This window comes from Bos indicus, chromosome 13, assembly GCF_029378745.1.
Source record: "Bos indicus isolate NIAB-ARS_2022 breed Sahiwal x Tharparkar chromosome 13, NIAB-ARS_B.indTharparkar_mat_pri_1.0, whole genome shotgun sequence".
NCBI lineage: Eukaryota > Metazoa > Chordata > Mammalia > Artiodactyla > Bovidae > Bos > Bos indicus.
In genome coordinates this window covers 170981-243069 of record NC_091772.1, presented here as the reverse complement: position 1 = coordinate 243069, position 72089 = coordinate 170981, and the positions used below count along the sequence as shown (strand labels likewise).

Here is a 72089-nt window from a genome sequence, read left to right as displayed (position 1 = left end):
ATGAGGGAATATCTTTTCTTTAAATTGAGGTATTGTTGATTTACAATAATTTGTTTGTTTAAGGTGTACAGCAAAATGATTCAGCCTCTCAGGTGCTTCCTTGGACAAAATTCATTCCCTTTGGGAGGCCCCTGGGCCATGCCCTCAGAACAGCTGCTGCTGCTAAGTCGCTTCAATTGTGTCCGACTCTGCGCAACCCCATAGACGGCAGCCCACCAGGCTCCCCCATCCCTGGGATTCTCTAGGCAAGAACACTGGAGTCGGTTGCCATTTCCTTCTCCATCAGAACAGCTAAGAATCCTGAATAGGCAAAGCAGCATATGCTGGTGCTCGTGGGGGTTTTTAGACTGAATAAATTATTTTAACATAATACAAGAAACCGGAGAAGGCAATGGCACCCCACTCGAGTACTCTTGCCTGGAAAACCCCATGGATGGAGGAGCCTGGTAGGCTGCAGTCCATGGGGTCGTGAAGAGTCAGACACGATTGAGCGACTTCACTTTCACGTTTCACTTTCATGCATTGGAGAAGGAAATGGCAACCCACTCCAGTGTTCTTGCCTGGAGAATCCCAGGGACGGGGGAGCCTGGTTGGCTCTCATCTATGGCGTCACACAGAGTCGGACATGACTGAAGTGACTTAGGAGTAGCAGCGGTAGCAATACAAGAAATAAGCCCAGAGGTTAAGAGAGGATCTCCAAACCTACCTTCAAACAGGAGGTCTTGCTCCCTTGAATGTGGGTGTGTGAAACAGCGCTTGGGAAGGCAAGAGGTGTGTCATGAATATTTTCTCTGCAGAGGACAAAGCGATGTATAGAGAGGATGTGCAGGCACGTCCCAGGACACTGAGCACACGGACACATGGACTGGACTTTCAGCCCTGCTCTGGGGGCATCACACTACCTCCACCCCTGACATAGGGTGAGCAGCTCGCACGTATCCTGGAGCGTATGGTCACATGACCTGGACCTGGCCAATCAGTGTGTTCTATCCTCTCTGGCCACCCTGAGTGGCCCAGGACTGGGATGGTGACCAATCGGGGCCCAGGGCCGGGCCTCACGCTGGAATCAAGGGAAGAGGAGGGCTGGTTCTGCCGGAAGTGGTGAGGCCATATGAGATCAGGCTACAGCAGTGGGTGGTGCTTGAGGTCAGCCTGTAGCAGTTGGTGGTCTTCCTGCACCCGTCAGGGCAGAGCCGCCGGCCTGAGAAGGAGGGCGCTGCTGAGCCCAGGGGTTGAGAGCGCCAGTTCCTACTGTGGTCCCGGAGCTCCACCTGAGACCGGAGGGAAGCCATCTGCCCGTGAGTCCTTTCCTGCTTGTCTGTCAGCTTGTTTGAACCACGCTGGAATTGTGCAGGCCAGAATACTGGAGTGGGTAGCCTTTCCCTTCTCCAGGGGATCTTCCCAGTCCAGGGATTGAACCCAGGTTTCCCGCATTGCAGCAGATTCTTTACCAGCTGAGCTACAAAAGAAGTCCAAGAATACTGAAGCGGGTAGCCTGTCCCTTCTGTAGTGGATCAGCATTCCCAACCCAGGAATCAAACCAGGGTCTCCTCATGGCAGGAGGATTATTTACCAGCTGAGCTATCAGGGAAGCCCAGTATCTCTTCAGGCCAGCTATTCATTGATATCTCTTAAGGCCAGCTATTCATTGATATCTCTTAAATCCAGCTATTCATTGTAGGATTACCCTAATTAGTCTTCATGGGATTAAGGTAGCAACCTGCTAAGGTAGCAATCGATGTCCTTTATCTAGAGGACAAAATTGGGGCTCAAAGAAGGGGGTAACACAGCTACAGCAAGGAAGTGTGTACCTAGACAAAACCCCCAGATCCTGCTGTTAGAACTCGGGGAAGCCATATGGTGTGTCTTGTCCATGTGACAAGGGCTAAGGCACCCAGCCCACACTGGATACTGTGGGGACCTGACTTGGTAACTGCCTTCTGGCAGCTCTGAGACTCACAAAAGCAATTTGCACTGAAGAGAGGAGGGACACCTCCCTTCATCCACCCCACCACACCCTCCGGGTACTCCCACAGCCTGCCCCCTTTCTCTTTCTTTGTGAGGGAATAAGCGTCACGCTCATGTGACCACATTGGCTGTCCACTGTTCACGAGCTACCAACTGAAGCTGCTACCGAAGAGGCCAAGAGCCTTTGCCCCTGAGTACCTCTCTTTCCTTTGCACCGTGGGGGTCCTCCTCCACACCTGCACAGCAGAGGCCGTTTCTGAGACATGCAGGGACCCTCCTTCAGTTTGCAACAGGTTGCATCCATCGCTGTCCTTTCAATGCTTCCCTTGAAACTCAGCTCCTGAGCTCCTTTGTCTGCGTTGTGGCCCACCTGGCTGCCATGGGAGGGACAGAGCTGACCATGAATCCAAAGCTCAGATCTGACAGGCAGGAATCTGTGTATAAAGGACCTGATTAATCACACTTTAGAGGCTGTAATGGGCTCCAGGGATCCATAACCAGGGCTTGGGCCAAAGTGACTCCACAGCTGTTTTAATGCCTGGGGAGGGTTCTGGCTGTAGTGGGGGTGGGGTGAGTCTCCTGAGTTTCTGAAGGCCCACTGTGTGCAGGTTCATGGTGCCCTGAGAAGAGAAGGCAGAGTCTTTCCCTGAGCTGGTGGGCTGTGGGCACAGCCATGGATGACCAGGAGTCTGCATCTCACTAGGGGCCGAAGCTGGCACTGAGGGAATCCTCAGTGAGGTTTTTTTTCCTTAAAAGCCATCCTAAGTGACTTCAGCTCCACTGCTTTTTGCCAAAAACCTACAATGATCCCAAGAACTTTGTACACTCCAAGGGTGGTGACTGGACGTGGAGCCCAGCACAAACCCAAGTCAGTCCTGCCCTGAGTCCCACGGGCCAGCCACACCATCCCCCTTCCGTGGCCTGGCTTTCTTCTGCCAGGACCCCCAGAATGGTGGAAAGGCAAGTGTGGCCTCAAGCTGAGGGGCCCAGCCTGGGCTCCAAGCCCCTGGGGGTCCCCTTGGGACGTCTGGTGGACCTAGTTCACACTGCCGTCGGGCAGCTCTCTCTCGGATAATGTCGTGTTTCTTTGCTTTCTGTTGTGATGGGGCACCCCAGTTATCTCGGGGCAATTGGGAAGTCTGCTGGTGTTACACGTTCCTGCCTTAGATGGGGAAACGTTATTGCTGTATTGACGCTGCTCCCTCGATACTGGGAATCTGTTAAACACAAATGGCAAGGGGAACAGAGCAAAACAGAAAAAGAAAAATGGAGAGTTGCTGGGTTGCTTCAGGTCTCACCTGTGATTAAGTGTACAGCCTGCATGTGAACCCGGGTTCCCGCACCTGCCAGCTACCAGGTCCCAGGCCCTGATTTTAGACCCCCAGCTTCACTAAGGAGTCATTGACAGATATAGTTTGTGTGTATTTAAAGTCTACATTGTGATGACTTGATGCTCATAGACGTCGTGGAATGATTGCCCAACATAGGCATCACCTCAAAAGGTTAACTCTGTGTGTGTGTGTGTCTTTTATGTTGTTCTTATAATTCATGAACACAATATAGATAGCTTTCCATTTTTTAAGATCTCCTTTAATTTATCTTAGAATTCTGTAGTTTCCTGTATGCCTTGCACATGTTTAATTAGATATCTTGATATTTTCAGTGCTATTATAAATTCCTAATAGAGATAGAATTGACTTTTCTATATTCCTTTGGTAAATCCATTTACTTCAAATCATTCTAATTGTATTTCTTTATGTATACACAATTATGTCTGCAAATAATTGCTTTTTTTTCCCCCTTTACAGCTGTGATAACCCTTTCCTTTTTCTTGCCTTATTGTACGGACTAAGATCTCCAGTACAGTGGTGAACAGAAGTAGTGAGAATAAGTATCCTTGTCTGTCCCATTATCAGAGGAAAAGCTTTCAGTATTTCACCATCACACAGGATATTAGCTTTTTTGTAGATATTTTTATCAAAATATGTAAATTCTTCTCTGTTAGTTTACTAAAAGTTTTTCTTAGTCATGAACTAAAATTATTACATTAAATTTTCTTAAGTTTATTTTCTCCAGATTTTGAAACAGGTGATTTTTCTTTTATGTGGTGATTTAACTTTAAAAAATTTTGTGATTCTAAAACAACCCCAAACTGATCTTGATGTTTTCTCCTTCAGTTGGACTTTATTTGTTAGTATTTTATTTAGGATTATTTAATCTATACTTAGAGTCTGTAATTTTACTTTCTTGTACTTCTTCCTTGTTGGTTTTAGTATCAAGGTTATGCTAGTCTTATAAAACAAGGTTGGAGAGTGTTCCTTGTTTACCCTGAGAGTTCCTGTGAGATTACTGTTTTCTTCCCTAGATTTTTGGAAGAATTGATTGGCAAAACCAGTTGGTTTCATTGTGGGGAGGCTTTTAATTTCAGATTTAATTTTTTTCATGCAAATAAAATTTTCTGATTTTGTGTCTTCTTGGGTTTATTTAAGTAAAGCATCTCTCTAGGGGTTTATCAGTTTTATCAGTCCTTTCAAAGAGCGAACTTTTGGCTTTGTTTTTCTAAAAAAAACTTCATATTTGCTTTCTGTTTTGTTGTTTTCTGCTCCTTTTTTTTTTCCATCTGCCTTGTGTTTCTTTTGCTATGCTTTTTGTCTGGTTTCTTGGGAGAGAGGCTTAATTGATTTTTAGTGTTCCTTCTTTTCCAGTATATATGTTTAAGGCTTCAAGTTACCCTCTAAACATAGTTCGCTGCATTCCACAAGTTTGAATAAGCCAGATTTTCATTATCTTTTATGGAAAAGTACTTTCTAATTTTCATTGTGTTTTTTAAAATTATTATTCATGAAATTCTTCGAGCAGTATGTTATTTAACTTCCCAATGTTTGGGGAGGTTTTTCTAGTGACCCCTTTTTGATTTCTAACTTAATTCCATGAAGAGCCCTGTATTAGTCTGTTTTGGCCTACTGTTATAAATACCATAGACTAGCTGATAAACAAAAGAAAGTTGTTTCTTGTAGTCTTGGAGGCTGGGGAGTCCCAAGATCACTGGCAAGTGCCACGTCTGGTGAGGCCTGTTTCCTGGTTCCTAGACTGCCTGCTGCTTCTCCCTGTCCTCGCAGCACAGGAGCCCATTCCCTCGTGGCTTGACCCCTCCCAGAGTCTCTGCCTCCTAGGATCATCATCACGTGTGGGGTGAAATTTGAGGGCACATAAACCGTCAGCCCATCGCATTCTGTAAGTATACCCTGCATTATATCAGTCCTTTGAAATAATTTGAGCTTTCCTAATGGCCCAATATACTTTTTGTTATGTGTTCCTTGGGCTCTTGAAAATAATATCTATCAGTGGGAATGCAGTGTTCTGTGTGTATCAGTCAGATCAGGCTTGTCACTCATGTAATTCAGATTCTGGTAGCCACGCTGAGTAAAAGCAGAAGTAGGTGAAATTACCTGTAATATATTTCATTTTAATACACTCAAAATATTATCATTTCAGTGTGTAATCAACATGATAAAACCTAATGAAATAGTTCACCTTCTTTTTTTCATGCTGAGTCTTTAAAACCCAGTCTGTGTTTCCTGCTTGCAGCACATCTCATTGTAGAGCCAGCTGCATTTCAGGTACTTCATGGCTGCAGGTGACTTCATACCAGGGAGCCCAGTTCCACGAGAGATGTGTCTTTAACGTCTCCCACTGGGATTATGAACTTGGCTGTTACTCCTTTTCTATTTCTGTCGGTTTTTATGTATTGACATTTTGAGGTTATGTTATTAGGTACATTCAAATTTAGAATCCTCATCTTGCTAGACTGAACTTGTATCAGTATGAGATGCTCCTTTTTATCACTAGTAATGCTTCTTTCTTTAGACACTATTTGACAGTCGTATTGCCACATCAGTTTTCTGTCCTTGTTTGCCTGGGTATCTTTTACTTTCACCTGTCTAAAAGATCTTCCATCTTAACATGTATCTCTGTGAATAGTGTATATATCTCTGTGTATAGTTTTCATTGTAATCAGTTTGACACTTTATCTTTTAATGAGAGTATTTGCTCTGTTTATAATGTTGATTTTTCAGTGGGTAGACACCATGTTGCTGTTTGTTTTCTGTTTGTCCCACCTGTTCTGTGTTCTTTTCTTTTGCCTTCTTTTAGAAGTATGAAGTGTTTTTCTAGTTCTGTGCTCCTCTGTCAGGTTGTTGGGCGTACATTCACAGATACAGCGTGTGTTTTACATTCAGGTCTAACTTAGTACTTTTACTGCCTCCCTGACATGACAGTTTCCTTCTTGTCACTGTTATACTTTAAATTGTTAGGTATATTTTTTGCATTAAATCATTGTTTTGTAGAGTTAATATTTACCCACAGAGTTACCTCATTGTTGGTCTTTATTTGTTTTTTATTTTTCCATCAGAGACTACTTTTATTTTTCCCAAAGTACTGCCTTAATATTTTTTTTAGCTCATGTCTGTGGGTAATGAGTTGTCTCATTTCCATTTGCCCTAAAGGTGTTTATTTTGCTTTCACTTTCGAAGAGTGTTTTTCTTGGGTATAGAATTCCAGGTTGGTGGTTATTTGTTCTTCAGCATTTTACAGATGCCAGTCCATTATCTTCTGACTTCCTCGTTCTTGAAAAGTCAGCTCTCGGTGTTGTTGTGACATTAAAAACCACACCTTTTTTTCCTCTGAGCGCTTGAACATTTTCTTCTTGCCTTAGGCACCCACAGAGGAGCTGAAACCAATGTGTGGTTTTCATTTTTGAGTCAGTGGTCTGATTCTTGAACCAACTCTTGTCACTGTCCCTGTCAGTCAGTCAGTCGCTCAGTGTCTGACCCGTTGCGACCCCATGAACTGCAGGACGCCAGGCTTCCCTGTCCATCACCAACTCCCGGAGCTTGCTCAAGCTCATGTCTATCGAGTTGGTGATGCCATTCAACCAGCTCATACTCTGTTGTCCCCTTCTCCTCCTGCCTTCAGTCTTCCCCATCATCAGGTTCTTTTCCATTGAGTCAGTTCTTTGCATCAGGTGGCCAAAGTATTGGAGCTTCAGCATCAGTCTTTCCAATGAATATGCAGGACTGATTTGCTTTAGGATTGACTGATTGGATCTCTTAGCAGTCCACGGGGCTCTCAATAGTCTTCTGCAACTCCACAGTTCAGAAGCATTGATTCTTCAGCGTTCAGCCTTCTTCATGGGCCAACTCTCACATGCATACATGACTACTGGAAAAACCATAGCTTTGACTAAATGAACTTTGTTGGCAAAGTAATGTCTCTGCTTTTTAATGTGCTGTCTAGGTTTGTCATAGCTTTCCTTCCAAGGAGCAAGCATCTTTTAATTTCACCGTCTGCAGTAATTTTGGAGCCCAAGGAAATAAAGTCTGTCACTGTTGCCATTGTTTCCCTATTTATTTGCCATGAAGTGATGGGGCCAGATGCCATGATCTTAATTTTTTGAATGTTGAGTTTTATGCCAGCTTTTTCACTCTCCTCTTTCACTTTCATTAAGAGGCTCTTTAGTTTCAACCCCTGGAGGCATTTCTTATTCCCCTTTCTGTCTTTTCTCCACAATGAGGGTCCCCATTTATAGTTTTTAACAACATAGTTTAACAAAGGGCTCCTTCAATATATTCTTTACTTTTTTCCCTCATATATATATATATATATATATATATATATATATATATATTTTAACCAATCCATCCTTCAATTCACTGATCCTCTTCAGCTATGTCCAATTTGATGTTAAACCCAGAGACTGAGTTCTTAAATTCAGTCACTGTTTTTGTAAAGTTCTAGAGTTGGTTTTGATTCTCAGAAATTTTGCCTTTTGTCAAGTATATTTTTGAACAGCTGACGTTTGCATCTGATGTGCTGATATACATCTGATACCTCTGGATCTGGTTCAGTTCTTTTTCTCTTGGTCCTGTTTGTTGTTACACCTTTTTTTTTTTTTTTTTTTTTTGCTTTTTTTGGTTGCATGTTGGACATTATGTTTGGAAAACCCTAGAGGTTCTGAGTGATGCTATCTTCTCCAGAGTTTCATCTGACGTAGACCTCCAGTGGGGACAGAGCTGTCTGTTCACTCAGGGCCTGAGGGACTTGAAGCTGGGGGGTCCTTGTAAGCTCAGTCTCAGCAGCCTTCACCCACCTTCCCCCCCGACCCCAGGGAGGAGCTTTGCAGTGTCTCGGTCTGGAAGCCTGGGCTGCCTCCCAGGCCACCCCGCTTCTCGGCACATCCTGAAGCCCACCGTCTGTCTCCTGAGTACCATGAGGTGACTGATACTCAGTGCTTAGCTGGTTTGGGCAGAGTGTTGGGTACGTTTTCTGACATCCAGACTGACTCGTCAGGCTTGTGCTCAAATTTTTGTCTTCCCAGCCCAAGGAACCATCCAGACCTGTGTTAGCCAGTCCTCTCTGCTTGACTTTTCCCCTGCCTTTTCTTCACAGAGTCAGCTTTGTTCAGATGCCCCGAGGGAAGGAGCAGCCCTCTCAGTCTCCAGCTCCCTCACTGGGCTTCCCTTTTGTTTGAAATCTTGGATTGTGGCTGCCAGAGATGGCAGAGCCTGGAGGGCTGCCGTCTATGGGATCGCACAGAGTTGGACACAACTGAAGTGACCTAGCAGCAGCAGCAAGGACCTCTTTTAAACTATATTTAGCTTTTCTAGCTCTTGGTAGGCTGACCTACTAGCTGCTTGTGTCTGTCACTGGAAGTGGGGACGCCCTGGGTGTCTTCTGTCATCTGAAGCCACATGTAACAGTCACAGTAATTGTATTGATCATCTTTATTTGATACCGAGGAAACCAAGAACCAGGGGTCCTTGCTTGGTACCCACGGTTGTGTTTCTGATCAGAATCCCTGGCTTGCCTGGGCTGTTTCAGTGCCACATAAACTTGGGAAGGAGGTGGAGCAAGCGGCCCATGTGGCCTGGAGACAGAGGAGCCAGTCTGCCCTCTTCCCCTGCTCCTGCCAGCCCAGGGCAGGCCTTGTGATGACGGGCTGCTGGTGGTGGAGGAGAAGGCTCAGGAGGGAGGGATTATGTGACCTGTATGCTGTGACATGGTCACATGTAGTTTTCTTTTTCAATTTGAAAAAAAAAATGACTGCTTTTAGTCTTCCCTCCAGTTTCACTTTAAGGTTGAAAATGAAGATTTTATTCTTAACGTTGAGCACAGTGATTTTACAGTCTTTTTGAAAGCAACAGTTGATGTTTTAAAAAGACATCTCAGAGAACTCCAGTAGATAAAGCCAAAAAAAAGAGAATGTGTTCAGGGTGAACTGCGGGCGGGACCCCAAACTGTACTCTATCTCTCCCAGAGTCTATAATCGCTGAGATGGGTAGATACAGGACCCCAAGCACCCTGGGGACTGAGGTCCTCAAGTGACAGCAGAGGTCCGGGCTGAGCCAGTAGTGTGGCCTGTGCCCTGGTGAGTGGAGAGCCGCAAGGGTGGGAGTGGAGCCAGGAGAGGGGTGGGAGACTCGGGGGTGGAGGGTGGGGCAGTACCTGGCGGGGTCTAGGAGGCACTTGCTGTCGAGGCTCGAGGCAGGGACACCCCTGAACCTCCACCGTGCAGCCCCCATGGAGCAGAGTCGTCTGGCAGCCCAGGGTTGAAGTTAAGAGGGCGAATTTGCAGTGGGTTGAATGAACCCCTGTACCCACTGTGGGTTCATTTTAAGTGCCTGGAGCGAGGTTGGTCAAGCCCTTGATGAGCTCGAGTGAGGGAGTTAGTCAGGGAGGACCGAGCTCAGGGTGAGAGTGAGGGGCAGCTAGCGTGGTGAGTCCTCTTTAGCTGGGTGGGTTCTGGGGATGCCCTTGAGTTCAGGAGTGCCCTTTCAGTAGCCTCACTAGAGGCTTGTTTGGGGGGTAGAGGGGGCAGAAGCCCAGTTAAAAGACTTGCTCATTCCCAGGGGTGGTAGTTTCTGAAGCAGTTTATACTGGTCGGCTCGACTGTGACCCAGCATCTTGCAGGGTCATGTTTGACAGGGGGCCTGAGCCGTAGGCATGGCCTTCCTTCTCCAGCACCTCACACTCACCTGTCGTCTTTTTGGCAGCCCCTCCCCCCTCTCTGCACCCTTGACAGTGGGCCTGAGCCCAGCCCCGCTGTTACCACGAAACCCCTTGTGACTGAGCAGGTTCCAGTTCCGGGCTCCTGGGAGACGTGCTGGAGGCAGAGCCTTTGTGCCATTTGGTGGTCATAGTGTGAGAGCAGTGATCATAGTGTGAGAGCGGTGTGTGTGAGAGTGGTGTGTGAGAGCAGTGTGTGTGAGAGCAGTTGTCATAGTGTGAATAGCGGTGGTCGTAGTGTGAGATCGGTGGTGATAGCTCGGTAGCCGAGGTATCCTACCGTGAAACAGTGGTTGCCCCCGAGTTGGGGGCTGCCCACATCTGCAAGGATGGGTCACAGAAGGGCCTGCCTGTGGCCGTTATTCCAGCGCTGCAACCCCAAGGCAAAGGCCAAGACTAGGAAGGACTTGGCCTCGGCCCAAGTCATGGAAGCAGAGTGGCCTGAGGTGAGAGCAGCCAGGGGCTGGGCCCGTCAGATTGCCCCTCACCCAGTGAAGCGTTGGGGTTGTGTTTCATTTTGTTAGCATGGTTGTGGGCCCTGCCGGCCAGGGCGTTTTGGCCTTAGTGGGCAGGATCGACCCCAGCAGGTTTACCTTGTAAGAGGTTGTGCAGTTGCTGCGTGGAGGATGGGCGGGGGGCCCACAAGAAGGGAACACTGGCTGGAGGAGTCACTGGGCACGTGGACTGAGCTATAGAGTCAGTCGTTGAAGCAGAAAGGCTAAGCCCCTTAATGTCTCCCTTCTTCCAAAGAAAGGATATGCGGGCTGGAGGAATCTCTGGGGCATTAAGATCAAGCTAGAGAGTCAGTCCTTGAAGTAGAAAGGCTAAGCCCTTAATGTCTCCCATCTTACAAAGCACAGACCAGTGTGTCCAGTATTTTAATGATGGGTACCTACTGCTTACGTGTATGACATACACCCTCATAGCTTCACATGTCTACTACATTCCTCTTACAAGTGCTGGGCACTTTTCTGGGTGCTGAACACACAGTATGTAGTAGGGGATATGTAGCCCAGGATTTTTTTATTTCTGCAAAGAAAAATAGAAGAACAAAAGACTCCGTGTAGTTCAGTTTGAGCAAGTTCACCACGTGGATGGCCCCCCATGCATGCAAATTGTGGTAAAATACATATAACATAAATTTAACATTTTAACCTGTTGATTGAACGACTGGGTGACTTCAGTGGAGTCAGGCTAACAGATGGCCTTGGGGTGCCATCAGCCTTTTTCCCAGAGGAACACTCCAAAGCTTGGTGGCCTTGTAGACCTTCCCTTTTTTCTTCACTCTCCCCAGTGGCTCTAGGTCACTGGTCTGTGTGTCATTTAAGAATCTCTTTATCCACTTTGTTGTTAGGCTTATGTTTTGGAAAGCTCCTCAGATGTTCCTGGGTCTTGAGAAGGTAGGCTTGGATTCTGGGTTTTCCCCTGCCGCATGCCTGCCAGGTTGAGGTGGAGGCTGAAGGCCAGTCTCAGTTGTGGTGGTCTGTGTGGTCTTGGGGTCAGTGGACCCCTCTTCACTGTAGGGGCCTGGAGATCCTTTGTGTGGAGCCTAGAGAGACTTGACAGGGTCAGTCTTCACTGTCTCGCTCTCTTTAATTTATGTTTGCATTTAGTTTCTCATTTAACTTTTCTAGGAGTTTCCAACTCCTACTGAAGAACTAAAAATATGCAGGGAGCAGCTTCTTAAAAGAGAAGAAGAAATCGCTGAGCTGAAAGCGGAAAGAAACAACACCAGAGTCAGTAGGGGGATTCTCACGTGTTGACATTTGCCCCGTAGGGGTCACCGCTGGCCTCCGTGTTGCTGTCTTTAAACTTTGTCTGATTTTCAAGTCATTTTTCACATCTTCCCCCTGGGCAGACCGGGGTGGATCAGTTCGGGGTTCTCATAGCTTGCTTCAAATTTATGATGAGAGCTAATGTAATCTTAGTACATTTGAGGGGGGAGTTCTCTTAACTTAAATTTTTGTCCATGCTACACTTTGTGTGGGATCTTAGTTCCCCAACCAGGGATTAAAACCCATGAGCCCTGCAGAAGTGTGGAGTCTTAACTACTGGGGCACTGGGGAAGTCCACTCTTAACTTTAGACAGAACTGGCGGGATTCTGACTTGCCTTAGCATGGTTTCAGCTTTAGCGTGAGGCTGAGAGGAGTTATCGGCCCTGAATTCAAGCATGAGGTTGAAGGTGCTCCTTTGGCCCTGCCCTGCAGCTGCTGCTGGAGCACCTGGAGTGCCTGGTTTCCTGGTATGTGCCATCCCTCTGGATGATGGCGGGCAAGTGGCAGGCGCAGTCCCCAGCCGGCATGACCAGTGAGGTGGAGGTGCTCAGGGCGCTGAAATTGCTGTTTGAGCACCACAAGGCCCTGGACGAGAAGGTACCAGCCACCCGGCCGTCCTGGATTTGTACACTTGCTGCCTTGTTAGGTGGATGATGCACGTATTTATATAACTAGTTGACTTTTGAGCTTCTTGAATTCTTATATATACATTTTTTCTGTAAGAAGTCAGAGTTTTATATGGTTAAAAAGCGTTGCCTGCGTATATGCTCAGTCATGTCTGAATCTTTGCGACCCTGTGGACTGTAGCCCACCATGCTCCTCTCTTCATGGGGCTTCCCAGGTATGAATACTAGAGTGGGTGGCCGTCTTCTAATCCAGGGGATCTTCCCAACCCAGGGGTCGAACCTGCCCTCTTGCATTGGCAGGCGGATTCTTTACCACTGAGCCACCTGGGAAGCCCCCAGTTAAAAAGTATTAGTTGGCATGAATGTCTCAAGATTTATTATATTCTGTATATCAATTTGCAGTTAAAAACTGGGTAATAATTAATTTAGGAGAACATTTTGTTCTCTCAAACTTAGAATTTAAAGCTGTTAACAACCAGATTCTCTTGACATTAAGATCAATGAGAGACATTAAAGGTATTCTGTGACAGTATCCATGTATTAGGGTGAGTATACACTAAGAAGTGTACTAACGTATATACACACATCAACACACAGTGACTCGGCCCCTTTTATTTGAGTTGAGAGCATGATTACGAGTAGCACTCGAAAGGTGTAGTTTGTTAGAAGAAGAATTAGGTGCCACACATAAAGAGGTAAGTTTGATCAGTCATCGTGTAATTTCAGTTAAAGGTTTGTCATTTACATCCTTTCATTTTAAAAAAGATTGAAGGCTGTAGTGGTGGGCATCAGATGTTATTTATCTTTCTGATTGAGGACCCGCCCACCTGGGTTATTTTAATGACTAATAAAGTAGACTTGTGGCTCAGAGCTGCAGGATCTTTTAAGTACCCCTTTGTCCAGTAGAAGACAAATTCTGACTCTAATCACCTGGTTGTATTCGGGATGGATAGCATCACCATGTATTTTCTTTTTATGTTGCGTTTTCAGTTTAAAGTTGAATTTTTCCAGGTGGAGTTTTGCTGTCTTTACTTATTTTTTACTCTGATTCTTTTTTTTTTTTTTGGTTTTAGCAGATGATTCTTAAAGAGCAGAATAACCAGGAAAAGATACTAACGGACAGGGTGCTTGATGTAAATCATGAGCCAGAAAACATGCCAAGCGCCAGTGGAAAGGCAAGTCTCAATCTTGCTCTCTGTCTGGTTCTCGTCTTACCATCCAGTCTGTGTGGGGCTGTTGGGACCTCTCACCAATGCACCATGTAGGTCTGAGTGTCCGTGAGGGTCGTGTGAGCTCCCAGAGCGCAGAAGGCAGTTTTGACCTCACCAATTTCCCGTAAATGCTGCGTTCCCTCCCTCCCAAAACAAGGCTGTCTAAGGCTTCCTTTCCCCCTTAGAGACCCTCCGACAGCTCTCTAAGCCACGAGGAAGACCTGGCTAAGGTGATCGAGCTCCAGGAAGTCATAGACAGGCAGTCGCGGGAGCAGAGCCAGATGAAGGAAACCCTGGCAGCCCTCTCTGCCCACGTGAAAAAGCTGGAGGTGGACCTGGACACAGCCATGAAGGACCTCCTCAAGTCCGAGGATGTGAACACGAGACTGCAGCGGGACATCCGTGAAATGAGTGATGGCGGCCGTGTCTGTTGTTCTGAGGTGGAATGTGGGTCCCTTTTTCTCCCAGTGGTCTCAGCCTTGGGATGGCTGCGTGAGCAAGAGCAGAGCTCTGGCAAGACCGCAACTGGCTGCCTCCCCGCCTCTGTGTCGAGGTCTCTGGGGTAGAAGAGGCCTGGTCCAGGCGGTCCGTTGGCAGTGGACCAACATGAGGGCAGCCCTGGCGCTGTGCTGCACCCTGAGTGTGGACTCCTCATTTCCACAAGTTCTAGGGGACCCAGTGTACTCCTTTTTTAAAAAAATTCATTCATCCATTCATTCATTTATTGGTGTGTAGTTGCTTTACACTGCTGTTTCAATTTCTGCTGTGCAGCAAAGTGAATCAGTCATCTATCTATCTATCTATCTATGTTATCTCCCTCTCTTTTAGATTTCCTGCCCATTTACTTCACCACAGAGCACTGAGTAGACTTCTCTGTGCTGTACACTAGGTCCTTACTCGTTGACTTTATGCATAGTATCAGTACTGTATATATGTCAACCCCAGTCTCCTGGTTCATCCCCCCGCCGCCTGCCTGTCGAATGTGTTCCTGATGATGCTGAAGTTTCCTTCTGATTCACTCAGGTGAGTCTGGTGACGTCTGTGGAGCCCATTCTCTCGGAGAGATGGGAGCATGCTGTATGGGCTCTGCTGAGGCAGCTTTCCTGGCCATCTTCTCTAGTTTTCTGAGGTTCTGCTCCTTGAAGGGGTGTGTGACAGTGATATCGGCCATCAGACAAGTCGAGTGGCATTTGCTCACCCTCAGATCCTCAGGTCCGAGCTGTGTAACCATGTGGAATCATAATGTTTCTGGCAGTCGTGTCTGCGGGTGTCGTGATTTATGAGAAACTCCCTAGCGGTCACTGTGAAAACAGAAGAGTGCTGGGGGTTCAGGCCTCCTCCTATGAGCCTTGCCTCACCTCTGTGCACAGACAGACAACACCCACCCTGTCCTCCCCCCACCGCCGTGAGACTATCTCAGAGAGAACCCCTCCAACATGTGGTACAGCAGGTGTACTTGTTTAGTAGCTTGGTGTGAGTGATTCTGTGTGAAAACTGAAAATAGAAATATTTGCACAAGTTTGTATAACCTATTCACACTACTCTTTGGCAACAGGAGATTAGGTGGCAGAGTTTAATACGTATAGAATTCTGGAAAAAGCATTTTTAAGACCTTTCACTTTTAATGTTAGGACTTTGCCCACATTGGTTACTTAGTGACCAGGGAGGGACCTGAAATGGATTTTGAGCAGGCAGACAGGAGTTGCACTAGCAGCAAGTTCTGGTCCTGGTTTGAGCATTTTATATATGTGGTGTAACTGCTTTAGAAGAACTAGGCTTGAGAAGGCTGTGCTCAGTTGTGTTACACTTTGACTTCTGTTTCCACTCGTTAATATTCTTTAATTCTGAGGAAATTGCATGAGATTTTTCCAACTTTTATCCGAAGAAACAAGCATCAGAGCTCCCCATTGGCTCTGTTGAAGGTCCCTCCCTGTTCTGGGTCAAGCCTGCCTGTAAGGTGTAGCAGACAGAGGTCCTGACTTCATGCCAGATACCTTCCCTCCTGGAATTCTTGCAATAACAGGGTAGTTTTGTATACTTTTTGTTTGCTGTTTGGGTTTATTTTGTAGAAAAGAAGCTTGGTAAACCGAGTGGCTGGACAGAACGTTAAGACAGATGGGTGCCAATCGTGGCAAATGTGACCTTTGAGGTAGGCGTGTTTTTGCTCACGTCTGAGAAAACTGCCATGTCTAGGACTTTAATTTTGAGGACGTTAACTTTATGTTTGATTTGAAACTGAGGATGACCTCAATGATAAACTTGAAAATGAAATTGCAAATAAGGATTCCGTGCATCGACAGGTAATGGCCTTTACTGAACTGTTTCTGACTTTTATTGTAGTGAATAACTGAGGAAGGAAGTTAAAGACCTTTTCATGTGACTCCCATGTTGGAAATCAAGTCCCAGTGTAACATTCTTATGACCCTAAAATATTGCATTCAAAAGTGTGGATGTACCTAATGGTAAATCAGCTGTACTGGAAGGAAATACATTTTTAAAAAAATGGGGGTGACTGTAACTTACAGGTTTGAATTATTTGAGACTTGGTTTAACCATTTTGCGGAATTCCACTCCACTGCCCGAGGTGGAGGCCGAGCTGGCACAGAGGGTGGCTGCGCTCTCCAAGGTGCTGCTCTGGGTTCCCCGCAGGGGGTGGGGGGGTGGGGGTAGGGGGGCGAGCGCGGGGAGGGCCTGTTCCCGTGCTGTCCCACCACACCCCTGCCCGTGCTGCTCAGTCCACACAGGAGCGTAGACGCTGGGGTCATGCTGCCTATCTGAGATGGGAGTGCTCCCCGAGTGTCAGGCAGCCCCCACTTCTGTATCATCCCTCCATTAATTTCCCTCCAGTTTTGTCCCGTGTTCTGTGTGTCCCCAGGATGCTTCAGCTCCGAGTCACTGCCTCTCAGAGTTCAGTCAGCCACTCAAAGCCTAGCAGGATAGAGACCTAGAAAAATCCCATTCTCGTTTAAGAGATGGCCAGAATAGCTCTGTAATGAACACAGTTTTAAGTCATTATCCATACACTTGTTGAAGAAGTCACAGTGGGGCACGTGCAGACCCAGGGCCCCACTCCCAGCTCGCTGTCCCGGAGCCCGCGGGTGAGAGGCCGCCTCCTGGGGATGTGGCACTGCTGGGGGCATCATCCCCACTGCCAGCCAGCCAGCCACCCTGTCCTTCTGGCGGGAAAGATGTTGCCCCGTGCTGCCGGTGGGCACTGGCTGGGCATGGAGAGTCAGGTCGGGCTTGTGCTGGGGCGGCTGACGGGAGCATTGCCCGGAGGCTGAGGGGCCTCTGGTCGCCGGCGGCCAGCAGTGTCGGGTGCTCACAGACCCTCCCAGAGCAGGGTCACTAATAGCCACCAGGGGACGCCCTTCTGCCTGTGATCTTCCTCTCCAGGCTTGGTTTCTCCTCTCCCCTGGCATCTCTGCTGTCCGTCCCCAGTCAGCCTTGTAGTCCTACCTTTTGTCTTCCGGAAGCTCTGCCACTAAGGAGGCTAAATGGTTCAAACTTACTTCCCAGCTTAGGAAGGTAGAACGTGTGCCTTGCGTGTCTTGCACTTGCTGATGCCTGCTGCTTGCACTGGCTCACCACAGCAGTCCAAGGAGGGGGCGCAGCGGCCACGGGTGCGGGCCTGGGGCTGGGGGGAGCACGTCTCCTCTCACAAGCTGGTCACCAGCACCCTCCATGAGCCACGTGTCACACATGAAGCCGCGCAGGGGCCCGTGGGCCCGTGGTCCGCACAAAGCATGGCCTGCTTGCCGCCCCTGCAGTCACAGGCCGCGTGCCGTCAGGACAGGGTCATTGTAAGAGGAGCTGATGCTGTTCTTGGTCGACAGGTGGGAGAGAGACATGGCAGCATCGAGGAGAGGCTGCGCAAGATGGAGGCCCAACTGGAGGAGAAGAACAAGGAGCTGCAGCAGGTGTGTGTGCTGACGGGGAGGCCGCGTCTGAGCAGGAGACACAGCTTGGGTGGGGGCCAGCGCTGCCTTTCTCCGCCGCTCCCATCTCTGCCACCGAGTGTGTGTGTGTGTGGTCCCATCTGCTGATCCGGGCACCCACCTCCTTGGGAGCAGGGCCAGAGGTGGTCACCCATAGGTGGTGGGCAGGGGCCAGGGCGTCCCCACATTCAGAGGCTGCTTGTTGCTCTGACCAGCCAGTCTGGGGAGCTGCTTGGGATACAGGTGGACCTCACGACTGCCCCTCAGACAAATCTGAGGGTGCCAGCCCGGGGCCCATGAAACTGAAGGCATGGCGCCCAGATGTGGAGCCTGCTTGCCTTGGACGTGGCGCTGGAGTCCCACATGCCAAACTGCTGACCCAGACATGGTGTGTGTGTAGGATGGCTGCTCCTAGGCAGGAGGAGAAGCATAGTTGTGCTACAACAGAAGGCGCGTCAGGAAAGGGTGATGGTGGAGGCTCGCATCACCGAGTCCTGAGAGAGGTTTCCCGGAAAGGTTGGCCATAGGGTGATACAGACCATCCAGGAAATGGAGTAGGGATTCCTGGTCCAGCCTCATGTGTCAGTACTGTCGTCACTATGCCTGTGTTCTTGGGCCTGGACTGCAGAGCCTCACAGGCAGGCTTCCAGGGGGCAGTGGTTCTGACTCCCATCATGAGACCCACGGTGAGGCGCCCTCCCCACTTAGGCAGAGAGCTCAATGTCTCCCAATCAGGGGTGCACTTCCTTACTTTCAGAACTGATGCTCAGAGGCTGTTGAGATCGGGATGCTGTTTATGACTAAGCTAATTCAAAGTAAACTTTTGTTTTGCTTTAAAAATATTTGAATGCCGATGCCTTATTGTGGAAGCTGTGACAGATTTTGTTTCCTTGGGCTCAAAAATCACTGCAGATGGTGACTGCAGCCATGAGATTAAAAAATGCTTGCTCCTTGGAAAGCTATGACAAACACAGATAGCATATTGAAAAGCAGAGACATCACTTTGCCGACAAAAGTCCATATAGTCAAAGCTATGGCTTTTCCGGTAGTCATGTGTGGGTGTGAGAGTTGGACCATAAAGAAGGCTGAGCACTGAAGAATTGATGCTTTCAAATTGTGTTGCTGGAGAAGACTCTGTTTTAACAGAATATATTTAACAAAATATAAACTTTTTAAATGTATTATGATGGAAAATTTCAAACAGGGACAAAAGTGGATGGAGTAGTATAATAAATACCCATAACCTGTCAATTAGTCTCAGCAATTTCTAACACAGAACCAATCTCAAATAGATCATTCTTTTGTCTTCTCTCCATTTTTTTTTATACAGTAGGTCCTAAAACAGCTTTCTAAACATTGAAATTGATGCTCATTTTATAAAACACAGACTTGCCACCTTTGTTATTACATTTAAAAATTGCTTAAGGTAATTATTTCCAGTTTTTTAATATGAATTTTCATATTGGAAAAGACCCTGATGCTGGGAAAGATTGAAGGCAGGAAGAGAGTGGATGACAGAGGATGAGATGGTTGGACGGTATCACCAACTCAATGGACATGAGTTTGAGCAGATGCTTAGCAGAAGTCAAGTTACATTTTCCTTATGGCTAATCCACTGCTGTAACACGTATAGCATTTCTGGTTTTGAACACTGAGTGTGTTTGCATTATAGATGGATTTAGAGTGTGTGGCTGTTGTGTGTGGTTCAGAATTCTGAGTAGTCCTTTTTGGGTTCACCTGAAAGCTGAGACAAAGTGTGAGCCTTTCACGTGGACTGTGCTGTGCATCAGAAAAATAATACGAGCCACATACACAATCTAAAATGTCCTAAAAACCAATGGGCTACTTGACGTCCTTCTTTCACTGCGAGTCTTGAAATCTTCTGTGTGATTTCCACATCGAGCTTTGCACCAGCCTGTCTCATGTGCTCAGGGACTGCACGAGGTGAGTGACTGTCATGGCCGACAGCATAGAGCTGCCAGGTTGAGTCAAGTTACTCGGAAACTTGGCCCGTTTGACGTGTTTTACCCCGTGAGAAAGTGAAGTGGGCTGTAGAGGAATGAATGTGAGGAATGCCCAGGAATGCAGGTGAGCTCCATGGAGGCAGTTTAAAGCAATGAGAGGAGTGAGGACAATAGAGTGAGTCATGTCCCCCTGACCCGAACCCCCTCCCCAAGTCCAGCTTCTCTCTACAGACTTCATCGTTGGTAATGGCTTGCCATGTTTCCTCCAGAGAAAGCTTTTCTACACCTGAGATGGAACTTCCTCTTCATTATGGTTTATAAGGGTTAATATTGTTCTGAGTGTTTATATTTGCTATGGGACTCTTAGAAAATATTTTCTCAGAATTAAAATGTTCGGAGTTGATACCTACTCACATAACCTGTTCTGCACATTTTGGTGCAAGTCATTTTACATCCGGAAAGTAAGTGGTGCAGGCTGTGTCATTTGCTGTTTTGTGGGAACAGCTGATTCTAAACCTGGAAACCCTGAGAGCCGAACTGTACCAGACGAGACTGCGAGGGGCTCCCTTCCACCACGGGTAGACTGCTCCCCCAGGTAGTTCCCCTCAGCGCTGTCAAGTGTGACAAGGGCCTGTCTTGTGTGTGGACAGTATGACTGGGTGTCACTCATGGTCGCATCTCAAGGAGCCTGTAGCTTCGTGGCCAGTGAAAGGGAAGAGACAAGCATTGTTCCTTAGGGTCCAGCTTGGTACCACGGAGTGGTAGTCACAGTATTGACAACACTCAAAACCACAGGCAGAGGTTTGGAAGTGGGGGGCCGACCAGTTGATATTTGGGTGTATTCATTTGAGGGGCCTGACAGACTGTGACACTGATGTTTCTGAAGAGTCGAAGAAGGTTAATGACCTGTAGTCTTTTTTACGTGAATGGAGACTGAGACATGACTTGCCGTTGACTGTGGTGGGAGGAATCACCTGGCTTGTGAATGAGGCGAGCAGATTACTGAGCATCCTGATTTTTTCTTACTCAATATTATAGGGGCAGTAATTCTATTAAGTATTTAAATGTTTCTTTGGCTTCTTCACGGAAAATTGTCACAAGTGAGAGATAAACTTGAGCAAAGGTTATTAAGTGCTTAACTGGTGACATTCATTCATCTGTAGGAAATTGACTACTGCTTGAATCCTGAGTTAGGAGACAGTTTGAAGCCCATACGCATATTTCTGTGTTTGTGTGCTTAGGGGATCCTCTCAGTCCAGGGCCCCCACCCAGCCTTCTTCTAGAGTAAGGGGGTATCATTTGAGACAAAGGCAGAGCCAGAAACTGGCCCTGTGTCTGAAACCATGACGGGTGGAGTTCAAGGAGAGCACGTGCCCTGCAGAACAGATAGGAGACATGGCCAAACTTGCTGGCAGAGCTCCTCCATGGTGAGGGGCTGGTGCTGTCAGAGGTGGGGAACCCCTGCTCCCAGGGTAAACAAGGTGAGTGTGAGGAGGACTGCTTAGACAGTGGAGGAAGAGGAGGTGGACACAGCCTCCTGCTCTTGGGGGTTTTTGGGTAATGAGGAGGTCCCTGGTGCCCAGACCCGAGGCCTGGCTCACTTGTGGAGTTCAGATGGAAAGCCTGGGGCCTGGTCACCAGTCCCCTGTGTGTCAGTGAGAGTGAGGGATGAGAAGAGGAAGCAGCCACAGGGCGGGAGGGGCCTCTGTGCTCTGAAGACAGTGGGCCGCAGCAGCTGGTGCGAGGGAGGGGTGTCTCCAGGAGGCAGCTCTCAAGGGGTCATGGCAGTGACTTAGCAGCACAGGTGGGGCCTCAGAGTGGGGTTTGCGGGCAGTGTGGGCTGGGTGGGGGGCACTATGCTGGCTCAGGAGGGAGGGAGTGGGGACTTAAAACCTGGCTCACAGGCAGGGCAGACAAGGCGTATTTGGTGGGACCTCCCAGAGGAATTGGTCACCTTGTCTCTGAGACCTTCTCCCAGAGGAAAGAGCTTAGGGTGAGGAGGGGGAGAGAGATGGAGGCTACACCCCGCGAGGGGACTGGGAGGTGATGGTTGGGGGGCGACCCAACCAGGAGGCCTCTGTGGCCCTCAGAGGACCCACGAGGGTCCGCAGTCCATGGCGGGACTGTGTCGTACCCCTGACCCAGTTCCCAAGTGTGCTCTGGCCCCAGGCCCTTGGGTAGAAGTGGAGCAGAGAAAGGATTGGTTCTGGCAGGAGGGAAGGGAGACGGGAGGGATACAGGCGTGGCTCGGGGAGATTCCAGACCTCCATCTCCTGTTCAGCACAGTTTTCCTTGCAAAACCATGGAGCAGAGCAGAGTGTGACCCCAAGCAGGCTGAGCTGGTGGTTGGCCCTGGCCGCTCTGCAGACATATGGGGTGTCCTGGGAGGGCTCTGTCTCCCGAGTTTATGGACTCCTGCACGTGAAGGCGCCACCCTCTTCCCAGAGAGAAGACTGAGCAGAGCCCAGGTGGTCCTGCAGTGCAGGCCACTCATAGTCAAGGCAGGGCCGCCCTGCCTCTCAGCAGGCCCCTGCTGACTGAGTTCCTGGCACCGGGAGGCCCAGACCTTAGTACTCAGGGCCTGAGCATCTGTGCTGGGCCTTGTTCAGCCCAGAGTCTGGTGACATGCTACCTCTGCTTTAATGGGAGACACCAATGTGGCTTAGCTCCGAGCTGTGGGTCCAAGGCCTTTCTGCTGTGGGTTGTCTGAGGCCACTTTAGAAGCACGGAGAGTGGTGCAGACAGTGTTCCAGGCAGAGAGGTGATTGTGATCCACAGACTTCATGCGGGAAAGGGAGGTCTGAGCAGGCATGGGCCGGAGGGGAGGTAGGATGCCAAGGAGAAAGCAGAGCAGGTGCAGTCTCCGCCCTGGGACCTGAGGGTGGGCTCCGGGGGGACCCTGAACTCCCCAACCCCAGACAGCTGATCCTGTCCTAGTCAGCTCCACACCCTCGTGTCAGCAGTGCCTTCTCCACATGCGGGAGTTTTCCAGCTGGTGGGGATGAGCCCTGAGTGTTTGCAGAGCAGTGGGCGGCCTGTTGCTATTGGAGCCAGGAGGGCAGTGCCCTCTCGGGGGCCCTTTTGCTGTGAAATTGCCAATCTTCCAAATTGACAGGCTCTGGCTTGACTGACAGAGTGAGCTCTCTTTTCTTCTAAAAGCGCTGTTCTTTCCCATGTGTTTCAGCTGACCCTACTTGGGTAGCACCCTGGACCTCAGGTTCCCTGTGGCGGACTGGCCAGCAGACTCCTCCTGCAATGGGGTGGTGCTGCGGTGCCCTCAGAAAGGCCGGCTGGCAGCGCTGCACGATGAGCCGTCCAAGGCAAGGACCCCCGCCGCCCCCTTCCCGTCCCTGGTGGGCACCTTGTGAGGCACCTGCCCCCTCACACTGTGGTCCTGAGGTGGGTTTGGAACAAAGCATTGATAGATCGCTTACATCTTCCCATTTTCCTTTTTCTGGCTAAGAGTTTACTTTTAAGGCATGCTTTTTTTTTTCCTTAAAATAACCAATTTTTATAACTTGTGGCCTAATGTGAGGCCCAGCATGGTACTAATTAGCACAGTTTTGAAATCGTCCTACGAGTAAATGGATACACATATCCATCAGCTTATAGTAAGGAGAATTCTCATTGGAAGTTTAAGTGCCTTATATTTTCACCTCATTCATGGCATGTATTTTTTCATACAGGCCTGTGTTTTGAGCTTCCGTATTCAGTGAGCAGTTAGTTTGGGCCAGACATCGTCAGAAGTAGGACTCCAGCAGTGAATTAAAAACCGTGTGCATTCTTTATCCACTGCTACGTAATGGATCACTGCCAAGCTTAGTGACTTCCCAGTGAACAGCTCACAGTCCACAGTTCCTATGCATTGTAGCAGGCGGGCCTGGTTCAGGGCCTCCTGAAGGCACAGACACAGGAAGGCCCCACAGGGCTGGATGGCAGGCTTCCAGACTCACCTGGCTGCTGGGGATAGGCCCAGGTCGCTGCTGTGTGGACCTCTTCATGGCCTGGCTTTCCTTGGAACACCCTCTGAGAGCGAGAGCGTGGGGTGTAGCCCAGGGCCTTTTGCACCCCAGTCTCAAAGCTGCACACCTTCACTTCTGTTTGCGAGAGTGAGCTGTGAAGTCCTGCCTCGCTCAGGGGCTGAGCAGGAGTTGCCCCTTCTGCCTCTTGAAGGGAGGAGGATGGAAGAATTTGTGGACCCCGTTTTAAACCCGCACAACCTGTCAGACAGTAATGAGCAGGGAAAGGAGACCAGAGTGCCCGAGTTGTCCGAGGAGGAGGGGACGATCATGTGTGAACAGGGTGGCCAGCAAGGTGACACCAGGAGGGTGACCTTGAACCAGAGACCCGGAGGCAGGAAAAGAAGTAGCTACTCAGAGATAGAAAAAGGGTCGTGTCAGCCAGCGGGGACAAGGGAGAGAGCGGGCCGTATCAGGGAGGACCCCAGGCTCAGGCCTGAGCAGCTCGAGGCCAGATCCTTTTTTTTGAGGTGAGGAGGGTTGCTGGGGTGGGGAGCTAAGAGCCAGACCTCAGCCCTGCTGAGGTGGACGAGCCCATGAGGTATCCAGGGGACGTGTCAGGAGAGCAGCTGAGTGTTCTGGCCTGCATCGGGGAGAGGACTCACTCAGCTCAGGGTGAACTTGGGGTCGTGGGCATACAGATGGCATTTAAAGGCACAAGCACGGTAAAGTCACCAGGCGGGTGCCAGTGGAGAGAGATGGGGTGCAAGGGTAGAGCTGTGGGGCACCCTGCATTCCAAAGCTGAGAAGGGGTACAAGGGAATGAAGAATAACCCCAGGGAGGGCGGGGCCTGGAGCCCAGGGAGAGACATGCTGGGGGGGCATGGTGGAGGGCAAGGAGGGGAGGGGGCTTGGTAACATGGGTTCCTCGAGCCCCCGGGGAGCTGCCCTGCGGGGCGGGGCACACCGCCTGCTGGCAGAGAGCTGGAGACCGGGCGGGGATGGGGACAGTAGAGGCTGCTCCCAGGGAGCTTTCAGAGACCCGCAGTGGGCGCTGCAGGGAGCCCTGGAGGAGGAATCTGCTGATTCCTGTTGTGTGATTGGAAGGCGAGAGAAGGGAGAGGACCTGCTGACCGGGCTGATGGGGGTGAACCCATAGGCAGCTAGTTCGCTGGAGCAGAGCAGGAATGATGGCAGGTGGTTTTGGAGCCAGTGAAGGAGGTGGTCCAGCCCTGGGGCGGGGTCGTGATGAAGACAGGGGGCGAGAGCACTGGCCACCGGGGACAGGGAGCTGGTAAGCCAGCACCTCAAGGCTGCCCCTCAGTTGCTTTTAGATCATGTCTTGGAAAAGCAGGCAGGACCTGGGTGACAGTGTGGCAGGGGGAGGTTTGCAGAGAGAAGGGTGTGAGGTTTGAGAGCAGGAGGGTGGAGCAGGGCCCCGTGGGCACTCTCCTGTGTGTGATGACAGAGCCACCCTTGCGGTGTGAGGGGATGTCCCCCAGAACAGCCCGAGGGCCTGTGCCCTGAGGAGAGCCGCGGGGGGCTGGCCCTCCCATCCCCTGGCTGTCCCTTCTTGCTCCTGTGTGTTGGTGTTCAGACCAGCCTGGAAACGGAGGGCTGGGAGCCTGCGAGGACGGCACTCCTCAGTGAACCAGGACCAGTGATGACCACTGAGGGAGACCCAGCAGCTGCCGAGCTGAAGGATTCTTTTTTCTTATTTTCCTCCAGCCTGGCTGATGGAGGCATGAATGTATTTTTTTTTTTAATTTTCAGTTTTTGTCTCTGACTCCATCAGCCCACCCTTGTGAATAACCTCATAGGATTGCCTTCCGTCCACACTAAGACCTGAGTGTCACCAGGCCATCTAGGAACTGGATTCTCCTCCTGCCCGTTTCTTTAGTGCTGCTCGTTTAAGAGATGGCAGTGTCTCATGAGCATGGCCCATTTATCCACAGTCAAGGCTTCCATGTAAAATTGTGTTCAGTTCCTGCCCTGAATGTCTTTGACGAGACATGGTCCTCTCATGCCCAGGTGCAGACCCTGAAGGAGCAGGACTGAGAGCGGGTGCAGCAAGCCAGCGTGCTGGCCAACGTGGCCCAGGTGTTCGAGAGTGATGAGGGCATGTCTCTGGCAAGGGCGACAGGGTCACCCTTTTCAGCTGGGCCACTCAGCTGTCACCCAGCGGGCAGGCCCATGCCAAGACTCCGACTGTGATGCTGCAGGAGCAGCTGGACGCCATCAATGAAGAGATCAGGTGGGTGCACCTGAACTCAGCTCACCGGAAACTCGGTTTCCCTGAGGAGCTGTCTTCTCCTAGGGAAGTCTGAGTGTTCCATAGTAAGAAACCTGACTTCAGGTCTGCTTCAAGAATTTTCAGTTTTGAGATTGCCCTTGATTATAGAGCTCAGTCAGCTAGGGCATTCTGTCCATGATGTGGTGTCAGCACTCTGTGAGGGGGTGTTGTGGGGTGTCCTCCCCAGCTCTGAGCCCCTAGGTGGGTGAGGTGCTGAGGTGGTGTCCCCTGTGGCCCATGCACCCTCCCTCGGAGCCTCCCACGTTCTGGTGAAAAGCCACCTGGAACAGAAAAGTTGGGGTTTTGGGTTTGGCAAATTCCCACTCAGATCTGCATTTTCCTTTTTAACTTAATACAGTGTGAAGATTGCCTTGTTGTAAGACAGTGGTCCAAGGACATGTGTTTGAGTTTTTCTCATCTCATCAGTATATTTAAGATGTTTTCTTTAGACACCGTCTTGGCAGTTATAACAATTTACAAAACGGATAGAATCCAAAGGCCCGCCTCGTGGTGAGCATGGGGCCTTGGGGCTGGGTGCAGCCGGGTGGCTGGGGGCCCCAAGGCCTGCCTGGTGCCACACCCGCACAGCTATGCCCATGTCCCAAGTCCATGTTCAGAGTGGCCGCAGGCCAGTGACCCTGCACAGGACTTGGCAGAGCTGCTGCTCAGACTGTTCTCGTCACGTCGGCCCAGGCCGAGAGGCCCGTTCCTGTCGGCCAAGTGCGGGGGGCCTGGGGGAAAGGCAGGGGGTGAACGGGACAACCAGCAAATGCAGGTGGTGCCGCCTGCCCATTTGACGCTGAGACAGATGGCTTTGTGGGCCGTGTTTGAGCACAGATGAGCTCAGAAAGATTGTCTTTCCCTGTCCCCGCAGGAAATATGGCATGGTTATATATTGATATTTTTATTTTTACAGCATGTTGTCAAGTAAAAGTGATTTTTCCTTATGCAACAAGTTGACTTGATGTAAATGGTAAATTCTGTCCATCAACTTGTTATCAACAGTGAAAAACTTTCAAGATGTATAAGTAGAAGTGAAACTGGAGGGTTTACTTCCTGTAAGAATCTTGTATTTTAATTTGAAAATCATTTTATTTGCATGATCATGTATTTAAACTGCTATATAAAATCATCCACGATGCATTAGGGGAGAAGAGCAGAAACCGTGAATTCTAGGTTAATGCAGCACATTGACATGAATCCAGAAACTCACACAAAGCTGGTGGAGAACTTCATCGAGTGATGCGTTTGTACATATACAACCTTAAAAAAACAAAAATAAAAACAAAAAACAGGATCAACTCAGCACTTCATCTGGTCTGGAGACTTGTGTTTATAAACTCCAGCTTGTTCACGAATTGCTTTTTTGATTGTACAGAGTTCCCGATTCCCAGTGGAAAAGACTTGAGGCACTGACGTGCATCTCTGCCCTGAGAGCAGGGAAGGTAAAGGTTGTCAACTTGAGGTATCTCCTCACAAGAAGAGAGTCGCCACCAGGGCCCCTTCAGAATGTTAGAGTAAAGAAGTGAAATCAAACGTGAATGATCAGGGGCCAGTTTGTAAGACTCAATGCTAAGTTATTCTAAGTTTGAGAATATTCAAAAGAGGAAAAGTCAAACTTTTTTGCTGAGATGTTAATTGAGCAACTATTTCTTGAATTTGCTAATCGTGACACAGAATGCCAGCCCAAATTTGTTGTCCAGACATGTTCCTCTGCTGACAGAGGCAGGTGACAGGTTTTATTATATTTTAGGTTGATCAAAGAAGAGAAGGAGAACACAGAGCAGTGGGCCGAGGAGACTGAGAGCATGGAGGGCAGGCGGAGCCTAGGCAACCTCCGTCGTTTTAAATCAGTGAGCTCCCTCAACCGGCATCCTGCCTCCTGCCCGCCCAGCAGTGGGCGCTCCAAGCCCGGAAGGAGGCGGCACAGCCCAGCGCAAGAGGGAGACTGGCTGGGCATCATGACTCGTATGTGTCTGCCTCCTCCCTGCCATATCCCTCCCTCAGCACACTGATTTTCTTTTTTGTTTGTTTGTTTTTGTTTTTTCTCTTTTTACCCAGAAGAAAATCAGGTACATTTGCTATGCTCGGAGATCTAAAATTTTTTAAACTGCCTAGTCTTGAATCATTCCACAATGTCACAGTGACAAATTAGTCTTGATATTTGGACCACCGGCTTAGCACATCATCATGAACTCAGCCAGAGCCTGCCTCTGTAACGTTGGGCCTGGCCTGTGCTGGGCACAGCAGCTGCAGGGAAGTTTCTGTTCTCAGGGAGCAGACAGCTTCATGAAAGTAACCATAGGCAGCTCTCATGGAGCGTGAAAGCCGTGCAGCACATTTTCCATTGGGGATGCCTGGTTGCAGGGTATGCGATGGGAACAAAACCAAGAATCTAAACTGGTCTGCTTGCTAATGGACCTGGCTGTGCGCTCAGGCCAGCTTTGCGTGTGAAACCAGGTTAAAAGCCCGGTGCCCAGGGCCCCAGGGTAGACGTCGGGCTGCCTCACTTTTCCGAGTCTAAAAACGGATGACGACCTAGGGCTTTTGGTGACAGAGTGTGTGGCTCTAAAGCACATGTTTCAGCTTTCTTCCATGTTTAGCTTAGGTTTTGTGAGTGCATTGCTATTTACCCCATGAAATCATGTATACAATACTCTGCTTTATAACTGCACTTGTATTATCACTTTTTTTCTGTTACCACCCATTTCATGTTAGTTGCATTGTTAGTCAGCTAATAATTAAATTAACCGTGAATCTTTTAGAGGCATGTGAAGTGGTAACTAGTCCATTTTGTGGTCTTTTGACACACTGTTTTTATAATTTGCATCATTGGCTAATTAGTTGATATTTAAAATTCTTTGATGATTTCTCTGTGGTTTCATGCTTAATTTCTTTCCAAGTATTTGTAAAAGAACAGTTCTGTGTATGTTTTCCTTGCTGTTGGAGTTCTCTGACGGTGTGTCTGCTTTCATCATTGGTTTTGATTTCCTGTCTCATCCTGTTGTCTGCTTAGTCATCGTCAATCCAGAACCCCCACCCCCAAGGCTGTAGTTTACCCATCCATCTTCCTTCCCCTGTTGCCCCATTTGCTCTGGTCATAGCCGTGCTGTGGTCCACAGCATGTGTCCCTTTAGTCGGGTTGTGCTTTTTCTTCATGTCTCATTAAATGGTGTTTTTCCCCCATAGCAGTAAGTTTGAATTGGTGTATCACTATGCAGTTACAGGAGAAGGCAATGGCAACCCACTCCAGTACTCTTGCCTGGAAAATCCCATGGATGGAGGAGCCTGGTAGGCTGCAGTCCATGGGGTCGCACAGAGTCAGACACGACTGAAGCGACTTAGCAGCAGCAGCAGCAGCAGCATGCAGTTACAAGCATAATGTAGATGGATCCTAAACTACAAATCATGTGTAATTCATAAATGAGATTATCCTTACATAAAGAAATGATCCTCTTAAGTGTAGAATTAGTGGAATTTTAGATATGCAGATGACACTACCCTTAAGGCAGAAAGTGAAGAACTAAAAAGCCTCTTGATGAAAGTGAAAGAGGAGAGTGAAAAAGTTGGCTTCAAGCTCAACATTCAGAAAACCAAGATCATGGCATCTGGTCCCATCGCTTCATGGGAAATAGATGGGAAACAGTGGAAACAGTGTCAGACTTTATTTTTTGGGGTTCCAAAATCACTGCAGATGGTAATTGCAGCCATGAAATTAAAAGATGCTTACTCCTTGGAAGGAAAGTTATGACCAACCTAGACAGCATATTCAAAAGCAGAGACATTAGTTTGCCAACAAAGTTTCGTCTAGTCAAGGCTATGGTTTTTCCTGTGGTCATGTATGGATGTGAAAGTTGGACTATGAAGAAAGCTGAGCCCGAAGAATTGATGCATTTGAACTGTGGTGTTGGAGAAGACTATTGAGAGTCCCTTGGACTGCAAGGAGATCCAACCAGTCCATTCTAAAGGAGATCAGTCCTGGGTGTTCTTTGGAAGGACTGATACTAAAGCTGAAAACTCCAATACTTTGGCCACCTTATGCGAAAAGCTGACTCATTGGAAAAGACTCTGATGCTGGGAGGGATGGGGGGCAGGAGAAGAAGGGGATGACAGAGGATGAGATGGCTGGCTGGCATCACTGACTCGATGGACATGAGTTTGGGTGAACTCTGGGAGTTGGTGATGGACAAGGAGGTCTGGTGTGCTGTGATTCCTGGGGTCGTGAAGAGTCGGACATGACTGAGCGACTGAACTGAACTGAACTGAACTGACACAATATCCTTTCTGTGTTGGTGCTTGTATTTAAGACTGTGAATCTCATCAGCTTTTGCACAGTTAATGTCTCTATTAAACTCTTAAAAAGTATCTTCTATGGCTAATAAAATGTAAAGACTGCACCTGCTATTAAGCTAGCTTTCATTCTTACATATTTTCACAGGGAACCTCTTTAATGAATTTATTTTGAGAAGTTTTAAATAAAATTCTATGTCAGGATTTTACATTAATGTCCAGTAGGTGGTTAGATTTGTTCAATGTTAAAATAGGTATTATGGTAAATTCCTCATCAGTTAAATTACTAATTTAAAGTATAACATGTTTTTTATTAAGAGAAACTAACTTATAGAGAAGTTTGGCTAAGAATAGACAACTGCTAAGGCCCTTTGTTGTACAGAATTCTGTGCTTTAATAAATCATGATGTTGTAATAGAATTGTATCTTCCTGAGTAATAATTTATAGTGTTTCTCTAGTAAATCTTGAATAGCTTATTTAACTTCTGTGGTCAAAAAAAAATGTTCTGTTTCCAGTCACATGTTCTCTAAATCTTCATCTCGCTTATATGCTTGCCATCATATTTGCTTTACTGTATTTGCCTATACTGATTCTTGGTAGAATTCAGCTGTGAAGCCGTCTGGACCGGGGCTTTTGTTTGCTGGAAGATTTTTGATTACAGTTTCAATTTCCATGCTTGTGATGGGTCTGTTAAGATTTTATATTTCTTCCTGGTCGAGTTTTGGAAAGTTGTACTTTTCTAAGAATTTGTCCATTTCTTCCACGTTGTCCATTTTATTGGCATATAGTTGTTGATAGTAGTCTCTTATGATCCTTTGTATTTCTGTGTTGTCTGTTGTGATCTCTCCATTTTCGTTTCTAATTTTGTTGATTTGATTTTTCTCCCTTTGTTTCTTGATGAGTCTGGCTAATGGTTTGTCAATTTTATTTATCCTTTCAAAGAACCAGCTTTTGGCTTTGTTGATTTTTGCTATGGTCTCTTTTGTTTCTTTTGCATTTATTTCTGCTCTAATTTTTAAGATTTCTTTCCTTCTACTAACCCTGGGGTTCTTCATTTCTTCCTTTTCTAGTTGCTTTAGGTGTAGAGTTAGGTTATTTATTTGACTTTTTTCTTGTTTCTTGAGGTGTGCCTGTATTGCTATGAACTTTCCCCTTAGGACTGCTTTTACCGTGTCCCACAGGTTTTGGGTTGTTGTGTTTTCATTTTCATTCGTTTCTATGCAAATTTTGATTTCTTTTTTGATTTCTTCTGTGATTTGTTGGTGATTCAGAAGCGTGTTATTCAGCCTCCATATGTTGGAATTTTTAATAGTTTTTCTCCTGTAATTGAGATCTAATCTTACTGCATTGTGGTCAGAAAAGATGCTTGGAATGATTTCTATTTTTTTGAATTTACCAAGGCTAGCTTTATGGCCCAGGATGTGATCTATCCTGGAGAAGGTTCCATGTGAGCTTGAGAAAAAGGTGAAATTCATTGTTTTGGGATGAAATGCCCTATAGATATCAATTAGGTCTAACTGGTCTATTGTATCATTTAAAGTTTGTGTTTCCTTGTTAATTTTCTGTTTAGTTGATCTATCCATGGGTGTGAGTGGGGTATTAAAGTCTCCCACTATTATTGTGTTATTGTTAATTTCTCCTTTCATACTTGTTAGCATTTGTCTTACGTACTGTGGTGCTCCCGTGTTGGGTGCATATATATTTATAATTGTTATATCTTCTTGGATTGATCCTTTGATCATTATGTAGTGACCTTCTTTGTCTCTTTTCACAGCCTTTGTTTTAAAGTCTATTTTATCTGATATGAGTATTGGTACTCCTGCTTTCTTTTGGTCCCTATTTGCATGGAAAATCTTTTTCCAGCCCTTCACTTTCAGTCTGTATGTGTCCCCTGTTTTGAGGTGGGTCTCTTGTAGACAACATATGTAGGGGTCTTGTTTTTGTATCCATTCAGCCAGTCTTTGTCTTTTGGTTGGGGCATCCAACCCATTTACGTTTAAGGTAATTACTGATAAGTATGATCCCGTTGCCATTTACTTTATTGTTTTGGGTTCGAGTTTATACACTGTTTTTGTGTTTCCTGTCTAGACAATATCCTTTAGTATTTGTTGGAGAGCTGGTTTGGTGGTGCAGAATTCTCTCAGCTTTTGCTTGTCTGAAAAGCTTTTGATTTCTCCTTCATACTTGAATGAGATCCTTGCTGGGTACAATAATCTGGACTGTAGGTTATTTTCTTTCATCATTTTAAGTATGTCTTGCCATTCCCTCCTGGCTTGAAGAGTTTCTATTGAAAGATCAGCTGTTATCCTTATGGGAATTCCCTTGTGTGTTATTTGTTGTTTTTCCCTTGCTGCTTTTAATATTTGTTCTTTGTGTTTGATCTTTGTTAATTTGATTAATATGTGTCTTGGGGTGTTTCTCCTTGGGTTTATCCTGTTTGGGACTCTCTGGGTTTCTTGGACTTGATTCTTGAATTTTTAGCTTCAAAGTCGCAATAAATCTAGTTTCTCTTCATTTCTTTGCATGCATCTATCAGCCTAGTGATTTAAGGAAGCAGCGTCAAAAGGTAAACTGTTTAGTAATTTAGCATGCCTTTGTTTCTCTGTGAAGTATTAAAGAGTCCTTATCGTTAACAAGAATGAACACTGTGTGGTTATGTACTGGTGAATAATTGACGTTTTAATAGAAGTAATGAAACTCACCCACCACTTAAAATGTGCTGATGGTTCTGTTGAAAATTGGTCATTCGTTGAGACAGTTATAACAGTTTGCCTTTCTCCCACTTGTTTACCTTCTGATCATCTCATGCTTGTTTATAATAGACATAGTATTATTTATTATATTTAAAATTTTCTTTACTTATTTTTTTGGCCATGCTGCACAGCTTATGGGATCTTAGTTCTCCAGCCAGGGATCAGACCAGTGTCCTGGCAGTGAAAGTGCCAAGTCTTAACCTCTGGACCACCGTGGAATTTCCGCTTAGTGTTTTCTTATAAGAAATGACTGAATCAGAGCCATAGATGTTCGATTTGCGGGAGGCCAATTTAATGATGGTGGGTAGCAGTGTGCAGGAGACTCTGTGCGCCAGGCACGTGCTTTCCGAGTCTGTCATCTCATCCCCAGGTGAGGTCCAGGCTGCTGCTATCCCCATTCAGCAGACGTGGACACTAAGGCGTAGCAAGGCCAGGTACCCTGATCTCTGGTTTATAATTAATATTAAATAATAAATTAATATTTCACACTAGCATACTAAAAATTGATGTTAACTTATTTATAAGAACTCATATATTACATATATCACACAGTATATTTAAATGTGATAAAATTTTTCTTCATACTATTTATCTAAGATTAGAATTTAGTTATTATGCTTTCAAGGAATATTAAATTTGAACAATGAGAAAGGATTATAATTTATAGATTTGTTTGTTTTATCTGATAGAACATATATCTGTTTAATTATTAAATATCTTCTCTTAAAGAACTTACTCATTCTATACATTTCTACAGATTTAAGAAAGTCTTAAAAATGACAAGAAGGAAGTTAAGTGAATATGAAAATGGAGAGCTTAGTTTCCATGGAGATTTAAAAGACAGTCAAACTGAAATGGATATTCAAATTAATATGCTAAAACATAAGGTGATTTTTAATCAGTTTTAGAACCCCCAAATCACTTAATTTTGGGAAATATAAATCATTCCATGCTTTGAGCAGTGAAACACAGATTTGTCTGTTAATTTTTTAGGTTGGACACCAGTAAAAAAGACAACTTTTCCTTATATCATTTTGAGATAAAAAGGGCACACTCTTGACTCTCTCTGTCTTGAACCCTGGCTGGTGATCTGAAGCTAAGCAGCACAGCATTAATGACCCCAAAGCATCCGTTGTTTTTGGTGACAGGTTTGTTGAAATCTAATGAACATACCATGCAGTTCATTCATTTAAATTGTACAGTTCAGTGACTTTATTGTGTTTAAAGAGTTATACAGGCATTACCACGTTAGAACATTTTAATCACTCTCCAAAGAAGGGTGCCAGTTTTCCCTTCCTGATCTTCTCAGCCTGAGGGAGCCATGACTCCACTCACTGACTGTGTAGATGTCCCTTTTCTGGACATTTCGTGTCAGTGGAATCACACAATATGGGATCCTTTGTGACTGCCTTCTTTCATTTAGTGTAATATCTTCAAGGTACATCTAACATGTATCAGTATTTCCTTGATTTTATTGCTCAATAATATCCTATTGTATGGACATACCACATTGTATTTATCCATTCATCATCTGATGGACCTTTGGGGTTTTTCTACTTTTTGGCTAATGTCAATAATGTTACTGTGAATATTTATGTCTAAGTTTTGATGTGAATGTGTTTTTTCATTTCTTTTGGGAAAACAGTTATGAATAGAATTGCTGTATTAAACAGCAACTCTGTTTAACCTTTTGAGGACCTGCCATACTGTTTTCCAGCATGGCTGCATCATTTTATATTTTTATCCAAAGTATGTGAAACGTTCCCATTTCTATACATTCCTGTCAACACTAGTCATTACCTGTCTCTGTGAGTATAGCCATCCTAGCAAGTATGAAGTGGCATCTTGTGGTGTTTTATTTCTCTCTCTGAGGAGAGGACAATGAAGATTGAGTTCTAGATTAGTAACTACTCAAAGCTACCCATCTCTTTTAGAATTTTAGTAAATTGAGATGAGGTCAAAAGTCTGATTTTGGTAATTAAACTATTTCTAGTTATTTCTTATAGTTCAAATCATATGCCTCATTGCTTACTAGTCTTCATTGTTTTCAAACTTGAGCAGAAATTCTAAGGAGTCACAACTGCCTATGTGTAAGAAATTGTAATTGAAGGGAACCCTGAAAAAACTTCTTCCTGAATAGTCCTTAAGTCTTCCTTCTAGTTATATGCTTCTTCTCATCAACATTGTCATTAAAAATCTCACCCTTTATTATATTCCACTTTATAGGAGACCAGTTCCTACCTGCATTTAAGTTATGTTTCTTTATTTTCTCTTTTTCAAAAATCCATTTTTCTGTTTTTTTTCCTAATCAGCTTTAAGTTTAGTGGCTTCAATAAACAACATTGGTTTCATTCAAAACCTACACTTAGGAAAAGGTGGCCAGGATGGCTGGCTTCTCATCCCCTCGGCTTCAGGTGGGGCAGCTTGAGGGCTGGGGGCTGGAATCGGGTGAAGGTGTGTTCATGCCCATGTCTGATAGTTGGTGTCTGTGGTCGGCTGGACTTTGGTGAAGGCAGACAAGTGAAACACCTACCCTGAACACCTAGGCTCTCTTTGCAGCCTGGGCTTACTCGCAACATGGAGCCTGGTTCCCAGGTTGAGAGCCAGGCAGAAGCTCTGCTGCCTTGTCTAACCTCGCTTTGCAGTTCACACAGCATCACTTTCATCATCTTCTGTTCAATAGGAGCAAGTCACTTATACTTGGCCTATATTCTACCTCTCTTACAGAATAAAGTTTTTTAAAACTAATGGGTACATTTAAAAACTAGCACAGTTACTCACTGGCCACAATTTTTTATATTCCTTCCAATGAAAAGTACCCTTTTCCCTACCCGTTCCCTCACAAGTCTCAGTTGTTAACAGTGTCAGGTCCAGGCTCAAGTAGAGGTCTTGCCATCTTCATCAGGTACAGATGGCACATGGGGATGAGGTTTCTGGGTGTGATTTCTAGAATGTGACCCTGTGAGCACAACCCTCTCAGTACTAAGCCTTGAGAACTAAAGGGACAAGTTATCTTCCACCCACACTCCCACCATTCTGCTGAATGACTAGACTCTCCTGTTCAGAAATGGGAAACGGGAGGCACCGTAGTCCATAGCAGCTCTGAGGTCCAGTTTGGTGCTGCCAGCTCTGTGATGAGGACTTGGTCCTACCCATAGGAGTGCTTCTCCTTTGCTCTACCCTCTGAGCTCTGTGTGCTGTCCTTTTCATAAGAAATGACCTCTGTCTGTAGCTGAGTCATGTTTCTTAAGCCACTTCCTCTTCATTGAACTTCTAAGAAAATCCTAAAGGCCTATTCTCATTTGTATGTCTTGGTCTCTGTTAGGTCAAGCATCGTTTTTTTGCTGCCAAGGTTCTCTTTAAAGCTTTTAGTGTCCTGTGAATTGGATTGGGATTCACATTATTGGAGAGGCTACCCTCACAAATCTTTTTTGAGAGAAGCTCTGCACCTTGGGCTTCTTGTGAAGCTTTGTAGGATGATGCCTTTAAAATTCTTATGCCCTTAAGATCTTTAAAGGAATTTGAGGCACCACCTTAAGTCTTCCCATGGTCCTAATGAAGGATTTTATAGTCTACAGGCTTCACCTTTAGTCCATGTTTTCCTGGCAGCACCCTAGATTTGATCTTAGCCCAGTAGCTGTTTTTCTCTTTTAGCATCATGTGACCACTGGACATGTGAAGATGCTGTAAAGGAGATAACAGATATTGAACCCAAATATAATTGAGCCTGGTTCCTTTATATTTAATAGTCCCCCCCCCTTTTTTTTGATGGCTTATCCTTCTCATTGATGTTACTTTCAACTGGTTCATAGGAAGAGTCTCCTTTCCCCTGTGTTTCAGTGTCATTTTCTTCTCTTGCCTAGAAGCTGTCACCAACAGCCTCTTTAAGGGCCATCAGGATTCAGTTTACAATGTCATGAAGCCCTTTGGGTTTTCATTTCTTTCTATGAGTCCATTCAGATCTCACCTACCTCCAGGTTGAAAGACATTCTCACATCTTTTAGTTCTTTTTTAATGGCATTTTTAATATCAGTATCTGTGCCAGGTATTTATTGCCAGCAAATTGTATAATAAAGCACGTCAAAGCGTAGTGGCTCAAAACAGCATTTACTTTGTTTGAAAAGTTGTGTTGGGGCAAAGCTTAGTGAGTGAGGCCAGCACGTTTCTTTTCCAGTCAGCATCAGCTGGGATGTCATGAAGGTGGGGGCCAGAGTCATCTGAAAATTAGCTCATGCACATGTCTGGCAGTTGGAGCTGGCTTTTGGATGGGGCATTAGTTGGGAGCGGTCATTGGAGGCACTGACAAGGTGCTCAGTATGTGGTCTTGGCTTCTTCACAGCATAGTGACTGATGCTAAGGGTGGGCTTTCCCACAGAGCAAAAGTCAGGTTCCCCAGACTCTGTCCAGTAGAAATCAGTTACTGAGGCCAACACATATTTAAGGGGAGGGAATTGCAGAGAAAAGTGTCAAAGAATTTGTAGACAGTTTCAATACCACCACCTCCACTCACCTCGACTTACTGAGTAATCATTCTGTCTAAAGGAAAGTTCTTTGCAACTCGGTGTCACTGAAATTCCCGCAAATTTTGTTTGTTGTTTTGTTTGATATATTCTGTTCTGTGAAGAGTAACAAATGGTTACAAAAATAAGGCATTTTTGTTGTTGTTGTTCAGAAAAATGTATGGATCATCTCACTAAGCTATTAAGAGATGGGATTTCTTTAACCTTTTGAATTATTTTTCTTTGGAATGCAGTTCAAATTAGCAAAAACTATTTAGTTCAGAAAAAGATTTATGGGATTAGAATCCATATTTACAAGATTTATTAATGAGAGTCTTATTTTCACAATCTTCTTTTGGGAAGCGTTTATTAACTCAGCCCTAGATAACTCAATACAGTATCCCTCAAACTTCTTTAAAACATGGGGCATTAAGATGGGGGGAAGGAGTAGAGACATTCTACTAAGAGGTGACTTGTAGTCATTTTATGGAGAAAAAAATAGAAAAGAGTGTAAAATCAAGTGCAAATGTTGTGTGACAAAGATGATCACAGTGAAGAATATATGTTGTGACTCTTGGTGGTTTGAACTTCTCTCTTGATTCTCTGAGTAATCCCTGGTCCTACGTTCTACCATACAGATACCATCGTATCTATTTGATCCTGGGTTTGAGTTAGGCTGTGCTCAGTCCACTTGCCTCATTACCAAACAGTATTGTTTTATTCTTGCAGATTGAGGATCTTACAGCAGAGCTGGAAACTGCATTGTCAAAATGTCTGCACCTGGATGCAAAAAATCAGTTCTTCAAGAGGAGTTATTATCTATGAAAGGAATGTAAAAGAAATGTGAAAAACTAGAGAAGAATAAAAAGAATTTGGAGCAAGAAGTAGTGAACCTCAGAAGTTATATATAAATGTATATTGTAGAACACAGTCAAGTAGAGCAGTATAAATGGGAGATTGAAGAAAGGGCTAAACAGGATCTCGTAGAGAAATTAAACTGAGTCAACCTATTTTTGCAGGTTAATTTGTTCATCTGTCATGTGCTTGAATTCACCTCATTGTAAATTACGTTTTGGATCTATACAGCTTATGTGTTTCCTCTACTTCCCTTTGAGCAATTGGCTTGGTAGTTTTCTGGAAGGAAGGGGACACTTGTTTCTCCCTTTAAATATTTCTGTTTCCATCACAGTTATCACCAAATTGACCTATCAGAATGATTCTCACTAGAAAATCCTTTCATTTATAAGACCAATTGGTATAAAACAAGACTACCAAGAGGAAAAGAAAATAGTGTGGTTTAGAACTGGTACCATCCTCTTGAATTATTTTTAAGTTGTCTTGTTAATTTTTAAAAAATTTTTAAGTTGATCCTCTTGTTCTTTGAATTATCAGATTATATAAGCACCACTATAACAATAATTCCACTTTAATTTTATAATTCACATTTAATTCACTTCACATTGATGATAATTGTTCTAAACTTCTGCTCTTTTTTTTTTAACCTTTAAAATTGCTTTCTGAATCACTGACTCAAAACTAAAGGGAGCAAATATCATTTTCAGGTTAATGATTATTTTTAAAATGTTATCTTTTTAAATTGGCCTTAGATAAAAGCAGCTCTCAGGATAACTTAGAGCAGTTACAATAGAAGAATAATGCTTCCATAAGAAGTCAGATGGAACTCAGAATTAAAGACTTGGAATCTGAACTCTCCAAGATGAAAACTTTGCAAGATTCTCATAAAGCAGAGTTGGAAAAATATAAGCAACTCTACCTAGTAGAAGTAGAAGTTAGAAAGTCATTGGAAGGTAAACTAGACAAGTGAAAACACAGAATCACAGAAAGTAAATTTAGTTTGTTAATTTGTCTCTAAAGCCTAATTTTTATAGAGCACAGTTCATGAGATTAGTAGAAATGGAAAGCTAACTAGATGGTCAGTGCTAGAGGGCGCCCTAATATAAACTATTAATATTGTGTCCTTTTAAGTTTTACCACACAGAGTCGGAAACGACTGGAGTGACTTAGCAGCAGCAGCACACTGCATAAAGGCATGTGAAATTGGGGGCAATTAACACTGGAGTGAAAGGCAGGATAATTCACAGAGTGGCTAGAAATAGTATGTCAGTATGACATACTGTCATACTGTCATAATAGTCAGTATGACCTGACTGAGCGGGGGTGTGGACGATGGAAAGGGCAGATGGCACCTCCAGTGCCTAGTCCAGGTTTTCCCACTGTCTGAAAGCAGAGCACTCCTAGGAAGCCTTTCATAAGCCAAAACAGCATACAGCAAAGAAGCAGGTACCCGAGGTCATATTCTCCTAGTTAAAGCCTAAAATGAATATGCACAAGTGAAGCACAGGTGCTCCCAGACAGGGTTCAGGGTTGTGGTGACTTGACACTGAGATGTGGGGTGTGGCTTCCAGGGAAGGAGCTCAGTGGGGCCAGTCTCCCTGCTTGGGGAGCGCGATGCCTCTCACTGTAAAACGTACACTGAACCTTTTTATGTGAAATCAAAAAGTCTCTTAAAAAAAATTTTTTTTTTTGATTATCAAAAAAGATGCTGACGTAGGCCTTTCCTAGAAGTGAAGTAACATAAAGTGAACTTTGGAAAAGTAGGGGATACTTGTAATTGTTCCTGGGGCTGTTTTAGCTCTTTTCAATCACGCATTGACTTTCTTGTCCTCCCCTCTAGATTGTGACTCTAGATGATTCCTCAGAGGCAAAAGCTTAATTTCTCTGAGGTCATGAGTGAAATGTGTATACAAGCGTGGTGAAAGCAAATGCTTGAAAGTGGCTTTGTGGGATGGGGTGTTTCTTCATCCCTGAACTGTTTCCTGGAGGCAGGTGTCCCAGAGGGCAGCAGGTGTCACTGTGTGAGGCCACCTCCCTCTCTCTCTGATGCCCTTTCTCTCCTCTCCCAACTGTGACTTGTTACTTGAGAAGCCCTAGACACATGTGTACTTCTTTAGAACAGGATTACAGCTATCATTGTTTACAGGAGGTCTGCTCTGTGTTTTCAGTGTTCAAACAGTTTATTGGGAATTCCATTTACTATATGGCAACTTTAAAAATGCAGATCATTAAGTTGGTGTTTTTCATCTTCCTCAGGACTCATGAGAGACTGGCAGTTAGCAGCAGCAAACTTGAGGTGGAGAAAGAGCAGAACAAATCTTTACTTGGCACTCTTAGCACGAGGCCAGTCCTGGAGCCCCCTTGTGTTGGAAATTTCAGTAATCCTTTAGTGCTCAATGGAAATCTTACTCCAAGAGCAAACGCAGGGTTTTCTACCTCAATTCCACACCCTTTGAATAACAGCATGGAGACTCACTTGACCAAAGTTAGTTCTATTATCTTTTTTCCACTGGGTTTCAGATTTCTGATATGAATGATCCTTGTTTTTAATTTCGTGAACTTCTGAGTTGTTTATTTGACTTAATGCACACTAAGTAAAAGTCATAATTAGCTGTGCTAATAAAGGAGACAGAAATGTTATGATTTTTTTTTGTCCCAGAGTTCTTGATTTTAAGAGATACTTACTACATTATTAAATTTCTTGAAAAACTGCGTTTAAATTCTACTTTAGAAATGAAATCTTATTGCCTAGTAATCAAAAGTATTCTTTCAGATATTTCACTTCCTTTCTAATTGATTTCAGTTGGCAATGGTTCATAATCATTTCCAAGCTCTGCTGTACCCAACAAAGTTTTTCTGTCTCTAAGCATAAGTGAATCACTGGCATCTAAACACTAACCACATATGGATGCTTTTTGTTTAAAGGAATCCTAGATAAATCCTTTTTATGAATTAAATAAACTTACAATACTAAACCAAAACATTAATTTCTAGTTTTAGCTTAACATTTTTTTGTCATTTTCTTACATTAATGTCATTTCTTACAAAAATGACATTTTTATAAGTTTCTTTAATTGCTTTTTTTACCTATAGCATTTTTATTTAAAATTAAAAAAAAATCTTGCTGAGCATTTCTAGATTTGTAGTTAATTCAAACATTTTAAACATTATAAATGAAGCTCACTTCATCTCTATCTTGACATCACCTGGATGAATTGTATCTAAGATAGCAATGATGGGGAGTCTTTAAATTGCAACCAGTTTTCACTGTTGAATCATTGTGATTAAAATATCTATTTCAGTCAGTGCACACAGGTTTATAGTTTTAATGGTGTTTTCCTGATGTTTGTGATGCACGGAAAAGTAGCCCTTGTTAAATGCAGTCTCAACCTGTTTTCTCATTTGACTTCTTGCCATCATAGGAGAACAATTTAGGTTTCTTTCACAGCACTGCATCTACATTGGGTCTTAGTACTTGAGAGCTATGGAACTGGAGGATGTGCTTTAGCTGTGCAGTCACAGTGGGCCTCCGAACACTTCATCCCAAGTTAGACACTTCCCCACACAGGCCTAAGAGGAGGAAGCAAATGCTTGACCCCTGTCCCAGACACAGGTTGCCTACTGCACACCCAAGTTCACGGTGCTGTGGGCACATACATCTTTTCAAAGTAGAGGAACCAAGCAAGCCCTTCTCCCAAACTCACCGGTTAGGTAAATCTCCTCACCTCTCATAAGGAGGGTAGGAGTATAAGTCCTCACCTTGAAACTTTTCTCCTTCAAGTTCCCTGTCGTGTGTTTTTTAAAAAATTTATGCTTCATAAATTAACTATATCAACTGACTGCTACCTATAGAAGTTTGACATTAATTTATTCTTGTTCTTGCCTTTAAAACAGATTTAGTTAGAAAGCTACTATGTCATGTCATGCCACAAGCATTATTGAACTATGTAATAAAGTTTTACATATTCATTTTCTCTGCATTATAGTTAAAAATACATGTGTTTTTTCTTAATCTGAGGAAGTAGCTGGCATAGGACTCTGGACTCAGTAAGAAAGTCATTACCTTTCTTACTTCTTTTGTAGAATTACAAACTTTGCCTAAATCATGACTCTCATACCTTAAAAAAAGTTTGTTTGTATTTTTTCAAAGAAAACAACCTTTATTAAAAAAAAAAAAAAAAACTTTTGTGTGGAACCATATTATATAAAACAGAGACAAGTATAAAGCCTTTTAGCCAAAGGAATGGCCAGAGGTCCTGTACTTGTGACTTCTCAGTTCCTCAACCCTGCAGTGACCCCTGTGGGACCTTTCCCTTCTATGGGACATAGTTCAGAAACTAACAGTTCTGTGTTAATCCTTCTCACTAAACACCTTTAGAATACAAACTTGCTGGTTCATTGTTTTATTGTGTATAACTTTCTCACCTTTCTGTGTTTTTGTTAAATGGAAAAGTTCAAAGAAAATTGCAGGTGTGTTCTCCTTAATAATATTCATCTCAAACTACTTCCTCCATTTGAACAGGATCCTCACCTAGAAATCAAAATAAAGGTCTCAGAAGTATGTATTTAGGGCAGGAGCTGTTAAGGGGAGAAGATAGTAATCTTGTGGGTCATTCCTAGGATCATGGGTCATTCTCTAATTCTTTGAAATTATGTATACTTGATAGACTGATATTTATTGTACTTTTTATCAGATTAACCTTCCATATATATGTTCTCTGTTATTTATAAGCGGAATAAGTAGGAATGCATTCTTTTATTTATGTGATTATTTTTCTACTTAAGTAATCTTCAAGTTAGGTCTAGTCTCTAAAAGTATTATTTATTTATTTTTAAATTTTATTTTATTTTTAAACTTTACAATATTGTATTGATTTTGCCAAATATCAAAATGAATCCGCCACAGGTATACATGTGTTCCCCATCCTGAACCCTCCTCCCTCCTCCCTCCCCATACCATCCCTCTGCGTCCTCCCAGTGCACCAGCCCCAAGCATCCAGTATCGTGCATCGAACCTGGACTGGCGACTCGTTCCATATATGATATTATATGTAGTTCAATGCCATTCTCCCAAATCATAAAAATATTATTTAAATGTCACATTTAGTAATCTGTATAACATTCCTATGATAATATCTCTTGCTTAACTTAAAGATAAATAATATTTGACTTATTTCAGATGTGGCAGGAGTTGGACAGGAGTATAACTAGAGAACTAAGAGAAGGTATGTTGCCAAAATGTATGAATTAAATTTAGATATTGATTTCTGAAATACACTGTAAACAATAAATGGCATCTCTTTCCATTGTTTGGATAACAGATGCTATGTTAATTTTTTTTCTTATACATAGCTAATGAAAAATGTGAAAGCATGACCAGTCATAGTGAAAAATATTCTTCTTCCTCATTTATTCATCATGTTCCATAGTTTAAAAAAAACTCAAAAGGTCTATGTAGTTCTATTTATTTCTGGCTGTATCCTTTCTCTACTACTGCCATCCCTGTGGAACTGTCCATCTGCACCCTGACACCATTTTCAGAAAGCATGGAGTTCATCAGTGTCTCAAGTGTCTGGTAGTGGTTAAGGCTAGAACACCCAGACTCAAGCAGTTATGTTTGCATACCTGTCACTTGGTGGGCGACTTTATAATTTCTGTGTCATTGACTTTGTCACTAGTTTATCTCTTGCCCTCAGGAAAAGCTCCAAACACCTGCATCAATTTGGGTCCTTCCAAAGTAGTTGGCCTTATCTTATCTCTTTACCACCTTATTCTGCCGCTTAGCTGTGCATCTAACCAGCCAGACTGTGTAGGATCCCACAGATTCGTTTCCTCACCTCTGGTCTTTGTATGTGCTTCTCCCCTCTGACTCTTGTACTTTTTCCTGTCATTCAGGTAGCTACTTCCATAACACCTCCACCAAAAAGGAGGCTGTCCCTTCTTAGTGTTCCTTGTTCCATATTGTATACGTGTCTTAGTATTTATGACTCTATGGAAATTGTCTGTTCATCTGTTTTTATATTTTATGACATTATCATTTCTCAGGGTGACTGGGTCACTTTCATCTTGTAATTCCAGTGTTTGTCACAGCACCTTAGCAGATAGTTATTGAGTAAATGAATGAAGAATGAGAAAGCCACAAGCTCTGATACTCAGCCGCATATGGGACCATGGGCTGATTATATAATTGTAATCTTGTATTTTGTTTTCTGTCATTTATAGCTATGTTTCATTTTTCAGAGCACCTAGAAATGTCTTAGGCTTTTTTTTTGTTTTGTTTTGTTTTGTTTTGTTTTTAACTAATACTGAGTTAACTCAAGTATTTTAGATAAAGGACATAATCCTTTTTCTTTCCAGCTGCTGCTGAATTTGAATCTGAGTCCTATGGATTGTCTCCTCTAGGAGCTACAGATGGGTCAAATCTGTCTCAGGACCTGCTTTTGAAAACATCACAAGAATGTGTACAGATTTTGAAGAAAAAAAAATATATGATCTGAAAGATAAATAGTAAAAATTTCCCCTCTTTTCTGTTTTCATGACATTTTAGTTGTTTCTCATTAAACATGATGAGAAAATCTTTATAAAAGGGAAATACTTTTGTGTGTATGATGAAAATTTATATGGTATTTTAAAAATACTACTTTTAAGTAGTATTAATACTACTTTTAAACAGTAGTATCCAAGTACTTTTGGTACTAAGTATTTTCTCTGCAGCTAACTTAAGCAATTTAAAAACCAGCACTGTTAAGTTTTCCATATTCAAATTGAAAGTGTTAGTCACTCAGTCGTGTCTGACTCTGCGACCAATGGACTGCAGCCCACCAGCCTCCTCTGTCCTCCACTATCTTGTGGGGTTAGCTCAAGTTCATGCCCATTGAGTTGGTGATGCTATCCAATCCTCTCGTCCTCTGTTGTCCCCTTTCTCCTCCTGCCTTCCATCTTTCCCAGCATAAGAGTCTTTTCTGATGAGTCAGCTCTTCACATCAAGTGGCTGAAGTATTGGAGCTTCAGCCTCAACATCAGTCCTTCCAATGAGTATTCAGGATTGATTTCCTTTAGGATTGACTGGTTTAATCTCCTTGCAGTCCAAAGACTCTTGAGAGTCTACTCCCAACACCACAGTTCAAAAGCATTAATTCTTTGGCAGTCAGCCTTCTTTATTGTATAACTCTCATATCCATACATGACTACTAGAAAATAGTGTATATATGTTAACCCCAATCTCCTAATTTGTCCTTCCCCTCATGTTTCCCCTTTCATAACCATAATTTGATTTTCATATATTTTGAGTTGTTTTCTGTTGTGTAAATAAGTTTATTTTTATTAAATTCCACGTGTAAGTAATGTGATACTTGTTTTTCTCTGAGTTACCTCACTAGTATTGTAATTTTGAGATCCATCTGTGTTGCTGCAAATGCCATTATTATTTCTTTTTATGGCCGAGTAATATTCCATTTTCATTGTGTCTGTGTGTGTGTGTGTGTGTATACCACATCTTCTTTATCCATTCTTCTGTTGATGGACACTTAGGTTGCTTTAATGTCTTTGCTATTGTAAATGGTTCTGCAGTGAACATTGGGGTGCATGTACCTTTTTGAATTATGGTTTTCTCCAGATATATGCCCAGGACTGAGATTGCTGAATCATATGGCAACTCTATATTTAGTTTTTATAGCAACCTTTATAGAGTTTTCTACAGTGGGTGTACCTAGTTACATTCCATAAGTGGTGTAGAAGGATTCCCTTTTCTCTACACTCTCTCCAGCATTTATTGTTTGTATATTTTTTGATGGTGGCTATTCTGATTGGAGAAGGGAATGGAAAACCACTTCAATATTCTTGCATTGAGAACCCCATGAACAGTATGAAAAGGCAAAATGATAGGATACTGAAAGAGAAACTCCCCAGGTCAGTAGGTGCCCAATATGCTACTGGAGATCAGTGGAGAAATAACTCCAGAAAGAATGAAGGGATGGAGCCAAAGCAAAAAGAAGACCCAGCTGTGGATGTGTCTGGTGATAGAAGCAAGGTCCGATGCTGTAAAGAGCAATATTGCATAGGAACCTAGAATGTCAGGTCCAAGAATCAAGGCAAATTGGAAGTGGTCAAACAAGAGATGGCAAGAGTGAATGTCGACATTCTAGGAATCAGCGAACTCAAATGGACTGGAATGGGTGAATTTAATTCAGATGATCAATTTATCTACTACTGCGGGCAGGAATCCCTCAGAAGAAATGGAGTAGCCATCATGGTCAAAAAAAGAGTCTGAAATGCAGTACTTGGATGCAATCTCATAAACGACAGAATGATCTCTGTTTGTTTCCAAGGCAAACCATTCAATATCACAGTAATCCAAGTCTATGCCCCAACCAGTAACACTGAAGAAGCTGAAGTTGAAGCTCCTATGAAGACCTACAAGACCTTTCAGAACTAACACCCCCAAAAGATGTCCTTTTCATTATAGGGGACTGGAATGCAAAAGTAGGAAGTCAAGAAACACCTGGAGTAACAGGCAAATTTGGCCTTGGAATACAGAATGAAGCAGGGCAAAGACTAATAGAGTTTTGACAAGAAAATGCACTGGTCATAACAAACACCCTCTTCCAACAACACAAGAGAAGACTCTACACATGGACATCACCAGATGGTCAACATCGAAATCAGATTGATTATGTTCCTTGCAGCCAAAGATGGAGAAGCTCTATACAGTCAGCAAAAACAAGACCAGGAGCTGACTGTGGCTCAGACCATGAACTCCTTATTGCCAAATTCAGACTTAAGTTGAAGAAAGTAGGGAAAACCACCAGACCATTCAGGTATGACCTAAATCAAATTCCTTATGATTATACAGTGGAAGTGAGAAATAGATTTAAGGGCCTAGATCTCATAGAGTGCCTGATGAACTATGGAATGAGGTTTGTGACATTGTACAGGAGGCAGGGATCAACACCATCCCCATGGAAAAGAAATGCAAAAAAGAAAAATGGCTGTCTGGGAAGGCCTTACAAATAGCTGTGAAAAGCAAAGGAGAAAAAGAAAGATATAAACATCTGAATGCAGAGTTCCAAAGAATAGCAAGAAGAGATAAGAAAGCCTTCTTCAGCGATCAATGCAAAGAAATAGAGGAAAACAACAGAATGGGAAAGACTAGGGATCTCTTCAAGAAAATCACAGATACCAAAGGAGCATTTCATGCAAAGATGGGCTCAATTAAGGACAGAAATGGTATGGACCTAACAGAAGAAGAAGATATTAAGAACAGATGGCAAGAATACACAGAAGAACTGTACAAAAAAAATCTTCACGACCAAGATAATCACGATGGTGTGATCACTCACCTAGAGCCAGACATCCTGGAATGCAAAGTCAAGTAGGCCTTAGAAAGCATCACTACAAACAAAGCTAGTGGAGGTGATAGAATTCCATTTGAGCTCTTCCAAATCCTGAAAGATGATGCTGTGAAAGTGCTGCACTCAATATGCCAGCAAATTTGGAAAACTCAGCAGTGGCCACAGGACTGGAAAAGGTCATTTCATTCCAATCCCAAAGAAAGGCAATGCCAAAGAATGCTCCAACTACTGCACAACTGCACTCATCTCACACGCTAGTAAAGTAATGCTCAAAATTCTTCAAGCCAGCCTTCAGCAATATGTGAACCATAAACTTCCTGATATTCAAGCTGGTTTTAGAAAAGGCAGAGGAACCAGAGATCAAATTGCCAACATCTGCTCGATCATGGAAAAAGCAAGAGAGTTCCAGAAAAACATCTATTTCTGCTTTATTGACTATGCCAAAGCCTTTGACTGTGTGGATCATAATCAACTGTGGAAAATTCTGAAAGAGATGGGAATACCAGACCACCTGATCTGCCTCTTGAGAAATTTGTATGCAGGTCAGGAAGCAACAGTTAGAACTGGACATGGAACAACAGACTGGTTCCAAATAGGAAAAGGAGTACATCAAGGCTGTATATTGTCACCCTGCTTGTTTAACTTATATGCAGAGTACATCATGAGAAATGCTGGACTGGAAGAAACACAAACTGGAATCAAGATTGCTGGGAGAAATATCAATAACCTCAGATATGCAGATGACACCACCCTTATGGCAGAAAGTGAAGAGGAACTAAAAAGCCTCTTGATGAAAGTGAAAGAGGAGAATGAAAAAGTTGGCTTAAAGCTCAACATTCAGAAAATGAAGATCATGGCATCCAGTCCCATCACTTCATGGGAAATAGATGGGGAAACAGTGGAAACCGTGTCAGACTTTATTTTTCTGGGCTCCAAAATCACTGCAGATGGTGACTGTAGCCATGAAATTAAAAGATGCTTACTCCTTGGAAGGAAAGTTATGACCAACCTAGATAGCATATTCAAAAGCAGAGACACTACTTTGCTAACAAAGGTCCGGCTAGTTAAGGCTATGGTTTTTCCTGTGGTCATGTATGGATGTGAGAATTCGACTGTAAAGAAGGCTGAGCGCCGAAGAATTGATGCTTTTGAACTATGGCGTTGGAGAAGACTCTTGAGAGTCCGTTGGTCTGCAAGGAGATCCAACCAGTCCATTCTGAAGGAGCTCAGCCCTGGGATTTCTTTGGAAGGAATGATGCTAAAGCTGAAACTCCAGTATTTTGGCCACCTCATGCAGAGTTGACTCATTGGAAAAGGCTCTGATGCTGGAAGAGATTGAGGGCAAGAGGAGAAGGGGACGACAGAGGATGAGATGGCTGGATGGCATCACTGACTCAATGGATGTGAGTCTGGGTGATCTCCGGGAGTTGGTGACGGACAGGGAGGCCTGTCATGCTGCGATTCATGGGGTCGCAAAGAGTCGGACACGAGTGAGTGACTGATCTGATCTGATTCTGATTGGTGTGAAATGATAGCTTATTATAGTATTTCTGAATTTCTATAGTAAATAGTGATGTGGAGCATCCTTTCTGAGCATCCCTCATGTGCTTTTTGGTTGTCTATAGGTGTTCCTTATAGAAATGTGTATTTAGATCTTATACTCATTTTTTTATCAGGTTGTTTGTTTTTTTATATTGAGTTCTTTGAGATGTTTGAATATGTTGGAGATTAATCCCTTGTCAATTACATCATTTGCAAATATTGTCTCCCATTCTGTGGGTTGTTGTCTGTCTTGTTTATGATTTCCTGCTCTGCACAAAAACTTTTACGTTTGATTATATCCCATTTGCTTATTTCTGTTTTTATTTTCATTACTCTAAGAGGTGGATGAAAAAAGATCCTGCTGTAATTTATGTCAGAGTGTGTTCTGCCTATATTCTCCTCTGAGTCTTACAGGACCTGTCTTATATTTAGGTGCTTAATCCATTTTGAGTTTATTTTTGTGTATGATGTTAGGGAGTATTCTGATTTCCTTCTTATACATGTAGCTGTTGAGTTTTCTCAGAACTACTTATTGAAGGGCCTGTCTTTTCTCCTTTGTACAGTCTTGCCTCCTTTATCCTAGAATAATTGACCACAGGTATGTAGGTTTCCCTCTGGACTTTCTGTCTTGTTCTGTTGATCATTCAATATATTTCTGTTTTTGTGCTAGTACTGTGTTTTGATTGCTGAAACTTGCAGAGTAGTCTGCAGTCAGGGTACCTGATTCTGTTGGCTCTTTGCTTTTATTTCTCAAGATTGCTTTGTCTATTTGGGGTCTTTTGTTTCCATACACACTGTAAAAATTTTTTGTTCTAGTTGTGTGAAAAATGCCACTGGTAGTTTAATAGAAATTGCACTGAATCTGTAGGTTGCTTTGGATACTATAGTTATTTTGACAGTTATATAGGTATAATGTCACTTTCATTTTTGTATTTCAGTTTCCTCTCTTTCCTTCTGAGTTTAGGTAAGGGTTTATTGATATTGTTTGTTTCTTTCAGGAAATAAACTTATAGTTCTTGCATATGAGCACTGGGCTGGCACACCAGGCCTCTGTGGGCAATGTGTTTAGAGGTGTTGCTTAGCAATGATCATTCTGGGATCAAAGATCTCAAACCGTTGAGCTTCCCAGCCGGGAGGTTGTGGCGGGATGGCTCTGGCTTACCTGTAGTGCTTGTGTTGGGTTTAGGGGACTGTGACGAGCCGAGGGAGAGGTGAGGTGTATTTGGAGTCCATAGGCTCTACAATGAAGAAGATTTTTGGCTTTGGGAGTAAGAAGGATGTGTTGCCCTTTGGCTCCTCCATCAACCCAGTGAGAGACAGCAGTCATGGAATCAACTTCCAGCCCAGGTACCGCATCTGAGACAAAGTCCTCAGAAAGATCCAGAAAGCTGCCATTGTGGGCAACATAGCCAAAGTGCAGCATTTGGAAAAAATGGCCTGAACGACAGGGACAAGATGAACAGGTAAGCGAGGTGGAAGGGCCTGGCAGACATTCCTCCAAGGCTCCTGGATACCTTCCTGGGATCCAGCACCCCGCAGACTTTATAGGCAGCAAAAAGCCTTAGCTGGTTTTGGACCCACTTATAATTCCCCTTATAGAGCTTTACTGATAGTTTTGAAGTCATTTAACTGAATGTTGGTAATCACAGAAATGTAATGAAACATGGTTAGCATCTGTTTTTCCTTTCTTCCTCCTACTTTTTATTTGCATGGGTTAGCATGATGTACTCATGAGTAAAAGCTCTCAAATTATATAGCCTTCAAGAAATCATCTGAACCTTATGGCTCTCACATTTTTTCTCATGTGATTTATGAAAACACTTCTTCATGGATCGCCTATTGTAGATTATGGCAGTGGACAGATTTCTGATGTTGTCAATATCTTATTTTTAATGTATATATTTTTTATACAGTAAGGTTATATATTACAGACAACTGCATAGGGAGCAAAATAATTCCCATGCCAAATCAATTTCTGGATTAAAAATTCTTCAGATACAATTCAATATCTATTTATATCAGTGTACACTTAGATATATGTGTTTTTTTCTGAAGGACCTTAGAAGACAGTTTTGAAGTAGGAAGCTGGCTGTGTCCTTGAATAGGAAGACATTTTCTTAGGATGTATGTTCTTTCTATATTTAAACCAAATCAACATTTGATGGTTTTAAAGATTTTGGGTTACATATGCTGTCTTTAATTGTTGTGGTGAAATTAAAAGTTTTGTATAGTAGAAGATTTGCCCTTCCAGATATCAAAATGTGCTATAAGTGCCCACAAAGTGTTCATTTACTAACAACTGAAAAGATATATAAATGAATGGAACAGAATGCCAAACACCCACATGTATGTAAAACTTTAGAACTTGAAAATGATGACCTTTTCTGTTAGAAATGATAAACTGTGTGTAGATGGTGGAGAAATAAGCTGGTAAAAGAGAAAAGTAACTCGATTTTTATCTCACCAAAAACTTTCAGATAGAGTATGGATCAAACATTTCAAATATACACAGTGAGAAAAGTACCAGAAAAAAACTCAGATTCCTATTTATACATTTTTTATCTGCTGACAAAACCTTCTGTTTTTTCTATTTCTGCTATTTCTTAACCTTAATTTTTTTTTTAATTGGAGAATAATTGCTTTACCATGTTGTGTAGTTTTCTGTTGTATAACATCATAAATCAGTTGTAAGTATACATATATCCCCTTCCTTGTGAGCCTCCCTCCCACCCCAAAGACCTTTCTAAAAATGATTTCAAAAGTAAGAATTCTGTAGTTTCCTGGATTTTGACACACACACACACACACCAAATGAAAGAAAAAAGAAAAGAAGTCTGGATGTTGATTTAACATTTTAAGAACACAAAAAATTTAAAACTCTCTGTAGATCAAGCTGTCTATAGGCAAGTCGGATTAGCAGACAGGGCTTGTCTTTTTGGCACTAATAGGAATGTGGCACAGAAAAAAAAAATGATTTATCACTTTCAATTTTTTTTTAGAATTTTTTTTGAGGATTAATATTTTCTGACAATTTTCAGAAGTCAAGGGAGTCTAGGGAGTTCCTTGGTCATCCAGTGGTTAAGACTCACTGCTGTGGGCCCAGGGTTTGATACCTGGTGGGGGAACTAAAATCCTGCCAGGAACTGGGATGTATTGTACAACATGGGGATATAGCAAATATCATATAATAACTTTTAATGGAGTATGACCTATAAAAATTGTGAATCACTATGTTGTGTACCTGTAATATACAATAATATGAAAAACATCTATTTGTGCTTAATTGACTATGCCAAAGCCTTTGACTGTGTGGATCACAATCAACTGTGGAAAATTCTGAAAGAGATGGGAATACCAGACCACCTGACCTGCCTCTTGAGAAATTTGTATGCAGGTCAGGAAGCAACAGTTAGAACTGGACATGGAACAACAGACTGGTTCCAAATAGGAAAAGGAGTACGTCAAGGCTGTATATTGTCACCCTGCTTATTTAACTTATATGCAGAGTACATCATGAGAAACGCTGGACTGGAAGAAACACAAGCTGAAATCAAGATTGCTGGGAGAAATATCAATCACCTCAGATATGCAGATGACACCACCCTTATGGCAGAAAGTGAAGAGGAACTCAAAAGCCTCTTGATGAAAGTGAAAGTGGAGAGTGACAAAGTTGGCTTAAAGCTCAACATTCAGAAAACGAAGATCATGGCATCTGGTCCCATCATTTCATGGGAAATAGATGGGGAAACAGTGGAAACAGTGTCAGACTTTATTTTTCTGGGCCCCCAAATCACTGCAGATGGTGACTGTAGCCATGAAATTAAAAGATGCTTAGTCCTTGGAAGGAAAGTTATGACCAACCTAGATAGCATATTCAAAAGCAGAGACATTACTTTGCCAACAAAGATTCGTCTAATCAAGGCTATGGTTTTTCCTGTGGTCATGTATGGATGTGAGAGTTGGACTGTGAAGAATGCTGAGCACCGAAGAATTGATGCTTTTGAACTGTGGCGTTGGAGAAGACTCTTGAGAGTCCCTTGGTCTGCAAGGAGATCCAACCAGTCCATTCTGAAGGCATCAGCTCTGGGATTTCTTTGGAAGGAATGATGCTAAAGCTGAAACTCTAGTACTTTGGCCACCTAATGCGAAGAGTTGAATCATTGGAAAAGACTCTGATGCTGGGAGGGATTGGGGGCAGGAGGAGAAGGGGACGACAGAGGATGAGATGGCTGGATGGCATCTCTGACTCGATGGACGTGAGTCTCAGTGAACTCCGGGAGTTGGTGTTGGACAGGGAGGCCTGGCGTGCTGCGATTCATGGGATCGCAAAGAGTCAGACACGACTGAGTGACTGATCTGATCTGATCTGATATTTTAACTAAAAAGAAGCAACCTTAGGCAAAAAAGACCTTATGCTAATTAGATCAACGGGAAAAATGAGAAATGAGCAAACAAAAATGCTACCAATTATAGTTGTACAGGCATCGTGAATTATAAATTTCATTCCAATGTCAGAGACGTTAAAATGTCAGAAAAGGAAGGTATTAGAATCATTGAAGCACAGTGTTGTCTCTAATCCTCAAAATGTATCTGCAAAGGAGGTATGATATCCTTTGACTTCACTGAGATGTTGTCCTTGTTAAATCAGAGAAGGCAATGGCACCCCACTCTAGTACTCTTGCCTGGAGAATCCCAGGGACAGGGCTGCCGTCTCTGGGGTCGCACAGAGTCGGACACGACTGCGGCGACTTAGCAGCAGCAGCAGCAGCAGCAATAGTATGATTATATTACCTAACAGTTACTGAGCTGTTACCTGTGCCAGGAACGGTTCTAAACTCTTGCATGGATCTCATTTAAGCATCGCAGTGCTGTCCTGTGAGAGAACTACTTCTCTCTCTCCATTTTGCTGATGAGAAAATTGAGGCACAGAGAGGCTGAGCGACAGCTAAGTGACAGAGTGAAAGTCAGATTCAAAGCCAAGTTGAGCTGAATCTCAAGGTCATGGCATTCTATTCAAGTAAATTGTTCTTTCATTACTGTGTTTAAAAGAGTTAATGCTAATATATAATGTTCTTTCTCCAGAAGGAAACAAAATATTTGTGTTAGAGGGATAGGAATAGCATGCTATTGAATGTTTTCAATCACAGAAACAATTATTTGTTTTGAAACAGTAACACTAGTTTCCTGAAAACTCCTCTTGCTTTCTTGGGACTGTCCTCCACTTGGCCTGTGCCAATGGCCATTCAGCGGTGGTCACTCTGCTCCTGGAAAGAAAATGCCTACTTAACCTCTGTGACAATGAAAACAGGACAGCACTGATGAAGGTATGGGGCAGCGAACCGTGTCCACACGAGGTGGATGTGATTTAACTACTAAGACTAAAAGTGAATTCATCTCATTTAGATATAGCAAACCGGGGAAGCTTGTGGACTGTTTACTTGGAATTCCTAGAATTTACACTCTGTATCTTGGCACATCACTGACAGGCCATAGAATGTTAAGAAGAGGAGTGTGCAGCATGGTGCTGACCCAAATGTCATGAACGTCTGTGGGAACACCGCTCTCCACTACGCTGTTTTTTGCCAGAATATATCACTTGCAGCAAAGCTGCTTTCCTGCGACACCAATATAGAAGCCAGGAACAAGGTATATCTCAACTAGCTTTATTTTCAAAATATTTGCAAAGCCTTTTTTTAAGCTGCTGCTGCTGCTGCTAAGTTGCTTCAGTCCTATCTCACTCTGTGCGACCCCATAGACGGCAGCCCACCAGGCTCCCTCATTCCTGGGATTCTCCAGGCAAGAACACTGGAGTGGGTTGCCATTTCCTTCTCCAATGCACAAAAGTGGAAAGTGAAAGTGAAGTCGCTCAGTCGTGTCTGACTCTTTGCGACCCCCATGGACTGCAGCCTACCAGGCTCCTCCATCCATGGGATTTTCCAGGCAAGAGTAGAAGTGTTTTATTTCTAACTATGTAAATAGGTAAAGTGAATAGTGTCCATCAAGCCCTGTTACCATGGAAACAACTCCAAAGCCACTGCAGGAAGAAAAATGTTGGAGCCCACAGAGAGGGCAAAGCTGTGTCTCCCAGCCAGCCGTCTACCCCAGAAGGAAGATTTCCCATCAGAACATGCCCAGGAGTGGGTGGTAGACTCAGAGCCCACAAATAATGAAGACCTGGGGGGAGTAAAGTGATGTGAGAAGTGGCTGCTTCCAGGGGCTCAAAGAATGGGTGCCCCTGGGGGTGGGTGGGAGGAGGAAGAAGACTCAGTGCCCATGAGGGGGAGCCAGGTGAGTGCAAGTGGGCCTGGGAGGCAGCAGGCCTGGAGCCCTGAGCCCTCCAGGACCCAGGTTCTGAGATCTGGCCAAGAAGGTCAGGTCATGTTTGACTCCAAGCAAGGGTGTTCACTTGTGCTGGTGACAACTTGGTTCGCGATGTACACCTCAGGGTCTCCCGTGCTCAGCCCTGGGGAGCTGCTCGGTGGGGTTGCAGCTGTGTGTGTGGAGCTGGTGATGGCGAAGCCACCCCTCCTGCTTTATCCAGGACACACGTGACGTCCTGCAGCTGCAGCCCCGCCAGGAACTCCCTCCACTCTTACAGGTGGGCTGCTTTCCTTCTTTGGAAGCTCCAGCCTTCCCTGAGTGAAAGTATTTTGAAGGAACAAAATTGTCTAAGATTTCACTTTAAATCATGATATTTCTCAAGCATTAGAGAGTAAAACATTTATTTATGCGTTTATGGCTGGTATTCATGATAACACTGCACTTGTTAAAGGTAAAACATTTTCCAAATATTTTCCCCCAATTAAGGTTTTTTTTTTTTTTTTTTTTTTTTTGGTAATCAGTCTAAAATAACACAGTAAAGCAAAATTTGGCTCAGTAGACTTTGTCTTAAAATTCAAACATAACGAAAGCATTTTACAACATATTAGAAATCTTGCTGCTGTTCACAAATTCCCATTTTATGAAAAATGGTTATATAAATACAGTTTTTCTCTCATTGCCCAAGTCTTAAGAGAGTAAAAGGAAAGGAAAAGGAACAAGCAAGTGAAAAGTGCAAGTCAAGCTGGAATTTTGGCAGTTGGGAAATGCCAAAAAGAGGATTTATTTATTTTAATATTTATTTATTTGGCTGAGCTGGGCTTCGTTTCAGCATGTAGGATCTAGTTTCCTGACCAGGGGTCGAACCCAGGCCCTCTTTCCTGAGAGCACTGAGACCCAGCCACAGGACCACCACAGAAGTCCTGAGATTTTGGGTTGTGCTTTTTATTCCCTTCAGTTTATATATTTCTTATATGCTTTTCCATTTTCAGGGATAATAGTTGTTATTTTGAAAAAGAGTGTGAGTGAATTGTAAACTTGCCTAGGTGCCAGTTTTAAGAAGACTGATCAAAACAGACTGACAGTGAACAGGTGGTGATTAAGTGGGAATTAAGAGAGAAGAACAAATAACTACCTGATTTATCCTATTCTGGCAGAACCATCCACGTAGATAAGAATCTAGACTCTGCTCTCTCATCTAGAATGTCTTGATGGGAAGGAAGTAAGGGGTTTATAAATAATGAGATCAGGTTGCCTTTTGGGTTTACTAGTCCCTGTTCTACCACTGTTTACCCAGGAAAATTTTTAAAAATTGCTGTTTTGATGACTCTTGCCTCTTACTTTTCTTTTTTATTCAAACCTTCACATAAGAGAAGGAATTGGCCATGTGAGTAAGAGATGAGACTGGAGTGGTTGCTGCACTAATTCTCAGCTATATTCTGCTGGTGAGCCACAATTATTTGGGAAAACTTATTTTAAAAATGTATAAGCCTAGGCTGTTCATTGTAGATTCTGACTGAGTAAATCGAGGAACACTTGGACGTGTGTATTTAGAACTATTCCCTTGAGATTCTGATCCAATCCTGATGAATAACTATGAAGTGAATACATCTAATTTCTAAATGCACCCTTCAAAGAAGAAAGTAGTCTCCTGAGGCATTGGAGTTTGATCAATGCTAGCTATGTCCATCAGCTCCCTTCTTTCCAAAAATATTAGCCTGACTTTTTCTCTGCCCCTGTGCTTGAGATATTAAAGGAGTGTTTTTGGCAATATCTATGGGCTTGAACGATAACTCCTTTTCCTTCCAACCACTCATCATTCAGTGACACTCCGAGAGTCTTTAGCGATTTGCTCATGGTGAAGTCACTTCGTCTGCAGAGTCTGACCCTTTAAGGATTTTGCACCTTCACTTATCATCCAGGTTATTAGGTCAACAGATGTTTGTTACCAATAGGGTTTTCCTGACTGCAGTAATAGTAACTCACGAGCCTTTTTTGGTGTCAGCTGCAGGACAGACTCTTGCAGTATGTCTGTTAGAATTGCTGATCCCTGGCATAAGCAGATGAGAGCTTTAAAACCCATGAAGTTAGTAACAGTACAGAGGGGAATTGTTTTCAGCATTTATTTTGAGCAGGCTTGGAAACTCGTGATCCATTTTATTAACAATCTAGAAGAATTCTAGAGATAGACTGTAGTTTCAACAGGCAGTGGAAACATTCTTGACTGTGCATTATGAGTCTTTTTAAAAGAATTTATGTTTAATTGAATTATGAGTCTTAATAGCCATATTTATTACATATTGGGACCCAGTTTTTTTGTGAAACATATGATACTAAAGAAAGGAAAGGTTTCACATACAAATATTTGCTTTATACCCACCTGTTTGAAAACAGCAAACATAAAACCAAAAGTGGGCCATAAACCAAACATGGCCCTTGGATATGCTTAGTTTACCTCCATACATTGAGTCAACATTTCAAATTTAGAAGGCTCATGCAGAAGTTCAGGACCAAATCTGGACCCCCTTGAGCCCATCCTACTGTTTGGTCTGCATGCAGAGGCCACCCCTTCTGTGTGGGACATGTGTTTTTGGAGTTACTGGTCTCACCTGGATTTTTCTCTTACTCAGGTCATCAGCTTTCCATCCATAAGCATTTGAGTTCCCAATTGTTGGTTTATAGTTTATTTTGATAAATATTTGAAGGTTTTTAAAAACAGTCTAATTAATCTATAATTGATTTCATAATTTAAAAATCTTTTAAGAATGGGATTGAATTTTTAAATTAGAATTTTTAAGTTGGTTGTGGCTGTTTTGCACTGAATAACTCTCACAAACACACAAGATTATAATAGACAGTGGAGGAATAGCTGGTGGCAGAGCAAATCCCTGAGAAAATGTTGAGCATGTATTTATTGGTAATTTTATGTTGCAATCTTTAACTAAAAGCAGTAAAGCAAGACAGCCACCAGAACTCTAGGATTTTGGAAGATTTCTTCTGATAGTCTGGAGGGAATCACATAAGAGTCATCAAGAAGGGTCTTTGAAGATAAGGTGGGGAGGGTGCTCATTCTCCATGCAGTTAGCATCTAGCTAATGCTGACCTCTCAGCCAGAATGTCTAACTTAAGGAAGTGTGGTAGAAAGAGCAAGCAAGGGAGAGAGAATGAGTAAGATTAAATTCCAGGAGACATTTCTGAGAAAGCAGTAAAACAGGGTTCCCACAGTTGACTTTTTGAAAAAGAAAAAAAAAAAAGTTTCTCTCTTTGCATGTTCATGTAGAGAATAATATTCCCACTGGAATGTCTGTAAAACTTTTGAGTTTACTCATGGTCATCCTTGGATAGGTTATGCATGCTACAGATAGTATTATATATTTCTGCCTCAGCATTGTCCCTAAAATATGCAGTTGATACAGTAGCTTAATGATACCCACACCCCCTGCATTGGGAACTTGACACTTAGCCACTGGACCACCAGGGAAGGCCCAGAGGAGGAGCATATTAAAGAGAAAGAAGATGCACAGGGCAATGAGGAGGGGGCTCTCTTTCATTTACTTTCTGACTTTTATTTTTAAGTTCAGAGAATCTATTGCACGATTTTAATTTCAGTTTAGTAATAGGTTAACTGTGTACATTAGAAATGGTTTTCCCTGTTTTACAGGATGACCTGACACCACTGTTACTTGCGATATGTGAAAGGAGAGGGCAAATGGTGGAGTTTTTAGTTAAGAAAGAAGCAAATATACATGCGGTTGATAAATGAGAAGGTACCGTTGTTGTTTTTCTTTTTAAAACCCTTAGTGCTGTTCTAGGATGGTAATATCAAGATTTAACGAATAAGAGGATTCATTTGTGATCTACTTAGGTAGAAAATCAATTATTCTGACCAGGAATCATGAACAATATATAGCAGGAATGTATGCTGCTGCTGCTGCTAAGTTGCTTCAGTCGTGTCCGGCTCTGTGCGACCCCAGAGACGGCAGCCCACCAGGCTCCACCATCCCTGGGATTCTCCAGGCAAGAACATTGGAGCAGGTTGCCATATCCTTCTCCAATGCATGAAAGTGAAAAGTGAAAGTGAAGTCGCTCAGTCGAGTCCGATTCTTAGCGACCCCATGAACTGCAGCCTACCAGGCTTCACCATCCATGGGATTTTCCAGGCAAGAGAACTAGAGTGGGGTGCCATTGCCTTCTCCAGGATTCATATTCCTTTATAATATTGACCGATGTCATATTCAGCCTCTTTTTGTTTGGTTGGTTGATCTTGTAATAGCTGAGGTATTTCAAATTAGTTTTATTAGCTTTGTGAAATATGGATTCCGCTTTTGAGTTTACCTCATGACAGTATCGAGTTTCTTAATTCTTTTAAAAGAATTCTTTAACCTCTACTTTGTATGTATATATTTTTTAAAGATGCATAGTAAAACTAAAAGACTTGATTTTGCCTTTTGGATAACTCTTTGCTTTAAATTACTACTTTGTTTGAAGAATGCTGATGTTACTAGGTTACAAAAGAGTCAGATAAAACATAGCAACTAAAGAACAACAGCCACAAAAATGTGATTATTACTCACGGTCATCTGATCCTGTGGCTCATCAGTTTTTATGCTTTCTCATTTTAGTACATTTTGATATTTTTGTTTTTAATGCAGGTAGAAGCAAGAAAGATAGCTTTGATCAGATAAACAGTTCCTTTAACCAAGACAAGTCAGAGGTGAATGAAACAGAAGAAAATGATGGGCTTTAGATTCAGGCTAGGTTCAATTCCTAGGTTTCCTACCAATTAGGATTATCATCAGCAAATAAGTTTCCTGATACAAAAGGCAAATAGTAATGCATCTTTCAAAGGTGCCTGTGTGTAAGAAAGGTTTTATATATAGTATTTCATTTTTAGTGCCTAGCACATGCTTGTCCACATCATTAACTGACACCATGACTATTTGTATTCCCATTATTATCAATATTTTTGATTTAAACCTGCAAGTAGCCTTTCCTTAACCCAACCTCTAGCTGACTTTGAAGCTGAATATATCAGACTAAGGAGGAAATAGGGAATTTAACCCTTAAATAGTCATCTGCCTCAGATAAGTGACCTCAGCATCATTTCTTTTCCATCAAGGACTTTATTATTATTTTTAAAAAACATTTATTTATTTGGATACATGGGGTCCTAGTTGTGGGAACTCTTAGTTGCAGCATATGGGATCAAGTTCCCTGACCAGGGATGGAACCTAGGCCCCCTGCATTGGGAGCCTGGAGTCTTATCCACTGGCCCACCAGGGAAGTCCCCATCAAGGACTTTTGAAATAGTAAGTGCTGCTACATGGCATCCCAGTGGGATAGGAGGCTTCTTTTCTGTCCCTTCATTTTAGCATTGGAGGTAATTTGCAAAGATGAACACTTGAGCCTGTAAATGGTCAGTTCTTCATGAAAGGGCAAGACATTCAGTTGGTAAAGCATATCAAATTAACTGTTTTAAGTAAGTCAACTCAACTTCCTGAGGCTGAAGTCATCTCTCTGTTGTTTTAGAACAGCCCTCATGCTTGCTGTCAAGTATGAATCAACAAATGTCGTCAGACTTCTTCTTCAACCATGTGCTGACATCTTTTCTCAAGATGTTTTTGGGTGGACTACAGAAGAATATGCTGTTATTAGTGGTTTTAATATGTAACTGTTCACATTAAAATGCCAGTTCTCACTAAACTGCAGCCAAAAATAATTTTAACTGTTAACTTTCTATGTGACCAGTGAGAGTTCCAGTTTGGTGCAGGCAGTTTGGAGAATGGTGGTGAGATGTTCCCCCTCAAGAGCTGAAAGCCAAGCAAAGGCCAATTAGTGACTCTTGGCTGTGGGCTCGGGGTGCTTTATCTCAGGACATGTAGACCTTGATCCTTAGAAAGCTTGACATTAGCTATTTCATTCCAAGTGTGACCCCTTGATATGGCGTATGAACAGTGTCACAGTTGTGATATTTCTAACTAGTTCTTTGGGTCTTGAAATATTTATTTCAGCAGCAAATCCTGTTTTCCCTTGAGGGCTTGCCTCTCTATACACTTCTGCTTGAATTTTCCAAGAACCTGGAGGATTCCCTAAGATCAACAAAATAGTCCTCTTCCACAAGTCATTTGAGGGGAGAAAATAGTTCCTTCTCATCATTCTATTCCTTGCATTGATTCTACTGCTGCAGCACTGCTGCTACAGCTGGTCTTGACAGGGTCTGCTTGGCAGCTGGATCTGCAGTCTGGATGTGGCTCTATAAAGACCTTCAATAAAATCATTTTAAAAGGAAAAAAAAAAAAAACCTTCATCCTGCAGTGGGCTCATGATTAACCTTTGCTCCCAGGCCGCCCCTCTGGGTCCAGGTTCCCCAGCCTTTAAGGTGATGCACATCTCGACTTCAGAGTGAGAGCTCCTTTCTTCTCATATGTATGCTTGTCACTCAGTCACTGCTGCAAACAAAGCTCCAGCACCCGGTTTGGGCAGCTGGGCTGCCTAGCTTTCGCCCTCACTCAGAGACCTTATGTGGAGACCACGTGGAAGCCTAGATCTTCATGATAAGGTGCTCTTGAGGCTCTTATTTATCTTTTCTTCTAGCAGATGTCAGTGGGGACCATTTTAGGCTGTCAGAGAGGGTCAAGTGCTCTTGCAGGGATTGAGCAGACTTCCCTTTCTCCTTTGTATCTAGACTTGAACCTCAAGGTGGCTTTCTGTCCTGTGGGGGCACCTTTTCTTAGGTCACAGGTTCCCTGTCATCCTTCCCAGAGTAGTGGGTGCCAGCTTGTCTGAGATTCCCTAATTATGCTTGGCCCCTCATGGGATCCATTTCTGTAATAATGAAAATCTTCCAACGGATTTCTGTCTGCCTCCAACTTAAATGTTTTCAGAATCTGCCCCTTAAGGAACCCATTCAACATAAATCCCTAAATCTCAAGTAAGATAGTTGAAATTCAGAGAGGTAAGCCCTGTCTAGAACTCTCAAGTACCCACTGTAAGAGTAGGGATATGTCTTCCAAGTGAATTGGAGAGGAACATGGAGATTAAACATCATTGTCAGAAAGATCTGCTGGTTCAGAGTTTGAGTAGGTAGAGAAGGAAGAGTGGTGGTCCAGGCCAGGTCTTGATTGTGATTAGTTTTCTGCTCTTGGTGTAATTATCTGCAATAATGGGGGTTCATTATGTTCTCTAATGCAGTGAATTCATATGTTGTAAATAAATTTAGGTACACATTATCTAAAAGCTGAGATTCCCTAAATTACAAACAACAAAGAACAGCTAATCACCAGAATTAATAACAGTTTCATACAACACTTGAATGTTAGATGCATGAAAAAGCACACATTGGGATTTACTTGGAATTCCAAAGTAGTTACAGCAATAAAGTTGAAGATGGAATTATTCCACTCTTTGTTTCTGCAAGCATTTTGGGGGTATATTATCTCATTACATCCTATTAATCCTCTTTTGAAATAAGATAGTAATATCCCAGTTGTGTAGAGGAAGGACTTTGAACTGAAGAGAAACAACTCCTCCAGGAACAAAGAGCAGTTGGTTATAGAGGTAGGATTTGCAAGCTCGAGAGATTTTTCATATGCCAAGCTAAATCTAGTTAATTATTGGAGCTGTACTGCCCTGAGATCAGGACTACTTCATTTTCCTTTTCTTTCTCCTTTCAGTTCAGTTCAGTTGCTCAGTTGTGTTTGACTCTTTGGGACCCCATGAACTGCAGCACGCCCAGCCTCCCTGTCCATCACCAACTCCCAGAGTTTACCCTAAATCATGTCCATTGAGTCGGTAATGCCATCCAACCATCTCATCCTCTGTTGTCCCATTCTCCTCCTGCCTTCAATCTTTTCCAGCATCAGGGTCTTTTCAAATGAGTCTGCTCTTCGCATCAGGTGGCCAAAATATTGGAGTTTCAGCTTCAACATCAGTCCTTCCAATGAACACCCAGGACTCATTTCCTTTAGGATGGACTGGTTGGATCTCCTTGCAGTCCAAGGGACTCTCAAGTATCTTTTCCAAGACTGCAGTTCAGAAGCATCAATTCTCCTGTGCTCAGCTTTCTTTATAGTCCAACTCTCACATCCGTACATGACTACTGGAAAAACCATAACCTTGATTAGATGGACCTATGTTGAGAAAGTAATATCTCTGCTTTTGAATATGCTAAGTTGGTCTAACTTGCTTCCCATGGAGTAAGCATCTTTTAATTTCATGGCTGCAGTCACCATCTGCAGTGATTTGGGAGCCCAAAAAAAACAAAGTCATTCACTGTTTCCCCATCTATTTGCCATGAAGTGATGGGACCAGATGCCATGATCTTCGTTTTCTGAATGTTGAGCTTTAAGCCAACTTTTTCACTCTCTTCTTTCACTTTCATCAAGAGGCTTTTTAGTTTTTCACTTTCTGCCGTAAGGGTGGTGTCATCTGCATATCTGAGGTTATTGATATTTCTCCTGGCAATCTTGATTCCAGCTTGTGCTTCATCCTGCCCAGTGTTTCTCATGATGCACTCTGCGTATAAATTAAATAAGCAGAGTGAAAATATACCTTTACTTTTTCCTTTACTACATGCTAAATATAAGTTTATAGAACTTAGAAACTTGAAATGTATATGACAATTGAAGTTTTGATATTATCTCTGACATTGTCTGAAATGATCTAAGAATTTGATAGTTGTTTTTCGTATCAGTGTTAAAATATTATTTATCACATTTTTAATACATAGCTTTTGCCAACTGATTTCTGAATATAAAGAAAAGAGATCTAAAACTTCTCCTGAAAATAGCAACCCAGGTACGTCATCTGATACCGAATTACTCTCGGTGATTCTACCATAGATAAAGTAGGAATGAGGAAGTTTCAATAATGAAAGAACTATGACAAAAGTAGTGTAAATTGCATGTGAATTTCATTTTTTAATTAATTTCTTTATACTCTAGTATTCAGAATTCTTTAACAAGTTAATTGTAATTGATTTAACATCAAAGACAGTACTATTTGAAAAGAAATCCATCTCTTTAATATGGCCCCTAAAGTCCTATATTAGATCTTTGTGTAAATCAGAAAAAAAAAAATTAAGTGAGTATGATGTATATTTCATCTATAGTCATAATACAGCAGATTGGATGCCTTATGAAAGTGAACTTTCATTTTTAGAAATGGTTTGCATTTAGTGAATGATGGCTCAGATGGTAAAGCGCCTGTCTACAATGCAGGAGACCCGGGTTCGATCCCTGGGTCGGGAAGATCCCCTGGAGAAGGAAATGGCAATCCACTCCAGCATTATTGCCTGGAAAATCCCAAGGACAGAGGAGTCTGGTAGGCTACAGTCCATGGGGTCGCAAAGAGGCGGACAGGACTGAGTGACTTGACTTTCACTGTGTAGTGATTAGTCTCACTAAAATAGTTACCATCATTAAAACTGGGAACTTAAATAATCCCTTCCTGGTAGGATAAGAAATGATAAACAATAACTGCAAAGCTGAGGCAGTGTGCAGCATAGTAGTGAGAGATTATTTCTGAAAGATACCTACCAATTGTACAGAAGGCAGAAAAGCAATGCCTGGTTGAGAACCAGTTATTTTGCCTGTTGTACCAAGCAGGTCTAGATTACCAACTTCTTTCCTTACAGATCCAGAGAGAGTGAGATAGGTTGACTTCATTAGGATCGGATATTTTCTTTTGTGTGTTGGCCAATTGTCATGAGAGTATAGTTTTGTAAGAACAAGATATTCTCTTGCCATCAGTTAAAAGATTATCATAAAAGATATTCTTGGGACTTGGGACAACTTGGGAATCTGCAGGTTCTAATAAAAGCACAAAAATACTTTGCATTAACAAAAACAGCATTAGGTCCACTGGATGTGGCATCTAGCACATTGTACAGGGTATCCAAGGATACCTTTAACTGAGTAGACCTCTGTCTAATCAAAGGGTGCTTCCCAGGTGGCTCAGTAGTAAAGAATCCACCTGCCAATGCAGGAGATACGGCTTGATCCCTGTGTCGGGAAGATCCCATGGAGAAGAAAATGGCAACACACTCCTATACTCTTGCTTGGGAAATCCCATGGACAGAAGGGCCTGGTTAGCTGTAGTCCATGGGATCACAAGAGTCAGACACGATTTGGTGACTGAACCACAAAAACGTCTATCAAAGAACTGTAGGTTGGTTTACTACACTAGTCAGAGGAGATACAGAGATGACAGTGTCTTGGTCTTCAATACGCTCAGAATAGAGTTTTTCTCTGGTTAATTTCTGTATTTTTCTAAATAAATTTTCAAAGAAAACATGCTTATTTATTTGTTCATTTGTTCACTAAACAGATACATTTCAAGTGTCTTTTATGTACTAAGCATTGTTCTGATGTCACAGGGTGAAAACATTTAAAAATCACTGCCCCTGCTCTCCTTGCTCAAGCTTGCAGTGCTCCTCTCCCCGTGGAGTCACTGCATGTGTGTCATCCCTCCAGCATCAGATCATGACGACCCTGGGAAATGTCCAACAGCACCAGAGTCCATGGTTCCCTCCATCCCTCCCTCCCTCCCCTAGTTCATCAGTTTAGGGTGTGATGATATATGCTTTCCAAGCTTAAAAAGCATGATTTCTATAAATATTTGCCATATAATGGGAAGGACTGATATAATTATATCCTTCACTAGTAAACAGCACTCTTTGGACCATCCTGATCTGTGTGGTCCAGATACTCTTGAGTAATGGGAGGAGATAGTCTCAAGAGATTCTTTTTGAACATGTTAGTATGTATGTGTATACACACACACACATAGAAGCTGAACTTTTTAAAAAAGTTTTAAAAATGTTTTCTAAAAAGTTCCATATATATTTATGGAACTTTTTAAAAAAGTTCAGCTTCTGTGTACCCTACTTCATGCTCACCACTACAAAGTCTAGTCCCCATTCTCACCACTGAATTTAGCCCCTTTACCCATTTGCTCACCCCCACCTGCCTTTCAAGAGATTATCCTTACTAAACCTGGAATCACTACATATTTCATACTTCTCTTGCCTTTGGAAAGAGGGCCAGGAAGAGAAGACTTTTGTTTCCAGTGTTTTACCTTGCTCTGAGGTCCAGTGCCTTTGACCAAGCTTCCCTGTGATAGGGCGTTTTCATTGTGAACTGAAGATCCAGAGTAGTCATGTCCCAGCAAGACACCTATAGTCTCTGTTCAGTCCTCCAGGCAATAGAAATCCAGAAATACCACGCTGTTTAAGTGTGCTATTGTCAGCTTATAGTAGTTATTGTATTAATGGTATAGTATCATTTTCTGTCAGTCTCCTGGAGTTTGGTTAGGTCATTGTAAACAGCAATTCTTTTCTTTGTTGTTTTGTTTTGCATTTGATGACTATAAAGGTGAAGAGTGATTCTTAGGCATTAGTGGCCTACCAGTATAGTACAACCACTGTTCCCTTCCTCTAGTGTGGCCTCCAGGTGTGGTTTGAAAGGAATGCTTTTAAACAAAGCCTCAGTCTTGAGATTTTAATATTCTGTATTTTTCTTCCATTGATTTAAAATGTATCTTGCTTTTTTCTTTAATAGTGGATGAGAGTTCTGAAGAGGACTCTTCAAGGAGGTAGGATTTTATGGATGTTTTAAATTATATGTTTAACTAAGGGAAAATGGACAAGAGAAACTAATGGTTGTTGAGTGTTCTACTCTGGGTTAGACACTGCATTATGTGCTTAACATTTGTGACCTCATAGAGTCATCACAGCAGCTTTGTAAAGTAGCTGTGTCCTACTTTTACTTAATTAGGCAACTGTGGTTTCAGGAGGTTAATGAATTGACCCTGGTTTAAATGAGCTGACCTGTAATTTGACAATTGGCCTTCCTTACTCTCATGTACACTCCCATGGCCCTCAGCAGAGACTCAGAAGTTCCCATGTAGCATATAATTTAAAGATATCAATTAGTTTTTTGGCTTGTGTACATTTTAATTTTCGACATTGTGGGGAAACTCCTTGTACTCCCTTAGAGTAAAGGAGAGAAGTGGTGCCATCTCAGTAAGTGGTATCCCTGCTGATGGACCAATACTCCCATTTTGGATGGACTCAGATTTGTCTCTGAACCTTGAAAAGAAAATGGAGAAGGAAAAGCCTATTCTTCCACTTTGTTTTAAGTCATCAGGTTTATTCCAGTTTGGACAAACAAGAATTATTTCAATCCATCAACTGAATTTTCAGTTCAGCTATTAGAACTTTTAGTGAAAAATTATTTTTAGGCTCTGCTGATACATTGGCTGTCACTCTCTGTTATGGAAACTAAGAATGAGTGTTAACTACATATTTCATAGGTTGGGAGAGATGAATGCAGAAATAGGTAACGAAAAACTTTCCTGGAGACTTCCCTGGGGGTGCAGTGGTTAAGATGGTTAGTAAGACATCTTCCAGTGTAGGCAGTGTGGGTTTGATACTTGGTCAGAGAAGCTAAGATCTCACATGACCCAGGGTCAGACAGCCAAAACATAAAATAGAAGCACCATTGGAACTATTTCAGTAAAGACTTTAAAAGTGGTCCACATCAAGAAATCTTTAAAAAAAAAATTTTTTTTTAAGCTGTTTTAAAACAGGCTAATTGTATTCAGGCCAAATTGTCAATAAAGTTCATTTAATATATAGACAAACTTTAACTTGTTTTTTTTTTTTTTTCTTTTGTTCAATGACATGAGCTCACTCATTTTTATTGTATGTTTTTGCTTTAAAGGTTTCCCAACAAACCTGGCATTGATTTAGGGCCTACATCAAATGATGAAGTCTTAGATTTTAAAACCAAGGTGAAGTGTTCTGTTGTGAAATTAGTTTTCCTGCTCTGAAATTAGTTTCATGTAGTGTTTACTCTTATGATTAGACAGTGGAAGTGACAAATAGATTCAAGGGATTAGATCTGATAAACAGAGTGCCTGAAGAACTATGGATGGAGATTCGTGACATTGTATAAGAGGCAGTTATCAAGACCATCCCCAAGAAAAAGAAAAGCAAAAAGGCAAAATGGTTGTCTGAGGAGGCCTTCTAAATACCTGAGGAAAGAAGAGAAGCAAAAGGCAAAGGAGAAATGGAAAGATATACCCATTTGAATGCAGAGTTCCAAAGAATAGCAAAGAGAGATAAGAAAGCCTTTCTCAGTGATGAATGCAAAGAAATTGAGGAAACAATAGAATGGGAAAGGCTAGAGATCTCTTGAAGAAAATTAGAGATACCATGGGGACATTTCATGCAAAGAAGGACACCATAAATTACGAAATGGTATGGACCTAAGAGAAGCAGAAAATATTAAGATGAGGTGGCAAGAATACACAGAACTCTACAAAAAAGATCTTTATAATCCAGATAACCAGGATGGTGTTATCACTCACCTAGAGCCAAACATCTTGGAATGCGAAGTCAAGAAGGCCTTAAGAAGCATCACTATTACCAAAGCTAGTGGAGGTAATGGAATTGCAGTTGAGCTATTTCAAATCCTCAAAGATGATGCTGTGAAAGTGCTGCACTCAATATGCCAGCAAATCTGGAAAACTCATCAGTGGCCACAGGACTGGAAAAGGTCAGTTTTCCTTCCAATCCCAAAGAAAGGCAATGCCAAAGAACGTTCAAACTACCACATAATTTCACACATCTCACATGCTAGCAAAGTAATGCTCAAAATTTTCCAAGCCAGGCTTCAAGAGTATGTGAACCATGAACTTCAGATGTTCAAGCTGGATTTAGAAAAGGCAGAGGAACAAGAGATGGGAATATCAGACCATGTGACCTGCCTCCGGAGAAATCTGTATACAGGACAAGAAGCAACAGTTAGAACTGGATATGGAACAGTAGACTGGTTCCAAATCAGGAAAGGAGTACATCAAGGATATAAATTGTCACCCTGCTTATTTTACTTATATGCAGAGGACATCATGCGAAATGCCAGGCTGGATGAAGCACAAGCTGGAATCAAGATAGCTAGAAGAAATATCAATAACTTCAGATATGCAGATAACACCATCATGATGGCAGAAATTGAAGAACTAAAGAACTTTTGATGAAAATGAAAGAGGAGAGTGAAAAAGTTGACTTACAACAAAACATTCAGAAAACTAAGATCATGGCATCTGATCCCATCACTTCATGGCAAATAGATGGGGAAACAATGGAAACGGTGACAGACTTCTTTTGGGGGGCTTCAAAATCACTGCAGATGGTGACTGCAGCCATGAAATTAAAGGACGCTTGCTCCTTGGATGAAAAGCTATGCACAACCTAGACAGCAGATTGAAAAGCAGGGACATTACTTTGCCAGCAAAGTTCTGTCTAGTCTAAGCTATGGTTTTTATAGTAGTCACGTATGGATGTGAGAGTTGGACTATAAAGCAGGCTGAGCACCGAATAATTGCTGCTTTTGAACTGTGGTATTGGAGAAGACTCTTCAGATTCCCTTGGACTGCAAGGAGATCTAATTAGTCCATTCTAAAGGAAATCAGTCCTGAATAGTCATTGAAAGGACTGATGCTGAAGCTGAAACTCCAATAGTTTGGTGATGCGAAGAATCGACTCATTGGAAAATACCAGTTCTGGGAAAGTTTGAAGGCTGGAGAAGGGGACGACAGAGGATGAGATGGTTGGATGGCATCCCCGACTCCATGGACCAGAGTTTGTAAAACCTCTGGGAGTTGGTGATGAACAGGGAAGCCTGGTGTACTGCAGTCCATGGGATTGCAGAGAGTTGCACACAACTGTGCAACTGAACTGAGCTGAACTGATGTTGATATTTTCATAAAATTTGAAGAACAGTGTAGATGCATAAAAATATATTAATAAAATCATATGAAATGGAGGCTTTGCTCATAGTATATCCTTAATAATACTGATATGTTACTGATCTATTGTATATAAAGTCTAAATATATGTGTTTCTCCACATACCTTATTATACTTTTTTTTTTTCTGTAAAGTTTGTTCTTGACTAGGAATGCCTCATTTTTTCCTTTCTTCTTCCTCTTCTACCTTTTAAAAAAAATTTTTATATTTACTGTTAACCTAATTTTTCCTTGCAGAACACATTTCTTCAGTGTCTGTTCTTTCACTCCATCTCTCTCTGTCTCTCTTTTTTTTAAATTTTATTTTATTTTTAAACTTTACATAATTGTATTAGTTTTGCCAAACATCAAAATGAATCCATTTGTGAACATGTTTGCTTATGGCTTTCTACTTAGAGTGTGGCTTTCATTCATAATCATTGCCCTATGGGTTTAACCTTGTTTTTTCCCTGTTTCATGGAAGCAGCTGAATTTTTTCCCCTGTTTCACTGGTCTCTAGCTGTTTTACAAACAGAATAGAAGTAGCTTGTTGTGTTTGCAGTTCTAGCCCATTTAAATAAGGTTCTGTTAAAACCTAAACTTTCATATTTCCCTTCACAAGTGATAATCCATGTATATATTAATCATGGAAGCAAATTTCAAAATATAGCAATTAATTTAAATGTATTAGATTTTCAATAGTGCTCTAAACTACGGGGATAAATTATTACTCTAGAACATTTTGGTAGAGAAAGTAATCTAGTGGGTGTCCTAGTATTTGTATAGCAGTCAATTAGGGGTAAGGAGAGGAACATCTGGGGCTTCTGATGTCATCTGTCATAATCCTTTCCCCATGAGCAGGTCAGTCAGTGAAAGAACTGGGATTTGAATCCACATCTGAATGACTCCAGAGCCTGTGCTCTTTGTGTAAGATCATAGAGGAATGGGGGATGTTATAATTCTTTTATTCAGGTTGATACTTGTTATATTCTTCAAGCTCTTATTTTCTTCTCCAGCATGTCCTGAAGTCAAAGTTAACGAAGCTAATGAAGGCTTCTCAGCAATCCAAGAGAAACAGTAAGTTATTTGAAGACTGTCCTGGTGTTATTCCTTGATTTGAAATGACACATGTTCTCATGTACTGTCTCTTTTTTTCACTGTACTAAAAGCAAAATGTGGCATTTTGAGACCAGAGAGTACAACTTTCTCTCAGGACAATAATTCTGATAGTAACATTGAAGATGTGGTTGAAACATTTCCCAAACCATCACCCTGGTTTGAGGGCATTTGTCATCCTGCCTTCCCATCGCCTGAGCCTGTTTCAAAACTTCTCAAGTCTGTAGCAGGCCTTGGTCGTACAAAGGTAAGTTGTTCCGTTTGTAACTCTTCTTTCCCTGTATTTGTTCACATATCAGTCCCCTGATCCTTATGGTGACAAAAAGGATCCCACCACAGAAATAGAAGCCCTCAAAGTCACGATATGAAATGGTGTGATAATAAGAGCCGCACATGTGCATGATTCAGATTTATAAATATTGGCATACTAAGTATGCTGTTATGAAAGAAAAGAATTACAAAGCACTGAGGAAAAACAACTAGATGAATATGAAGATGGGGAGGAGAATAAAGGGGAAGAATTCATTTAAGAAGGACAAGATGAATATAAGATGAAATGAGGGTGAGGATGAGACAGAGATTATACAAAAACAACAGAAATAGTGGGGTCAGTCAGACCAGGAACTCTATATTATAAATATGTGAGAAATTATTTCAAATTCAACTTAAGAAGAGAAAGTGAGGTTGTAAAAAAAAAAAAAAACAATTCTCATACTCTTTTGAATGACATATAGCTTATTTTTATGAATAACTAAAAAAAAAATGTGTTCCTTATTT

The 72089-nt window shown here is 42.8% G+C and overlaps 1 long non-coding RNA gene and 1 pseudogene across 1 annotated transcript; both read left to right on the top strand.

Annotated features, from left to right (window-relative positions):
- Positions 1–24449: 24449 nt before the first annotated feature.
- On the top strand, positions 24450–33338 carry LOC109567568 (liprin-alpha-1-like; annotated as a pseudogene).
- A 5572-nt stretch (positions 33339–38910) lies between these two features.
- Positions 38911–44670, top strand: LOC139186371 (uncharacterized). Its single transcript, XR_011569917.1, has 3 exons — positions 38911–40682; positions 43377–43422; positions 44555–44670. It is a non-coding gene; the product is annotated as an uncharacterized lncRNA (long non-coding RNA).
- The last annotated feature ends 27419 nt before the right edge of the window (positions 44671–72089 follow it).